The sequence below is a fragment of the Podarcis raffonei genome, chromosome 4 (assembly GCF_027172205.1).
Source record: "Podarcis raffonei isolate rPodRaf1 chromosome 4, rPodRaf1.pri, whole genome shotgun sequence".
In the NCBI taxonomy this organism is placed as follows: Eukaryota; Metazoa; Chordata; class Lepidosauria; order Squamata; family Lacertidae; genus Podarcis; species Podarcis raffonei.
This window is the reverse complement of record NC_070605.1, coordinates 28,595,453-28,656,400: the sequence shown is the minus strand read 5'-3', so window position 1 is coordinate 28,656,400 and position 60,948 is coordinate 28,595,453. Positions and strand designations below refer to the sequence as shown.

The 60,948-nt window shown below is 43.4% G+C and overlaps 3 protein-coding genes and 2 non-coding genes across 14 annotated transcripts; 3 read left to right on the top strand and 2 right to left on the bottom strand.

The window, feature by feature from the left end:
- Positions 1 to 8,301: 8,301 nt before the first annotated feature.
- On the bottom strand, positions 8,302 to 15,771 carry ALOX5AP (arachidonate 5-lipoxygenase activating protein). The gene is made up of 5 exons (XM_053386004.1): positions 14,838 to 15,771; positions 12,145 to 12,244; positions 11,224 to 11,294; positions 9,925 to 10,006; positions 8,302 to 9,011 (listed from the first exon to the last, which is right to left on the bottom strand). Exons 1-5 carry the CDS (start codon positions 14,905 to 14,907, stop codon positions 8,849 to 8,851), a joined length of 486 nt encoding a protein of 161 aa, XP_053241979.1. The 5' UTR covers positions 14,908 to 15,771; the 3' UTR covers positions 8,302 to 8,848.
- A 6,403-nt stretch (positions 15,772 to 22,174) lies between these two features.
- TRNAN-GUU (transfer RNA asparagine (anticodon GUU)) lies at positions 22,175 to 22,248 on the top strand. The gene has a single exon. It is a non-coding gene; the product is annotated as a tRNA-Asn (tRNA).
- A 664-nt stretch (positions 22,249 to 22,912) lies between these two features.
- TRNAV-AAC (transfer RNA valine (anticodon AAC)) lies at positions 22,913 to 22,985 on the top strand. The gene has a single exon. It is a non-coding gene; the product is annotated as a tRNA-Val (tRNA).
- Positions 22,986 to 27,248: 4,263 nt separating this feature from the next.
- Positions 27,249 to 44,127, bottom strand: USPL1 (ubiquitin specific peptidase like 1). 2 transcript variants are annotated; one of them, XM_053385975.1, is made up of 9 exons: positions 44,030 to 44,127; positions 37,801 to 37,960; positions 37,202 to 37,330; positions 35,828 to 36,455; positions 33,586 to 33,699; positions 32,286 to 32,415; positions 31,270 to 31,395; positions 30,707 to 30,867; positions 27,249 to 29,289 (listed from the first exon to the last, which is right to left on the bottom strand). In XM_053385975.1, the coding sequence occupies exons 2-9, from the start codon at positions 37,885 to 37,887 to the stop codon at positions 27,428 to 27,430; spliced, it is 3,237 nt and encodes a 1,078-aa protein (XP_053241950.1). In that variant the 5' UTR covers positions 37,888 to 37,960; positions 44,030 to 44,127; the 3' UTR covers positions 27,249 to 27,427. The 2 variants fall into 2 exon arrangements, with proteins under 2 accessions (XP_053241950.1, XP_053241949.1); XM_053385974.1 differs by lacking the exon at positions 44,030 to 44,127 and having other exon boundaries at positions 37,202 to 41,342.
- On the top strand, positions 43,792 to 55,060 carry LOC128412715 (ras-related protein Rab-9B-like). 9 transcript variants are annotated; one of them, XM_053385995.1, is made up of 5 exons: positions 43,798 to 43,897; positions 45,656 to 45,769; positions 51,410 to 51,540; positions 52,682 to 52,754; positions 54,397 to 55,060. In XM_053385995.1, exon 5 carries the CDS (start codon positions 54,414 to 54,416, stop codon positions 55,017 to 55,019), a length of 606 nt encoding a protein of 201 aa, XP_053241970.1. In that variant the 5' UTR covers positions 43,798 to 43,897; positions 45,656 to 45,769; positions 51,410 to 51,540; positions 52,682 to 52,754; positions 54,397 to 54,413; the 3' UTR covers positions 55,020 to 55,060. The 9 variants fall into 9 exon arrangements, with proteins under 9 accessions (XP_053241974.1, XP_053241970.1, XP_053241971.1 ...); XM_053385996.1 differs by lacking the exon at positions 51,410 to 51,540; XM_053385998.1 differs by lacking the exon at positions 52,682 to 52,754.
- Positions 55,061 to 60,948: the final 5,888 nt, after the last annotated feature.

The following is a 60,948-nucleotide window of genomic DNA, read 5'->3' as shown; positions in this document are numbered from 1 at the left end:
ATCCTATAAGGCAAATATAACTGATATAACGACCCAGAGGCCACCTTCTGAGCTTGGAAAAAACTTTCAAAGTCAACAGGTTACTTCCAAATGTACTCAAACAGAGAGAGACGGCTATCTTCAGGACCAGTTCCACTTGATATGCACAGACCTCTCCAGCATGAAAAAATTTCTAACGATAACAAATGGGCTACTTCTGACTCTAGTGGAAAATTTTACACCTCAAGAAAGAGGCACAGAGCCAAATGACACTGACCAAATGAACAACCTACCCGAGCCAGCAGATATGAATCGCCCAGTAACTAGCAAGAAATCACAAAGACGTGGGGGTGGGTGCTCCTAAATTTCTCTATAATTTCGTCAATCGCAGTCGTGGGTTTAAAAAACACTGACAAGGGGGAGCAGGCTCATTTCTCACAAAGCAGCTGATGTGAACGGTGCCTGCACCTCTTGTTTCATAACTCTTAAGTCCTGCAAGGCAGACTAAATACTTTAAAAGCAAAATAAACAAAAGCCTGAGCTCCTCGCTGGCCCTGATACAGCAGTACTCTCTGTACCCACTTCTCGATGAGCCTGCTTGTTACTGTGATCCCTGCCTCCAATCAGTCTTGCTGCAGGTTAGACTCATTGGAATCAAAACATAAAGAGTTGCTTGAGGGCTCTGACCTCCTTCAGCACACAAGCTATGCCTGCACTAACCGCAGCTTGGCTGCAAAGGATTATGCCAAAAGTACCCTGTAGATGGCACTATTACTTCTGGTAAAAGAAAATTTCAGGGTTTGCGTTAGTCAGGTTCCTTATTGCAAGGCTGTCTGTTGAAAGGCTGTCTGTCCTATACAACATGCAGCGGGGAAATGAGGGGGCAGCTTCACTGAGCTACAATTTTCTGAGTCAAGTAACTTGGGGAATTGTAGCTCTGAGAGCGGAACAGGGGTTTCCTAACAACTCTCAACACCCTTAACTGTTCCCAGGATTCATTGGGGGAACCCATGGCTGTTTAAAGTGGCATGATACTGCTTTCAGCGCATAGTGCAGATGGGGCCTAAGAATACTGTGAAAAGCTTACATTGAGGTGCAAAATACGTTTATGAAGCAACCGAGTCCTTGAAAGCTCCACAAACAGTATGTGCACAGGGTTGGTTTCTGCTGCCTCTTATCTTTTTCCTTTTCTTTGATAGGGTATGTGGGATATGTTAGGTAGAAACTATGTGCTTTATAGTACTGAGTATCATGCTACAGGTCTGAATCGATTAGGAAAGGTTCGGAAAACGTCAACAATACCCTAAATTAGAACCTGCTTTTTTAAGATGTCAGTCCTCAGGAGGGCCAGCCCTACCTTTTGGAAGAGTGAGGTGGCCACCTGAGGCAGGTGGCTCCGGGGGTGTCATGAAAGGGCACCGAATATTTTGTTACTGCAGTTTAATAATTAGTAACATTAGCAATATTAGCATTGTGTTTTTTTACTGCTGGGGTGGGGGAGAGGTGCTTGAGGGATTCTCTGCCTCAGGTGCCAAAATAACTTGGCTGGCTGTGAATATATATATATATTTTTAAACAGAACTCTTGGGCCTAGACAGTACAGTGGTACCTCGGGTTACATACGCTTCAGGTTACATACGCTTCAGGTTACAGACTCCGCTAACCCAGAAATAGTGCTTCAGGTTAAGAACTTTGCTTCAGGATGAGAACAGAAATCGTGCTCTGGCGGCACAGCGGCAGCAGGAGGCCCCATTAGCTAAAGTGGTGCTTCAGGTTAAGAACAGTTTCAGGTTAAGTACGGACCTCCCGAACGAATTAAGTACTTAACCCGAGGTACCACCGTACTGGGCAAGCTGCTGTCAATCTCATTTCCCCGTAGTCAGGATAGAAGATGATGAATGTGATAAGAATTTCTAAGTAATGCAGAAGGATAAAGTTTCCAAGTAGTATTAATGCTTTCAAGTGCAAGCATTTCACAATCACATTTTGCAAAATACTTTGGCCACCTCATGAGAAGAGAAGACTCCCTGGAAAAGACCCTGATGTTGGGAAAGATGGAGGGCACAAGGAGAAGGGGAGGACAGAGGACAAGATGGTTGGACAGTGTTTTCGAAGCTACCAGCATGAGTTTGACCAAACTGCGGGAGGCAGTGGAAGACAGGAGTGCCTGGCGTGCTCTGGTCCATGGGGTCACGAAGAGTCGGACGCGACTAAACAACTAAACAGCAAAAACGGTTTGTGGAATAATCAGCATAGTTTTGACATTACAAAAGAATCATCTACGCTTTCTTTCTTGAAAACAATTGTGAGGGTTTTTTCCATCTCAGTTGAAAGCATACGATCCCCATTTGTTAAAAAGGTAAAAAAGGAAAAGTATTGAGTTAGCCTGGTCAGTCCTACAAGAGCTTGGCCAGTCCCCATCAGCTCACACACATTTTGTGAAATGTATTTATTCTGAAGAAGAGGGAGGATATGTGTGACAACTTGAAGCTGCCAAAGTGGGGCGGGATAGAGGAAAGACGTTTGGAAAACCACCAATCTGAATAGATCTGTATAATGAAGATATTGGAAGACAACCCCCCCCCCCCGAGCTGGATAGAGGACCAAAATAAGACTTACAAAATGACTATGTCCTATATATAGGAATGTTTTAGAAGTGTGCTTCTCAGTTTAAGACAGGGTGAGGATTTTGTGGAGTCAAAATTCAGTGCTCAGGAACATATTAGAAAAATCCGCATAGGAATTAATAGAAATCATGGACTCGTTATACAAACACTCGCCTAACAAACTATTTCCAGAGAGGGCATTGTGTTTGGATAGTGAGGCTTGCATGTACATTCCCCACAGGGATCACACTGGTGAAACAGCAGCCAGCAGGACTAAACTTCACCAGTGGCATCAGACGATTGACAGCTGGGCAAAATTGGCCTGGCAGGAGGTTCCCCATCGCTGGTTTAAGAGAAGGCAGCTCAAACACAAATGAAATGTTTGTCCTAGTTACAACCTAGGCAACAACAATATTTGATGGCTGTGCATTTCCCTCAGTGAATTTGTGTTATTGTTCAAAACAAGCTCTGTAGTAGTAGTAGTAGTAGTAGTAGTAGTAGTAGTAATAATACCCCACCCATCTGGCTGGGTTTCTCCAGCCACTCTGGGTGGCTTCCAACAAAATATTAAAAATACAATAAAACATCAAACATAAAAAACTTCTCTAAACAGGGCAACCTTCAGATGTCTTCTAAAAGTCAGATAGTTGTTTATTTCCTTGACATCTGATGGGAGGGCGTTTCACAGGGCGGGCGCCACTACCAAGAAGGCCCTCTGCCTGGTTCCCTATAGCTTCACTTCTCGCAGTGAGGGAACCATCAGAAGGCCCTCAGAGCTGAATCTCAGTGTCTGGGCAGAACGATGGGGGTGGAGACGCTCCTTCAGGTATACTGGGCTGAGGCCATTGGGCTTTAAAGGTCAGCACCAACACTTTGAATTGTGCTTGGAAATGTACTGTTACTTTTGAGCAGCAGTATGATTGCATAAATAGATGTGCTCTGGGGTGCAGTTGACTCTGGATTAATACAGACTAGAGGTGGCACAGAATGAATTTAAATAACTGGGAGTCAGAAGACTGAGACTTGTGTAATGAGTTCTCTGTTGTATTATGGATCTGCATTATCTTCCTAGAAGTATAGATCTCCAGACCTTCAAATGATCTTTAAAGGTCATCTGCCATGAGGCAGAATTTATGATATTACATCTAATCCAGCTTTGGTTTGGTTGCTTGAACACCCACTGTGGAGAACTCTGTAACTTGCTTTGCTCATTTGCTCCACTGTCTGATAAATCCTAAGATTGGATCTTTTCCCCTCTGTCTTAAAAGTTATTTCTTCTTCTCCTGCTCTTAGGGAGTAAATGGATCCTATTCCATTGATAACTTTACCTTGACTACAGCAAACTGCATTGCCTTTCTTTCAAAGAAATAAACATGGCAAGTTAGTGATCCCTAGTGATCATATGCTCCCATGAGACAGCAACTGGGGGCAGTGTGATGCCACCACACAGAGGGTGGCGCTGTGGTCTAAACCACCGAGCTTCTTGGGCTGCCTGAAGGTCGGCGGTTCGAATCCCAGTGACGGAGTGAGCTCCTGTTGCTCTGTCCCAGCTCCTGCCAACCTAGCAGTTCGAAATAACGCATTCCAAATAAGTGCAAGTAGATAAATAGGTACTGCTGCGGCAGGAAGGTAAAGAGCGTTTCTGTGCGCTCTGGCTTCAGTCATGGTGTCCCGTTGTGCCAGAAGCGGTTTAGTCATGCTGGCCAAATGACTCTGAAAGCTCTCTGTGGACGAACCCTGGCTCCCTTGGCCTGAAAGCGAGATGAGCGGTGCAACCCCGTAGTCGCCTTTAACTGGACTTAACCGTCCAGGGGTCCTTTGCCTTTTTACCTATCAAGCAAAGCACAACTCCAATAGGCTCCAGTAAATGGAATGGCTCATGCATGCACAAACCTTTGAGATTAGCCCATAACAAGTGAAGCCTTCATTAAAATGTTGCAGTATATCCTCCCTCCAGGAAAGGAGGGCTTCCAGCCATTCTTCAAGCCGAGTATTTCCTCTAGGTAGAACATTCCTCTCTTTGCCCCCCTTGCCAGTCCCATCTGCAATACCCCAGACATCTCCATACATTATCCCTCTGACATTTAAATGGAAGCAAGCAGCTAGCAAGAGATGGGAAGGACACCCTCCTGAGAAGCTGGAGAACTGCTTTGGGAGGGAAATAAAAGCCAGGGGAGGGAAATAGAATGGAGTATCCTGGGAGAGGGTGCAACTAGCTGGGACCCTGAACAGGAGGGCTCCACACTACAACTTTGGTGCAGATTCTCCTTGTGTTATATTTGTGGAGAAATGAATTCTTGGTAGAAATGTAACATGCCTGTAGCAACACTTTTAGGATCCCTTCTGAGACTGCCTTTGTTCTATAAACTCGACATCTCTGACCAGGCAAATATATGCAAAGTCGCGTACAGGAGTAAATGAAAATTACAGAAGCATTTGCACAGCAGAACACTTTCTGAGCAACTTTAGGTTTAATCAAGGCTCCGTGGAAGAGTGTCGCAGCACATCATACGGCTGTGTTGTTCTTTTTTAAGTTGCTGATTTCAGAAGTAGCAGTCTGAGAAATATGAGAGGAATAGTTAACAAGAATAACTTCACTCACCTTTGTTCTCAAGCTGCTGAGAAAATCCCTATCCATCACTGGCGAAACTACAGCATATTGGGATTCTGGATGATTCAAATGTACAGCTTGATATGCAAAACCCTTTCTTGCCACACAATTCCATGCAAAAAAATAAAATAAACCACCCTCGAATAACACTACAACTTGTGGGCTTCAAATGAAGCTGAATGTTGGAGGATTCAAGAGAGGCAGAAGAAAGTACTTCTTCAGTCAGTGCAGAGTTAAAACTATGGAATTTATTCCTGCAGGAGGCAGTCATGGCCACCAATTTGGATGGCTCTGAAAGAGGATTAGACAAACCCGCTGAAGACAAGGCTGCCAATAATTACTAGCCAAAACGGCTATGTTCTGCCTCCATGCTGGAGGCAGTATGCTTCTGAATGGCTGAAATTTGCAGGAGAGGAGAGTGCTATGCAGATATGCAGATGACACAACCTTGATGGCAGAAAGTGAGGAGGAATTAAAGAACCTTTTATTGAGGGTGAAAGAGGAGAGCGCAAAATATGGTCTGAAGCTCAGTATCAAAAAAACGAAGATCATGGCCACTGGGCCCATCACCTCCTGGCAAATAGAAGGGGAAGAAATAGAGGCAGTGAGAGATTTCACTTTCTTGGGCCCCATGAGCACTGCAGATGGTGACAGCAGCCACGAAATTAAAAGACGCCTGCTTCTTGGGAGAAGGGCAATGACAAACCTAGACAGCATCTTAAAAAGCAGAGACATCACCTTGCCAACAAAGGTCCGTATAGTTAAAGCCATGGTTTTCCCAGTAGTGACGTATGGAAGTGAGAGCTGGACCATAAAGAAGGCTGGTCACCGAAGAATTGATGCTTTTGAATTATGGTGCTGGAGGAGACTCTTGAGAGTCCCATGGACTGCAAGAAGATCAAACGTATCCATTCTTAAGGAAATCAGCCCTGAGTGCTCACTGGAAGGACAGATCCTGAAGCTGAGGCTCCAATACTTTGGCCACCTCATGAGAAGAGAAGACTCCCTGGAAAAGACCCTGATGTTGGGAAAGATGGAGGGCACAAGGAGAAGGGGACGACAGAGGACGAGATGGTTGGACAGTGTTCTCGAAGCTACCAGCATGAGTTTGACCAAACTGCGGGAGGCAGTGGAAGACAGGAGTGCCTGGCGTGCTCTGGTCCATGGGGTCACGAAGAGTCGCACATGACTAGATGACTAAACAACAACAACAACAGAGCGCTATTCCTTTCAGGTCCTTCTTGTGGACTTCTCAGAGCCATCTGTTCAGCCACTGTGAGAACAGGATGCTGGACTTGATGGGCCATTGGATACTATAGATACATCTTTCTATGCAGCTTTTTGAGCATGCTCAACCCCTCCCACCCCCAAAAAACCACAGCAGTCCACAAACATAATGAAATAAAATCGGATATCATCTGTGGAAAAGGACAGCAATATAAAATAATAAGATCGGATGAATAAATTCCATTTTAAAAACTAACATGCAACCGACAATATTTGGTGCTTATTATTTCCTACAGAAAAGTGCTTTCCAATTTTCATGTAGTAATGATCAGCTCAGCGCATGAAGTGAGATATGTTCAGTCCCACTCACTGGGTAGCTAGGCAAGGTTCAAATCAGGTTTTGATTAAAAAGCGTGTAGAATGCTTTCAAGAGGGCAGGTTCCAGGCACATCTCAGCCTTGAGGTCATTATAAAAGCTTTCTTTTGTGGCAGCGACGCCAGGAAGGTTCTGTGAAGCCACATGAGAATGAGAGAAATCTTATTTTTAATGAATCGCAAATGGCACCTTCTTGCAAACTTGCTATTTTTTGCCTGGAAGTCTGTTCTCTGCCTCTGAAGCATGGGTCAGGTTTGACCCTATAGGGCTGCTGTTTCCTGCAGTGATGCTGACTGCAGCGGAGATTATTCCATTCCAAGGAGCAGGTGAACAGCAGGTGCATCACCTGTATAAAGACAAGCAGGTGTTTGGAATGGCTAAAAATATTTGGGTGGCAGTGGCACATTCATTTATTGCTTAAGATTGCCGCACGTTCCCTATAGCAAAGGACATTACTTAAAGGACCCTTCTTTATTCCTTTTATAGCATTACAGACTGGTTTTTTGGTTTGTTTGTTTTTTAATTTCAAAACATTTCGGACCCATAATACTTCACAGAACAGACATTGTGGCTCCACAGGTCCAATCTGATCAGTCAAGCTTGCTCTGTGAGTGGAAAAGGCAGTCTGAGATCAATTACACAAGATGATCAATGTTTATATACCCTGTTTATGCTAGGCAGGCAGAAAGTTGTAAAGATATGATTTATACCATCCAGCGCATCAGTGGTCCTGCTGTAATGAGTTAGGAATTTTTGGTTTTGTTTGTTTATTTTGGTAAATATCCTGCACTAGACGGGAGACAAAAATGTCACCAGTGCCGTGCCACCCCAGAATGGTAGCTGTTGACATATTATGTGCACTGACTGACAATAAAGGCCATCAGAAAATGCTTTATAAGAAATATGAACTTTGATCTAAGGAAATGCAAAGAACACTTGTTTTCTTTTATGAGCAAAACAGCTCCCCCCTGAATGTGCTGTATTGCACATTGCTTTTCAATTTCCCCAGAATTAAAACAGAACTAGCAAAAGAAACATGGGGGGGCAGAATAAGCAATGCTCTTCAGAAAATGAAAAAGTGGGGGAAACCTGCTATGTGTTCACTACAAGTCTCTGCAAAAAAACATAAATAAAAACAGGGTGGACAGAAGACTGGCTAGTTTTATCTTGTTCTTGTTAATTAGCATCAATATCAATATCAATGTTAATTAGCATATTATACATAAAAAGGAAATAATGTTGTATATCATTTGAGTACTGAGTGACTTTAAATCTGTTCCCTGTGTGCACAACCAGTTTTCACCAATATTACCAAAGCTAGTCATATAACACTTTCATGCCTTTTTATTTTTATTGTTTATGCTTTAAACTCTTACACCTGGTGAAGATTTTGTGTTACCTCTCAAGATCACACCCAGCACACATGATTTGGTCCAATAACTTCTTGTGGACTTCAGGGATGACAGGGATCAAAGAATAAAAGTAATCATTTTGTCACTGTAAATAACTTTATTAAAATAACAGCATGTTCCAAAATGTATATCATACTTTATTCTGATGTATATTAAGCTAACATGATAATGATAAAAATAGGGCTTTGAGCCAGATGGCTGGTTCTATTTCTACCAAAATGGAAGCCTCAGTGCCATTAACTATCATAGGAATTACAAATTCAAGAAGACTAAAAAAATCAAGCATTATGTCTTAGAATCTTGTAAAAAAAAATTTTTTTAATGATGGCAGCATAAAATTTTCCTTGCACTTAAGAATTCAGTGACCAAACCCATTTAAAGGAGGGAGCCTGATAAATTACAGGAACATATTACTCTTCTCCCACAGACATGCCAACTGTGCACAATAAATCATTTTCTTGTAGGGGGGAAAAATCTGTGTTAAATGAAAACTACAAAGTCCCAAGGAGCATTGGATTTATGGCAATCTAAAAGCAGCTTTGTAGGTTCATTTCTAACATCTGCTTCTGGATATTGATTGGCTAAGCACACTGACCTCCATTCTCTTTCACCTCCTTCCCTCTCTTTCTACAGAGATTTAAGGAATAAGCAGCAGCGGGGAGATGGTACCAGTTATGGTTTTTATATACATTTGAAAATCGCTTCCAAAAAAGTAACCCAGGTAATAGTTGAGGACTCCAGCGGCAGACATAAGGAACAGGAAAGCTATGATGCGTTTTCCGAAAATGTAACCAGGAGTGCTAAGAGAGAGAGAGAAAAAGCAGTAGGTAAGAATATATTGATTTGCAAGAAACGAGCTAAACCTCTCTATCTGTCATGAAGGTCAAGCTCAACTTAAATAGAGCTCAGATGTTCAGATTAATGGGGTCAAACTCTGCACTGATGTATGTCTTGGCAAGCACAATTAATTTTGAGTGAGCCGCGCAGGTGTAAATCAGCAGATGAATTCAGTGCACAGGGCAAAATTTATGCATCTCAGTAACCAAGACGGTTCCATTTAAGAGACGTATATATCTTATCCTAGCTATTAAAAATGATAGTCACTGATTATACTTGAAACAAAATTCAATAGCCTTGCATATTAATTCAGGAACGTGATGGGGTGTGTGGAAGCCAAGCAGTATAAGACAACCAGAGACCCTCTGTGTAAGGTCCATTGACTTCAGTGGGGTTTTGCGGATTTAGGGTTGCGGGCTCATTTTCCCTTCAGGGATTTTGCATTGCCACACCAATGAGGACACTTTCTCATATTTTCATTACTGAAAAATCTACATTCCAAAGAAGCATTTTCCCACATGTATTTCTCTTCAGGCATTATTCTAGGTGAAAAGGAAAACACAATGTCAAAATAAGCCCGAGAAACTGATTAGGAGAATCTAGAATAGTGGCAGGAAATCGACGGGCCTCCAGACATGGTTGGACTCCAACTCCCATCAGCCCCAGCCAACATGGCTAATGGGCTGGAATTTTTAAATTTATTTCCATTATTTATTTCCATTTCTACCCTGCCCTTTCTACTAAAGGGCGGCAATAGAATCTGTAGTCCAATAACATACGGAGAGCCAGAACATCTCTTGTTATGGGGGGGGGGCAAGGAATGGACAAGTGAGCCACCATCTTAGAACTTTTGAGAAGATGTAAGTGGGGAATTACCTCTGTGTCCTTTCCCCCATATAGCCGACAAAGTACTTCTGTCTCACAAACAAGTACATCAGTCCCGCAAAGGCAGCAGGAGCTAAAGAGAAGTAGGAAAGGCAGGCCGTGTTAGACATTGTCACTTCACTTGGATTAAAATGCAACCTTGAGCATGATTCAACTAAGTTTGGGATGAGCTTTCGTGTGCATGCACACTTCTTCAGATACCATGCACACGAAAGCTCATCCCAATAACAAACTTAGTTGGTCTCTAAGGTGCTACTGGAAGGAATTTTTTTATTTTGTTTCGACGATTCAAAGTGGCTTAACTATTATGGTTTTCAGAGGATGAGCCCTGTGGAAATATAAATATGGTAGTTTAAACTCGGTTGCAGCATTTGAGGAACTTCAGTAATAGTAGCAAGGCAGATATAAGAATTAAGATATATTAAGAAAAAGTTTAATTATGATAAAAGTGTGTATTGGCAATAAGTTATATGAAATTGAAATATGGAATAGACGGGGGGTTAGGTCTTTAGTGTTAAGACCAATTTATGTCTTACTGTTTGTTAAGAAAATTTTGTGTCTATTGTTATTCCTGTGTGTACTTTGGTATTTGTGTTTTCTCTTTTTTCTTTTCTTGCTGTATCAATAAAAAAAGAGAGGAAACTGCAGTATTTGCTATTTTGCCTTGATAAATGCAAAACCTAGGCTACGTACACATGCGGGATCTGAAACGCACAGGGCTCTCTCTTTTTTTGCAGAGCGCTTTTGTCGACGGTGATTTGCGGTTGTGCATCCCTTGGCACAATAACATTGCCTAAAGCAGGAAATACCGCTTCTGTTGTCTGTACATACAGGTGGGAGTGTATATGAAGTAGTACACATGGAGGTGCTCTGCTCCCCTCCCCTCATTAGGTTAGTCACCCACCTCCCAAGCTCTGGTGGAAATGATGTAACTTCCTTCCTCCCTCCCTCGCCCCATGCATTACAATATTCTGCGGAAGTCTTGTAGGAGAGAGGAAGTGGCCCAGTCTTGCACCATGATGAGGTCTTCCCCAGTAGGAGGTGACCTAAGAAAACACTCTCTGTGTATATTTGAATGCAGCAAGCGCTTGAGACGTGCGCTCTTTGCACAAAACGGAATAAAACTGTTGCTGCAGAATGCACTTTAGCTTAACCAGGGATGGCATAGGGACAACATCATGTGCGCAGCCCCCTCCCAAGCATGCCTGCATCCAGCACTGAATGCACATTATCAGGCAATGTGTACACACCCCTAGGGGGATGGTGTGAAGAGGGCTCTGAATACATTACCTTGACTACACAGCAAGCCAGCACACCAAAGCACAGCAAGAAAGGTAGGGTAGGCGTCTCTGCAGTTTTGGCTAGGAAATTATTTTTAGAAAGGGATATCGTCATACTGAGAGCAAGAAAATGTCTCCATGCAATTCGAAGCAAAGCACAAGGTGCATATCAATCACAGGGAAGCTTAATGTAAAATCAGAAAGATAGCAATCTCAAAGGGATGTTCATGTCACAACTGTTATCTACAATTTTTTTTGACGTAGGTACAATGCACAAATTGAAACACAGACAATTGGGGAAGGAAGCTTTTAATCGGAACCATGGTTTGTTAGCTAGGTAAACCTTGATTTCAGGTTGGCTCATTTCAGCAAACCATGGTTAAGACTAACCACATATTGTCCAGGTATGAACATCATAACAAACTGTGGTTAATCTAAAATGTGAGCAAAACCTTCCAGATCCATCCTGGTGGCTGTGCCAGAGGAGGTGAAGGGTGAGCATAAGAACAAGCCTTACTTCATCTCATTCTCCTAACTAGCAAAGCCATTGTGTTTCAAAAACCGGAGTCAACAACAACATGAAGGAGAGAGCCACACCGTACATTTAAAGGACACCCAATGCACATTTAAAGCACACGACTTCCCCAATTAATCCTGGGAACATCTAACAGAGCCAGAGTCCCCAGGATTCTCTGGGGGAAGTCATGTGCTTTAAATATGCATTGAATATGTTTTAAATGTATGATGTGGATCTGCTCAAAGTCTTAGAAGGCCAGCTTTCTGGGATGGGGGTGGTGGGTAGGAATAGTATCAAAGCAAATTTGGGCCCCAGAATCTCTCTTTAGATACAAGCCTTGTGTCTGCAACAATTACAGCAGTATTGTTGGCCATTTCACTCCTCTTTCCCATGACACGCAAAATAAATACTCACTTGGCTGTAAAGACTCGCTCAAAGGGAGATGTACCGCCACGGTGAACAATTTTGCCCGTACTGTTCTTGCTTTCCTGCTCTACTTTGCTTGCAAAAAAGGCTGTTTTAGGAAGGAAGGAAGGAAGGAAGGAAGGAAGGGAAGGGAAGGGAAGGGAAGGGAAGGGAAGGGAAGAGAAGAGAAGAGAAGAGAAGAGAAGAGAAGAGAAGAGAAGAAAAGAAAAGAAAAGAAAAGAAAAGAAAAGAAAAGAAAAGAAAAGAAAAGAAAAGAAAAGGCTTATTTTCATTTCATTTCAATATTAACGTCCCACTTTTCCTACCTGTGGGAAGCCCAAAGTGGCTAAGAAACAATGTCAAAGACAGAAAAAACAAACAGTTCCATAAACCAATGCAATGCAAATTAATTTTTCCAAAAAGGTGATGTAATAAACAGTTAAATTATAAATCAGAATATTTCTGTAACATAGTAACATCAAACAACGACTTAACAAAATATCAACTTAATGTTTCACAAATATCACTTTCAATTTTTGGATGGCTTGAAGGAATGGAATTTGGGATAGTAAAGCAAGGAAAGACAATATATATGGAAAATCAATGCCTGGAATATGTTATCCCTATCCAAACAAGCATTGCTGTTGGTAGTCTTGCAGGTGTCTTTGTAAGGTGTGAAGGTCCAGAGACACCTTTCATGAGCCCAGAGTCCAGCAGCAACTGACACCAATCTAAGCCTGATGCTGGCTGAGAGCCACTGAAATTTTGGGGAGGAAAGATTAAGAACTCCTTTCATTCCTCTGCTGAAAATCCCCTCTCTCAAACTGCTTTTTTAATTTTCAAAAATGGTGCTGGGACTCCAAAACATAAGGTTGGTTTTTAAGGGGGTTGCAAATACCCAAGTTCTGTTGCCTTAGCCATTACTAAAACTGCTGTGCTTTTCTTTGAAAAATGCACACAATGTCTCTCTAGCCTTGGAAAGCACTGCAGCAATTTCAGTAAGGCCTTCAGCCAGAAAGAACTGTTGGTTCCTACCTGAATTGGTAGTTCTTGGGTTACCAATTCAGTGTGTTTGGGAATCGGATACTCCTTGCTGCCTTGCTGCAGTATCCTGAGAATTTAACATAAGAAGAATGGCCTCCAGGCACAGAGCCTGACTCGTTTACACAATTGCACTGATCTCATGCTGCTTATTCAAGAAGAGAGCAGGACAGAGAACGGTGCTCCTAGCTGTGTTGCTAAATCAATGTCCTGCATCTACCACCGTGGCCACAGCACCCTCTGAGTCATGTTGGGGCATCTGAAGAATGCCGAGAAACCCAAACATTTTGCTGCAAGTTGTTAGTCACTATAACAAAGATACGGTTTCAGTGATCAACGGCATCCCTCCAGGATCCAGAACAAACTTGTCTAAAAGGGCAGCTTGGTGCTCTAAATAGAATCTCCTCCTCTCTCTACTGCTTCTCAAACTTTTTGTTCTCCTTCTGGACTTTATGCTCTCTGTTGCATATACAGTGGTACCTTGGGTTAAGTACTTAATTTGTTCCAGAGGTCTGTTCTTAACCTGAAACTGTTCTTAACCTGAAGCACCACTTTAGGTAATGGGGCCTCCTGCTGCCGCCATGCCACTGGAGCATGATTTCTGTTCTCATCCTGAAGCAAAGTTCTTAACCTGAAGCACTGTTTCTGAGTTTGCAGAATCTGTAACCTGAAGCATATGTAACCTGAAGCGTATGTAACCTGAGGTACCACTGTATAATGTCACTGTGTGTGAGGACCTGTGAGTTGGAGAGAATGTAAGTTGAAGTTTTTCTAAAAACAACAACTCAGAAATCCCATTCTCCATTAATCCCCTTCTCTCCTCACTACTCCTCACTGAACCCCAAAAGTTCAGTGCAGCAGGGAAGAGGAAATGTAGAAGGGCAGCAGCTTTGAAAGAAGGAGGTTCCCAGGTCCAGTCCACAGGCAGCTTCTCCCAGTGGCGATAGGAAAGACCCCAGTCTGAAATCCCAGAGTCACTGCTTCTTCTTCTTCTTTGGCGATCACTCGTAGTCAAGTAAGATTGTCTTCCATAAACACGGTTTTAACAATGAGTCCGTAAGTGACTGTGGAGGCCAATTCTGGATCCACACGTCCTTCCACAGTGGAGACATTGGTTCCCGGGCGGGAGTTGATCACTGCTGGTCAGTACCAACAAGATGGTACTGAATCGGTGTAGAGCAGCTAAGGTGATGCTGGCATTGATGCTAGGTGAGGTGTCAGCCCTGCTCAGTGTTTCCCTGCAGGTAAGAGTCTGGTCCCCCCCCCCGCCCAAGGGAGCCCACCTCCCACTCCCAGTCAACCTAGGCAGCAGCCCGGTCACCTCCTGCTATCACCAGAAGGAACATTTCCATCCCCACCAGCCTGCAACTTGCCACATGTGAGATTCTTCCCCCTGCCATTCTCTCAGTGTTAATTTAACATGGAACTTAGTGCCAATATTGCTAGGCTAAGTAATCTGGAACACACATTGCAAGTATTTAATTTAAAACCCAGACAAATCAACAAAAAGAGGGGCGGGATTCCGAGAGGAGCTCTGAAACAACATGTACAAATACGGATTATTATTATTTAAATGCATTCATTCAAATCTTTCTCACCCCATGCCTAATGCTCAGGTCTGCCTCTTTTTCTGACCTCCCCCCTCCCTTGTTCTTTCTTACCATTTTGGACGACGCTTAAAAGCGTAACGATGACCAGGAGGACAATGTACCCCACCACTTCTTGGTCCATGCTGACGGCAGGCTTGCCAGGATATTCTGCTCAGCCTTTTTTTAGCAACTCAGCCAGACAAACCACAGAGGGAGGAAGTGATCCTCTCCCTTATCTTGCATCATGTAACTTTTCTGATGGCTCCACAGCTAAAAGGCAGCATGATAGTAGCATATCATCTTCAAAAGTGCATTGCATTTATCAGCTGTGAAGGCCATGCCTCTCAATCTTTTTGTTTTGGCTTCCATAATCTGCATATCTAGGTGACGTGCCCATGTGAAGAAGCAGAAGTGCCTGTTGCTTTGAACCAATCCATATCGTGCAACCTGCGTGAATCTGAATTAACAGTGCCATCGCATTTGTGACTCAAAGGCTCAATGTGAACCACGGTTTACTCCCACGGGCATGAGACGACAGCCTAAATTTAAGAATCTCTCTGCCACAATCTGTTTGGACCATCTTCAGAACAAGATCCTGCAGAGATACTAATAAGAACTAGAAAACTAGGATAATATTGAAAAACAGGCAATTAAGTGGTTGGGTTAGTTGTTATTATTTTATCCATTTAAATAATCTTACTCTGCTCTTAAGCCAAAAAGGATCCCAAAATGCCTTACATGAGAGCAAGATGGTCCCTGTCCACAGATTTTTAATCTAAAACACAACACAAAAGGAAAAAGGGTTGAGGAGGGAAAAGGAAAAGGTAATGTGCTACAAGTCAGAGTTATGCACTTTCTTTCTTCCCTGATTCTCCCTTGCATTTGCCCCATCATTGCATTTTCCTTGCTAGTAAAACATGGGATTGGGAATCCCATGTTTTCTTATGTCTGTGTAGTTCTGCCCTCCATGTAGACATAGAAGCTGGATCCCCCCCCCCATTTGAACACAGTATTAAAATCTTTCTTCCATGCTTTGCTTACAAATTGCACATGAAAGGCTATCAATGGCTGCTAGGCCTGATGTCAGTGTTCTACCTTCAGTTATCAGTGAGGGCATGACTTTGAATACCAGTTCCTAGGAAACACTATAAACTTAATTCTTTTTAAAACAGTATGAGACCACTGTCAATTAACATTAGCTTTTGCATTTGCAGTGGAAATTGCAGTTTACAATGGAGGAACCTAAGATATGAAACAATCTCAGACAGATGATGGAGTAACAGCCAGCAGATTGGGTAAAAAGAAGGTGGAGGAATGTTCCCTGCGTGAAGCACATGGTGTGTAACTTTGTAACTGGTAGAAATTAGTCATAGCTTTGAGGATTTTTCCAAAAACAAATTTACAACTGTTTTATCTTGCAAACTTCCTTTGCATGCTTCATTTGTGCTACATTTTGTGGCTGCGAAAGGGAAGCTGCTCTCCAGTTTGCATGTGTAATAAGATTCGTGTGACACGTGCTGCAATATCAAGGAACATAGGAAGTGGCCTTATATGTGGTTCATCTAATCTAGTCTTCTGTGCACTGACTGGTAGCCGTGTGGATCTGCAGGAATAAATATAGCAACCCTACCACTGTGAGAACAGGATGCTGGACTAGGTGGGTCATTGGCCTGATCCAGCAGGCTCTCCCTATTTTCTTAGCCAGCATCAGAGAACACCTTTAGTAGATCTGGTGGCTGGTGGCAAAGCTTGGGTAGATCAGGCTTCTTAGAAACCTATACTCCAGCTCTTCCTGCCCATTGCTCCAGCAGCATAAGAAATATGCCAGAATAGCAACACTGGACGACACTTCAGGATGGTCATAGACTACTTTAATCTCCTGCCCCATCCTGCAGGAAAATGTGTTTAGCAATAGCAGGTTACTTTACTGGGTTGGCATAACCCACATTCAGCTATAGCTCTGACCCCAGCAATATGCGTACAATATTGATGGGCTTCATCTGCATTGATACTGGCCATTTAAAAAAAAATGTTTACAAAGAAAAAAACCCCACTTTTTGTGTGTGTGTGTGTGGGGGGTTATAAGAGATAAAATAAGACCTGAGGTTTGGGGTTTAGGTTGACAACCTCCTCCCTAATCAGAGCTATACCCAGAGCTACTTGTTTTCTATGGAGCAGCAGCAGTACCAGGGAAGACTAACATAAAAACTTTAAAATGGCCTCGGTCCAGTATACCTGAAGGAGCGTCTCCACCCCCATCATTCTGCCCGGACACTGAGGTCCAGCTCCGAGGACCTTCTGGCGGTTCCCTCCCAGTGAGAAGCCAAGTTACAGGGAACCAGGCAGAGGGCCTTCTCGGTAATGGCACCCGCCCTGTGGAACACCCTCCCACCAGATGTCAAAGAGAAGAACTACCACCAGACTTTTAGAAGACATCTGAAGGCAGCCCTGTTTAGGGAAGCTTTTAATGTTTAATAGACTATTGTATTTTAATATTCTGTTGGAAGCTGCCCAGAGTGGCTGAGGAAACCCAGCCAGATGGGCGGGGTATTAATAAATTGTTGTTGTTGTTGTTGTTATTAAAAATGACCCCAGAAGTTCCATCTCTAGAATTTCTTTTGCCTTCTCTTTGTCTAATTGGCTAGACCTGCTTTCTTAAATGTCAGCCATTGCTACGACCTCATTCACTGACTAAAAACACAGGCAGGCAGATGCAGGACAGTTGGTCACAAAACAAAGGAGGGAAATAGGGCCTGCCAGTTTTCTTCTCGTATATCTGGTTCTAAAAGTGCTAAAACCACCCTTTAAAAATAAAGTGAAATATTCAAAGCTGAGAATCTGCAGTTTATGGCTCCTGCTGACTACTCCGCACTGCCACGCTGTCTTTCCAAACCTACCTTGCTGGAGACTAAATGAGGGACTGACCCTGGCAGCTATAGCAGGTGCTCTGCCAGTGAGTTACTGCCTCAGATGCAAGAGATATATGTAGTGGTGAGACATGAATACCCAATATTATCCTACCTGTGTGTCAACAAAATTGCCCAGTATATCCAATGACGCTATTATTTGCATGGGCAAATATACAGAGAGGAAGAACATAGGAGTGTTCTTTGTTAAATAGTTCCTGCACTGTGCTTCTCCCAAGATCCAATCTCCACTGCTAATCCATGGCTATTTCAGATTGATCTGAACGGTTGCAATTTATAGGAAGGGATGTATTGCTGGTCTATTACACAGGGGGAACTCTGGTCCTCTAGATGTTACTAGACTCCAACTCCCATCCGCCCCAGCCAGCATGACCAAGGATCAGGGATGATGGGAGGGGTAGTCTGTCATCATCTGAAGAATCACAAGTCTGTCATCCCAGGGCTGCTCTCACAACCGCCCTACTCCGTATTTACTCCTCCCCATGGAAACCCAGCCATGTCTACCTTTTACTGTACGTGAAGAGGGGCTTTCGGAATGCCAAAATTTTGGTGGCACACTAAAATCTGAACCCAATGTGTAGCATCAGGTGTGTGCGACTGTCTCACTGTTCACTTGGAAGAAAACAGGCTTTTCACCCAGTACTGGTTACGAGAATAGACACTGACGTCTGATCTTTCCAGTAAGATTTGAAAGCCACATATTGGCATGGGGTGTCTTGTGACGGCATCAGTCCTTTCAATTCTGCTTCCTCTCTTTGTATCACATTTTCACCATCTGGCACCCTATCCTATTTTTCTTTTCTCTTGTTCTCTCTTACTCTTTTTTTTTCTGGCCCACTTCAGTCTTTACAAATTCCTTCCCCACCTTGTCTAAGAGATGACATAGGAACATAGGAAGATGCCTAAAGGTAAAGGGACCCATGACATTTTAAGTCCAGTCGCAAACAACTCTGGGGTTGTGGCGCTCATCTCGCTTTACTGGCCGAGGGAGCCAACGTTTGTCTGCAGACAGTTTTTCCGGGTCATGTGGCCAGCATGACTAAGCCGCTTCTGGCGAAACCAGAGCAGCGCATGGAAGCGCCGTTTACCTTCCTGCCGGAGCGGTACCTATTTATCTACTTGCACTCTGACATGCTTTCAAACTGCTAGGTGGGCAGGAGCTGGGACCAAGTAATGGGAGCTCACCTCATCGCGGGGATTCAAACCGCCGACCTTCCAATCGGCAAGCCCTAGGCTATGTGGTTTAGACCACAGCGCCACCTGAGTCAAACCATTGGTCCATCTAGTTCAGTATTGCCTACACTGACTGGCAGCAGCTGTCCAGGAATTCAGAAGGCAGGGGCCTCTCTCAGACCTTGCTGGAGATGTCTGGGATTGAAGCTGGGGCCTCCTGCATGCGCAGCAGATTTTCTGCCACTGCTCTGCAGAACCTCCCTGTTCCCAGTTCCTGTTCCCATTAACCTCTAAAGCATCTTGAGCGGTCAAGCTCAGAACATAGGGAGGTGCAATTGTGAAGACCTTTTCAGGATCACACAAATCCAAAACAAGGCAAACCATAGTCATTTTGATATTCTCATTCTGCATCCTGGTTGAGACACACTTTTTCACCGGCTTTCATGGATACTTAGTTATTGTGTGTGTGGTGCTGTTGCTGCTTGGCTTAATTTTGTTTTTTTGAATCTTTACTTACCCACAAAGGATGTGGTTTCCTTGTTCTTTTCCTTTTCAAGAGGCCTGTTAGAAGCAGCACAAAGAAAGAGGAACTAGGCAATAGACTTCCTTATTAAACCATAAGATCCTTAATAAAATTTATGCATTTATTATAAAACACTCCATTTATTGTAAAATCTTTGTTAGCGATGTATCTTTATTGTTGTTGTTGTTGTTTAGTCGTTTAGTCGTGTCCGACTCTTTGTGACCCCCTGGACCAGAGCACGCCAGGCACTCCTGTCTTCCACTGCCTCCCGCAGTTTGGTCAAACTCATGCTGGTAGCTTCGAGAACACTGTCCAACCATCTTGTCCTCTGTCGTCCCCTTGTGCCCTCCATCTTTCCCAATATCAGGGTCTTTTCCAGGGAGTCTTCTCTTCTCATGAGGTGGCCAAAGTACTGGAGTCTCAGCTTCACAATCTGTCCTTCCAGTGAGCACTCAGGGCTGATTTCCTTAAGAATGGATAGGTTTGATCTTCTTGCAGTCCACGGGACTCTCAAGAGTCTCCTCCAGCACCATAATTCAAAAGCATCAATTCTTTGGCGATCAGCCTTCTTTATGGTGCAGCTCTCACTTCCATACATCACTACTGGGAAAACCATAGCTTTAACCTTAAAGTACCTTTATTAGGTCAACCAAAATGCACAAGCTTACTTCAAACTCTTCATCAAGCTAGAATCTAGGTGTTAGATGGGAAACAGAGGATGGTGAAGAAATAAAAAAAAAATTATCTGGTGGTGAAGTCATGGGTCTGCCTTGGGTCAAAGTCTTAAAATGGAATGTAGAAGGAAGTAGCAGACCTTCAAACGAGGCCGTTAGGTGCTGGGCAGGTTTCATGTTGCACCAATAGCTGCTGAGACAAAGGAACATATCAAGGTGGATTCCCCATATTTGGAAATAGAAAACCCAGCTGTTTATATAATGAAATTCTCCTGTTTACTATAAACTTATAAAATACTGTTATAGGCCACCCCAATCTCTGCTGAGTGGTGCAAGATTCCAGTGGTCTTGGCACTTGACCAGAGTTAGTGTTTCCTTTGGAAAAAATGAGGCACAGCGAAGTGTCTTTCTGAAATATGGCTTATTTACTGTGGAGAGAGTTGCCAACATTCACATCACAAGAAAGTGCTTTGTTACCCTCCTAAAAACAGCAAGCTTGGATCTACAAGCAGCTGAATCAGCCATGCTGCCTGATAGTGATAACTTCTTCCCCTTGGCCCCCATATGGCATTTCCATACTTCCTCCTCCATCTTCCTTTTCTTTCCTAGCTTTCTTTTCCTAAAAGCAAAGGAAGGGTGAGTATCATCCTTATAGTTCAAGCATTGGTGTTAGCCTCCTGCATCCCCCCTTTTATTGATAAGATCTAGTGTAATGACTCTCCCGTGGACAAAATTATACTCCAGACATGATTATATACCATTATCATTCCCTCCATTTCTAATATCCAAGCTTCCTATAAAGCCAAAATTGCATATAGCCAAAAGAAAGTTGGGTTCATTGATGGGTGGGATTGCCAAAGTCTTTCTTCCTGGATGCACACCCTCTTCCCACCCGTTTTAATTTTTTGCCAAGTGCATGAAGCTGAAGGTGCACTACTTAAATGCGCATAAGTTACGAGTTACCCGTATGGCTAAAATGGTGTCAATTGGCTTGGGGAAGTTTGCAGTACAGTGGTACCTCGGGTTAAGCACTTAATTCATTCTGGAGGTGTGTTCTTAACCTGAAACTGTTCTTAACCTGGGGTACCTCTTTAGCTAATGGGGCCTCTCGCTGCCACCACGCAACTTCTGTTCTCATCCTGAAGCAAAGTTCTTAACCCGAGGTACTATTTCTGGGTTAGTGGAGTCTGTAACCTGAAGAGTCTCTAACCTGAAGCATCTGTAACCCGAGGTACCACTGTAGTATACAAAATATTTAGGTACAAAAAGAGAGAGAGGTAGTTGCGGTCCCCACTTGTTTTTATTTATTATTTACACACAAGCCAGCCAGATGGGCGGGTATCAATAAAAACACCACCACCATCATCAGTGTTATAACCTTAAATCAGGGTTGAGCAGGAGGTGAAAAGGGTGCTAGGCAGTTGCAACATATGGGAGGAGGAAGTTGCAGGAGGTTAGCCTGGGGGTGGGTTGTGCAAGGCGTGGGGGGGGGCATGCACATGGGTGTGAAGGTGGGTGCAAAGTGGTGCTGCAGAACAGAATAGAGAAGTGGCTTCAGAAAGGGCGTTGGGGAGGTGGAAAGAGAAGTTATTCAGTGTGCGATTAAGGGCCAAGCGGGATCTGTTAAGAGACTGCAATATCCAGAAGCTTATGTTCGATTGATTCCTGGTGCCCTTTCCCAGAAATTGCTGCCTGGCTAGGTCAAAGCAGCAGCCAGCCACGCGCATCAAAATCAAAGGGAGAAGGAACTGGGATAATATCCCCACTTTTAACTTGCCCTTTTCTCCCACTGGAGGAATCTTGTTAGTTTGGGCTGGGCGATCAGGAACCCCAAGAAAGGGCGAAATTTAAGGCAGGCGTTTTGTGCAAGTTCCCCCGTTTGGGGCTCTTCTTATTATCTTATCATTTGCTGCTGCTGCAGCTGCAAGAGCTTTCCTCGTCCAGCCTTCCTGTCATTAGGAAGGAGGTTTGTTTCCGGGGTTTTTGCAACAGCTATTTTGGAGGTGGAAGTGATGATGGAAGAATGAATTAAAGGAAGCGCGTTAGCAGTCGAAATAACAGCAAGGCTTGAAACCATTAGTACTTTCCTGGCAGACACCCGAAACCAGCGGAGTCTCTGTGGCGCAATCGGTTAGCGCGTTCGGCTGTTAACCGAAAGGTTGGTGGTTCGAGCCCACCCAGGGACGGGGAGAGCGGATCTTTTTTACTTACTCTCTTTCCCATTCTTGCTCTGCAAAGTTTGTCGCATCGTTAGAACGGATTTATCTCACTCTGCAATTTAATTCTGCAAAGCAGCTCCGGTTTGGAAGAAGGAAGTACCTTGCATGTAATTCATAGATACCACTCTGAACTTCTGATTTTTATTTATTTATTTTTTAACCGGGAAACTGGTGTAGTCGAAGCAGGTGCAGGGAAACTACCGGGCATGCCGCTTTTTCTCCGTGTCTCCTACAGGGAAGTGCACCAAGTACAGAAACTTGCACATTGTAAATTAGGTCTGTCGAATGTTGCAAAGTAGCTGTTGGACATGGATGGATCCAGACTGCCAAGTTTAGGCGTGACTTTTAGCCACACTTGATGGCACCTTACTTTGCAAAAATAATAAACTAGTATTATAGAACAGAATTTTGTCTCTCTCTCTGTGTGTGTGTGTGTGTGTGTGTGTGTGTATTTACATATCCATGTCTATGTATGTATCTATATCCATGCATTCTAGAGGTTTTCCCTTCCCCATCCCCACCACCAGCACGCGGCTAAACGCTAAAGCTTGCAAAAATTCAGAAAACGGCAAGAAATGCACATGCGAATTCTGCTATAAGGATCATGTGGGGAAACCTAAAGCCGACCTGGGTTTCCGTAGTGTAGTGGTTATCACGTTCGCCTAACACGCGAAAGGTCCCCGGTTCGAAACCGGGCGGAAACACTTTTTAAATTTTTCTCGATAGTGTTTGTGAGACATTTTACGATCAGAACACGTGTAGAGGAGATACCGCCCGGGCTTTGTGTTCTTTTGTACCAATGATAAGTATTAATGTGGTTTGAACGCAAGTTCAGTCACTCAGCAAACTTTACCCAACCGCTCTGCAATTTTTGTTTTGCTTTCATTGCTCGGCTCGCGTCGATTTATTTCCAAATGGGGTGCGTGTCGGTGGGGAGAAATCTGGGTGATTAAATGCCTGTTTTAGGAAGATGGAGAAAACGTTGCATGCTTCTGAAAGTGAGAACAAAGCGACGGCAGAATTCACACTTCCAATTCTCACACTGAAAGCTCTTACATTATTTCAAGTAATTAATTGTGCATTTTTAAAAAAATCTGTACTTTTATTAGCGCGGAGCCATGGTGGGAGGAGAATCGTTTCCTCCGTGTTTGGGAAAGGGAACCCTAAAAAGCAAGGAGCTGAGCAAGGGCCTGTTTGCAGAGCAGTAATGGATCGCATCTCCGCAACAGTGTGCCATTATTTCTAATCCGGATTATTTAAAAAATTCACTTAAAACATGGGTAGGCAAACTAAGGCCCGGGGGCCGGATCCGGCCCAATCACCTTCTAAATCCGGCCCGCGGACGGTCTGGGAATCAGGGTGCTTTTACATGAGTAGAATGTGTCCTTTTATTTAAAATGCATTTCTGGGTTATTTGTGGGGCATAGGAATTTGTTCATTTTTTCCCCTTCCAAAATATAGTCCGCCCCACACCAAGGTCTGAGGGACAGTGGACCGGCCCCCTGCTGGAAAAGTTTGCTGACCCCTGACTTAAAAGTTTGCATTTAGCGCCTTCAGCCACAGATAAGTTTCCTTTGCACAGTTTCGTGAGAATCCTGCTTGCCCCCCCCCCCAAATCCACAAGGAGGGAGCGCCTGGTTGGGCAAACTTTCCTCTGAGTTGCAAAAAAAGCATCAAAAGTGGCGACTGCTACATCCCAGGGAAAACTCTGCAGTACAGTGGTACCTCGGGTTAAGTACTTAATTCGATCTGGAGGGCTGTAGTTAACCTGAAACTGTTCTTAACCTGAAGCACCACTTTAGCTAATGGGGCCTCCTGCTGCCGCTGCGCCACCAGAGCACAATTTCTGTTCTCAACCTGAAGAAAAGTTCTTAACCTGAAGCACTATTTCTGGGTTAGCGGAGTCTGTAACCTGAAGCGTATGTAACCTGAAGCGTATGTAACCCGAGGTACCACTGTATTATACATTGGGGTGAGGTGAAGAGAGGACTAGCAATGCCTATTAGCCACAATGGCTATTGCTCTGGCCTCCACCATTGGAGGCAACCCCCGCCCCCCCCGAATTCTGCGCACTGTAGTTTATCAAGGACTGTTGGAAATTTTAACTCGGGGTGTGGGTGTGTGTTAAATTACAAGATCCAGAACACTTTGTGTCAATATTGGCCCAACAGGTTGTTTCCCCCCACACCACGGCCCATCAGACAATGTCACACTAGTGACATCAACTGATGGACAGGAGGGCAGGTTTTAATCTTGCATGAGCTGCGCCACCATGTTCCTAGCTGGGAACAGGTTTGTGCATGCGAGGCAGCCTGATTTAATCTCTGCGCATCAGCTGCTCTGGCTCCGATCTTAAAGCCTCTGTGCGTAATGGTTAGTGTGTTGGAATCCTCACTCAGCCATGAAGCTCACTGGGTGAGCTTAGCCCAGACATCATCTCTTAGCCTAACCTATCTCACAGGGTTGTTGTGAGGATGAAATGGGGAGAACCATGTAATAATTTTAAACCATGTAAAAATTTTATTATTTATACCTCGTCCATCTGGCTGGGGCTCCCAATAGAATATTAAAAACACAACTAAACATCAAACATAAAAAACTTCCCTAAACAGGGCCACCTTCAGATGTCATATAGTTGTTTATTTCCTTGACATCTGATGGGAGGGCGTTCCACAGGGCGGGTGCCACTACCGAGAAGGCCCTCTGCCTGGTCCCCTGTAACCTCACTTCTCGCAGTGAGGGAACCACCAGAAGGCTCCCTTTGTGTCTTTGTGCCTCAGTGTCTGGGCTGAATGATGGGGGTGGAGATGCTCCTTCATATATACTTGGTCAAGGCCATTTAGGGCTTTAAAGGTCAGCACCAACACTTTGAATTGTGCTCGGAAACGTACTGGGAGCCAATGCAGGTCTTTCAGGACCAGTTTTATATGATCTCAGCAGTCACCAGTCTAGCTGCCGCATTCTGGATTAGTTGTAGTATCTGGGTCACCTTCAAAGGTAGCCCCATGTAGAGCGTATTGCGGTAGTCCAAGCGGGAGATATCTAGAGCATGCACCACTCTGGCGAGACAGTCTGCATACCAGATGGAGCTGGTAGACAGCTGCCCTGGACACAGAACTGACCTGCGCCTCCGTGGTCAGCTGTTAGTCCAAAATTACTCCCAGGCTGCGTACCTGGTCCTTCAGGGGCAGTTATCCTATTCAGTCCAGGGAGTCCTCCACACCTGCCACCTTGAGATCCTTGGAAGATAAAGGTCATATATAAATATAACAAATACCGGTATACGATCAGAGCAAGATCTACTGTAGTTTCTACACAGCCTTTGGCAGCCTCCTAGGTTTAGCTCTAAGTTGGCATTACCTAACAATAAATACATCAGTTATGGAACAGATGCATTTAGGTGGCATGAAGTCATTAAGTAGAGGTGGCGACAGGCCGACAAATAAATGTACTTGCACTCCCAAGATTCCCTCACCAAGTAAGTGATCCATTTTCTGGAATGTGAATAATCAATAGGTAAAAGGTAAAGGGATCCCTGACCATTAGGTCCAGTCGTGGCCGACTCTGGGGTGCGGCGCTCATCTTGCTTTATTGGCAGAGGGAGCCGGCGTACAGCTTCCGGGTCATGTGGCCAGCATGACTAAGCCGCTTCTGGCAAACCAGAGCAGTGCATGGAAACGCCGTTTACCTTCCCACCGGAGCGGTACCTATTTATCTAAATGCACTTTTGACGTACTTTCGAACTGCTAGGTTGGCAGGAGCAGGGACGGAGCAACAGGAGCTCACCCTGCTGTGGGGACTCGAACCGCCGACCTTCTGATCGGCAAGTCCTAGGCTCTGTGGTTTAACCCACAGCGCCACCCGCGTACCTCTTGAATAATCAATACAATGAAGTAAATGTGAAAAATGCAACATGCTTTCTTGCTTCTCAAAGGGTGCTTAAAAACACAATGAGAAATATAAGTCAGTTTTAGACTGCCTCCACTTTTGAAAACAACTTTCTTTTCATTTTGATTGAAACTGGGTGTGTTTTAAAATGCCTTGATTCAAGTTTTAGTAGATTTGCTGATATCCCTTTAGGATGGTCCCAGAAATAGTATTTTTTATTTAACTAAATTTATATACTACTTGACTGTAATAAAACCCAAGTGCTTCCTAAATGAATCTTAAACCTCACAACTCATCTGAACAGGAGGGAGGGGCCCGGTTTCATACATAACTAAAACTAAGGCATGACCTGTTTAGCCAAAATGTGGTGTTTGTGAACATATGAATCCAGACAATCGGACTAACCATGGTCTGTCCAAACCAAACAACTTTGCTTAACCAAGGTTTGTTTAGCCACCCAATCTCTAGAACTTGGGCAAGCTACAGAGGCATAAAGCAAGAACAGCTGAAAACAAACCAACTTTCTAGAAGTAAGCCATGTCTTACTTGCTTATTGGTGAGACAACTCAGGTTCCCCTCACCCCAACAAATCAGGGTTAAAGCAAGCCATGGTTTAGCATTATGCACAAACACAGCAATCACAAAGGACTATTATTTAATCAGAAAGAGCAGGCTGAAAAGATGTATGTTTATGTCACATTCTCTTCATTATTGATTTAGATGAAACTTGCTTCATTAGATATCTTTTGAGAACATAATTTTTTCTTTCAAGTGTACAAAACAAAATAATTTAACACACATAATTGTGGGGAAAAATAGAAACCTAACAGCTCTTTTTTAAAGAGCTGACTATGCCAATGAGAGTTTTGAGACAAGCATCTGTCAGCAACTGTGCTGCCACACTTCTGAACATGATGCCACATATATACTTTTTCTTGATTTCTGTGGCTCAGCAATTATGCATTTTTCTTTGACGGCTCTTACGTGAATGTAATTCTACCTCAGTAACTTTTTACTGTTTGTCAAAACTCTACCTGTTATCACATCTGTTTCAGACACAAAATCCAGAGTCTCGTCTCTTCCAGTTTGTCTTAATTTATTAATAATAATAATACTAATAAACCAACCTCATAGTAAAAAAACTTTCACATTTTAAAAAAATCCAAAGAACCACCATGTGCAAAATTAGCTTGGAACACAAGTTATGCTTTGCTTTAAAGCCATCTAACAGAAACATGTGAAATTGTTAAAACACAATTCACCATGCTAAGAGAGTTTCATCAAAGTGATGCAAGTCTTGAGTGTCAGCCATTATTGAATTCAGCATTGAACTAGGCAACAGTTCTTCTAGACTAAATTGTTTTGTTGGACTTTCAAAGTCGAGTTTCTTGGGGGATGATTTAAGTGACAGGTTTGTATGGTCCTCATATCCATTCTCCTTTACTGGACTATGATAATTATGGTCATGGTTTATTTCCTGTGCACCATAACCACATTCTTCTTCTTGTGGAAGTTCCAAGGAAGCAACAGATGTAGTGGGAGATAGCAGCTCAGATAAAATGTCATCAAAACTTGAACTGCTACACTGGGACATACTGGTGCTTAGAGAATTCACAGATTTACTATCTTCAACATCAATTTGGTGCTGCAGGGCATTTAACAAGCTCTGCAGGGAGTCACTTTCTTTCTGGGATTGAAGCTGTGACTGATCCTTCATCCTTTTCTTGGGAGAGCGCCTGTTTCGCACCTGAGCCTTCGCCACCTTATCTAGCGAAGCCAGTTTCTCCTTCTTAGCTTTCAGCTGCTGTTGAAGTTGTAGGCGCAGTCGGTGTGCTATTGTAACGCTTGACTCTTCAACATTCTCAGCCGATGTAAAGCTTTTAGTTTTATTGTGGCTCGGTTTAGGCCCAATCTGGTTACCCAAAGCAACCAGTGAGCCAGCGCTCTCCACCACAGTTCTTTTGCTTCCAACAATGTGATGCTTTTCTATAGGGGGTCTTGCAAAGAGAGTGGGTGAGGATGGAGGAGCAGACTTATGAGAAGAATCTAATGCCCTCTCCGTTAACTTCTCCCTTTGGTTTTTTGAATGTTTTGCTTGAAAACCATGAAAGTGGCTTGCCTGTCTACCAAGTGAAGTGAAGCGAGTTTCTTTTTTAACGGGCTTTTTACAGATCTCCGTGTTATTATAGGTTAATAAACTTTTGGGCATGAGAGGATGAGATCTTTCAAGTAAACCCTTTACCCAACTGCCTGTGAATGGCTTCGTTCCGTTTTTAGGGGCCGAGTGAGAATAACTACTTGGGGAAGAAGCAGCACTAGCCTGGGAATTTGCTGTTGCTTCTCTCCAGTGTTCTACAGTACTATGTGCTATCTGTACACTATTCCCTGCTTTTGTTCTGCTGCTTTTGTTCTCTTGATTTGCTGTGTCCAAACTGCTGCTATCTTTGATAGGAACTTCAGGTTCTGCCCCTTGAACTGGTAACATTTCTGGTGAATAATGGCTATTGCTCAGAGAAACGACCGGCGTTATAAGCATGTTACTTGCATTGTTTGGCTGCCCTTGATGCAAGGGAATGCTGCCATTTTCAAGTAATTTGCACTCCTTCCCAGCAACATCTCTTTCAGAAGTAGTTGGAGAAACTTTAACTCCACCTGGATCATGCAGCTGTGATGTGTCCGTTCTGACTGTCATGTTATTTTCCACTGCAGGGCTTTCGTCCAGTGGTTTACCTTCAGAGTCAAGTGGAACTTGTACAAGAGTCAAAGTTACAACATCACCATTGGCCAGGTTTTCCAAGCCGCAAAGCAAATTACTTTTGTTATTCGCAATCAAGTTTTGTGTCTCATTTGTGTGTGCATTCAAGTTATCGTCAGTGTGATAAATTAAAGGTGCGTTGCCGCCAGCCTTGCCATCAGCATATTTAAATGGAGAATTTGACTGTGCTTTTAGCAAAGGAACATTCGTAGCCACTTCACTTTCTAGCTGCGAATCCAGACCATTTGTCAATTGTGGCGGTTTTCTTTCCCAGATGACGATGTGAATCTCTGAAGGGGGAACGCCAAAGATCTTGTGTCTTCTAGAGTACGAACCCTTTAAGTCATCACACTCAAGCCATGTTTCTGAAAATGAGAAATGAACAGTTCAGAATTTTAGGATGCATAATCCCTCATCACAGTTCTCTGGAAATCACTGTTCTATTCATTTCAAAGTCTTTCAGCACTTTACTGGATAAACCAGCTTTGAAATATAGCCACAAAAATAAACAGCAACTAGCCTGCCCGCCCACACATACCTATGTAAGTCACAAACGGTCTCCAATTCTCTACCACTTTACAATGGCTTCCCTGCCTGGAAGCAATTTTTACTCACCACCGGAGATCAAGAAAACAGTTATTTAAAAGTCTGATGTGAGCATTTATTTCACCTCGCCAGAAAGTGTTCCTAATAATGGATATGAGTACTACAGTGGTATCTCGGGTTACATACGCTTCAGGTTACAGACTCTGCTAACCCAGAAATAATACCTCGGGTTAAGAACTTTGCTTCAGGATGAGAACAGAAATCATGCAGCAGCAGCGCGGGAGGCCCCATTAGCTAAAGTGGTGCTTCAGGTTAAGAAGAGTTTCAGGTTAAGAACGGACCTCCGGAACGAATTAAGTACTTAACCCGAGGTACCACTGTACTTATTTTCATAGAATCATAGAGTTGGAAGGGACCCTGAGTCATCTAGTCCAACCTCCTGCAATGCAGGAATATGCAGTTGTCCCTTACGAGGAATCGAACCTGCAGCCTCTAACCAACTGAGCTATCCGGATGACTGGCTATAGGACTGATATAGGAACGGTTTTCGAGCTTTCTCTTATCTTAACCTTGGATCGCCACACAGTAGAAGACATAATTGTTGGTCCTCTCTGAGAAGGGTTTTGAGGGAAAACCCTCCCCATTACTGTGGGAGGCTCCCAGGTGCCTTTTGGGACAGGATTGGCAAGGGGATAATGGACGTGAGTGTGCTGGAACTACTTATTATGAAACAGTGATAGCTTATGTATACTGGGTTAGAAAAACTTACAACAGAACAGCACACATACTGCTAACTGGTCTACTACTTATGGCAGCCATGGGCAAACTCATCCCTCCAGCTGTTTTGGGACTACAATTCCCATCATCCCTGACCACTGGCCCTATTAGCTAGGGATGATGGGAGTTGTAGTCCCAAAACATCTGGAGGGATGAGTTTGCCTATGCCTGAGTTATGGGTTCCTAATCTCTTGCTTTTCTTCCCAGAATCATCTGAGGCTACCAACCAGGACTTGCAGCAAAAAGAGAAAGTCCCAGGCGAATTGCAGGGGAGCTAAAAGGAGAAAGGAGAAAGCATAACAAAACAAGATTGAGTTTCTGCCTTTGAAGGACCTGAGAGGGCTGGAACACTCTGCGCAGTAAGCTTTTTCTTTTACATGTGTTTCCTGCTTTCTTTCCACCAGCCTGTGCAGACAGACACCTATTGAAGGACAGGTGATGGGAGTGCACTGTACTTACCATCTGAGTCCGAGATCCATGTTATGAAGTGTCTTGCCTCCTCCTGATACTGAACAACAGCTGTGACTTGGTAGGAATCTCCTTGAAACTGAAATGAGTAGGTCTCCAGATCACTACGTGGCAAGCCTTCCACAAAGTGCATCATAAGTACTGAGGAAACACTACCAAAGAAACAACAATTTGTAGCTTTAGAACTATGTAACTTATAGCATTATTAATATTGGACACATCATCCACACACAGCAGAAATAGCAACTTAGCTGCTTAGGAAACTCCATTTATGAAAGTTTCATAAGTGTCTCAAAAGCTTTTTATGAAACCACCCAAATAAGACTATTTGAGAGCTCATAGAATGAGATTCCGTAAGCCATGGTTTTCAAATAGCAGAACCTTGGAGGTAGGCACAAATGTCTAGCTGGCAAATTCATAGTTACATGATGGGACCCAGCAAGGCTACTAATATTATGCCAGAACTGCATTTTCATACAACACTAGCAGCAGCTCATTGTCCACCTGTGATGTAGTTTTACTCACATCAGCAGCTTAATATGGTTCACACTTACTTTTCTAAAACCATTTCTCTTCTTTGAGATTTGCGATGACAGTTATTACAGGGACCAGTATGAACAGCTTTCAGCGGGTGCCATTCTGGGATGATATTTGTAAATGTTGTCAATGTCTTCTGACACCTGAAATAAGAAATGATCCAGTGCTGTGAGAAAATTATTGCCAAGCTAAACCTGGGACATCCAGAAGAGTCATTCATATGAATGATCCACATTCAAAATTGCTCTGAACCTGCTGCAACCCAACCAAAAGCTTAAATGTAATTTTAAGTTCCAAGTTAAGGAAGTAAATACTGGCAAATTTCAGGGATTGCCCTAGGGTGGGAACGTTTACCCCATGCAACAGTTTTTGAAAGCTACAGGAACATATACCTGCTGCTTGCAGGTGACTGAAATACAATGAACAATGAATTTTCCAGTTTAAAGTAAGCTTGACTGTAAGCAGTGGTATGTCTGCAACAGAAACAGAAAAGCTATCTGTGGATGTGTACATGATTCTCCCCTGCATGTGAACATAGCCTTGGAGTACTGTACTGCCAGCAAAATGTGCTGGTTGTTTAGGCTAGCAAATAGCCATTGGAGGGAATGTCTGTCAATATGGGGTGAGATATTATGCTCCTGGACTTGGTGTCTTTATCAGGGAATAGAATCAAGTAGAATGGGATGTATCTGGGAATCTCATTTATGTTGAGGCTAAACATGATGTTTGGGCTACTGTCATATATTGCAGTGTTCAGCTCTTGAATGCATACTTTAACTGGCATGATCAGTTCTGACCAACAGCAAGAAAAACTCAGGAATTATCAAGTACTGCAGAGCTGGCTTGTCTTTTCTGACAGCAAACACAACATTTTATGCTACGCTGTGAAAGAAGACGTATGGCATGATCATAACACCCCATCAATCCTGCACATGTTGTTTGCAGAGAAAAATATAAAGACATCCACGCTGATTTGAAGATTAACATGTGCTTGTATTAAGGAAGACGAGAAAGAACTTCAGCAGAAACTAACCTGTCATTGACTTGGTAGCCACACTGTGAGCATTCGAATTTCCATGAATAAGAGTGGAGAAACAGTTTTTCTGTTTGAGGATCCTTCTTTAAAAGTAGAGGGAATGCAAACACTGGGCTTTCCTTGTTACCTTTGAAGAAAAGAAAGGGGTTGAGATACATGAAAGCGCCCTACAGGCATAATCTGTAACTGAAGCCTTGCAAAGAGTTTGGGAATTGGTGTTAGCTTGTGAAGCTCTGGAAAACTGCAGTCCAGACACACATCACAGACGTCTGATGTTCACAACATGGGGAAGGGTCATAGCTCAGTCTTACAGCACTTGCTTCTCATTCAGCGGATCTCAGGTTCAATCCCTGGCAGAACTGAGAATGTCCTCTATTTTAAATCCTGGAGAGTCGTTAACAGTCAGGGTAGACAACTAGATAGACCAATGGTTTGACTCAGTATAAGGCAACTTCCTATGTTCCTCTAAAGAGCCAGTGTGGTGTAGTGGTTAAGAGCGGTGGACTCGTAATCTGGTGAACCGGGTTCGATTCCCCGCTCCTCCACATGCAGCTGCTGGGTGACCTTGGGCCAGTCACACATCTCTGAAGTCTCTCAGCCCCACTCACCTCACAGAGTTTTTGTTGTGGGGGAGGAAGGGAAAGGAGAATGTTAGCCGCTTTGAGACTCCTTAAAGGGAGTGAAAGGTGGGATATCAAATCCAAACTCTTGAAATCCCGGAGAGCTGCTACCAGTCAGTGAAAACAACACTGAGGTGAACCAATGGTTTGATTCTGTATAAGGCAGCTTTCCATGTCTTAAATGGAATCTGCATGTTCAGAGGCAGTATACCCTTAAATATTAGTTGAAAAAGGCATGGCCTTCACACTCAGTTTCAGAACTTGCCCAAGGCATCTGTTTGACCACTGTGGGAAGCCAAATGCTGGAGTAGATGGACCTTTGATCTCATTCAATAGTATTCTCCTTATGCCTAACTGAGGAATCAATGGCCCAGAAAACAGCTAGAACACACAAAGGCATTTGAAACCGGAATCCTATCTGAAGCTAATGACAACGAAAAGTAGTTTGCGGCTGATGGACAGAAAGGAAGTACTAGCATTGTAATATATTAGCACCGAACTCTTGAGGAATGACTCTCTCTGGACCCACAAAGAAACTAAAGATAAAGGAATTTTACAATACAGGGGGGAAAAAGAAAGTAGGTTTGGCACTAGTATACTGTCACGTTTGGAAACTTAGCACTGTTATATGTAAAATAATACCGAAAATAATGAAAAACCCTTTAGCAATTACTTACCTAATTTACATTTAAGCTGTGGTTGAAGCTGGACAAAAATTGTATTTCTGATTTCATTCAAGTGTGATTCAGCTCTCGAAAGAACATCCAAAGGAACTTCCGAAACACATTCACCTGCACAAAACAGAATGATCCATCAACATTTTGTCTCCAGGAACTGCCATTTTTGTATTCTGTACCAACAATAACTGAGTATTTATTCCACTTATTAATGTATGTATATATACCACTTTAACATTGTCCTTGAGCTGGTAACACTGTTAAATAGATGTAATTATCCTATTTGTTTCGTAGCTGTTATGGCTATACAAGTAACCAGACTTCAGATGCTCACAAATATCTCCAGTGCTGCGAAATCAGATTAATGCAACCATCTCTATAAACAACTATCCAAAGCTAGTGGCAAGTGGTGTCAACCACTTAAATCAACTAGGACATCTGCCAAAACCAAACCTCTGCCTTGCCTCTCATGAAGTGGCTTTCAAATTGCTTCCTGGAGAGCAATGGTTTCTTCAGAAGCTTATCAGGCACCCATCAAAGAGAAATGTCAGACAAGAGTCAATGGAAGACAGCTTGCCATCACTACTGATCTTTCCCTGGAACACAAAGCTAGAGGAGATGAGTGTGTTATAGGGTATACTGTCGCTCCCAGCAGAGCTACAGTGAGGCTCTGAGAGTCTACCTGGTACTTTATCTGAACCAAGCATGTGAGCTGGAACATGCTCTGGAATTATTTGTAGTGCACTGAAGGTTCTGAAGGAAACAATTCAGATGTTCCTTAACAGAAAAGCTGATGTGGAAAGCATAACCAAAAAGCAACATTCGAAAATGCATTGCACAAACTCCAAACTCCATGCAAGTATCTGATGTCAATAAACAGCATGATGCCTTCACAAAGCAAGCATTGCATCATCTGATGTGCCGTATTTTTCACCCTATAGTGCGCACCTTTTCCCCTCCAAAAATGAAGGGGAAATATGTGTGCGTCCTATGGGGCGAATGCAGGCTTTCGCTGAAGCCTGGAGAGCGAGAGGGGTCAGTGCGCACCGACCCCTCTCGCTCTCCAGGCTTCAGGAAGCTATCCGCAAGCCTTGGGAGCTCCGCGGGAGTTCCCGTCGGGCTCCCAAGGCTTGCGGATAGCAGCCTGCATCCTGAAGCCTGGGGCGCGCTACACAGCGCGCCCCGGGCTTCATGCAGATATCGGGCAGCCCCACAAGCTCGGGGGACAGCGGGGAGGTGGAGCGCCGTCATCCTGCTATTCCCCGACCTGGTTTGTGGAGTTGCCTGCATCCCGAAGAGAGATGCCTGCATCCTGAAGCCTTCGGGCAGATATCCGCAAGCCTGGGGAGACCGGCGCGACTTCCCGCGGGCTCCCTAGGCTTACGGATAGCAGCCTGTTCTGGGAGCTGGGGTCGGGGGAAGCTCGGGTTTCCCCCGCCCCAGCCCCACGCCTGGTGGGTAAATAAAATTTTTTTTCTTTATTTCCCCCCCCCCAAAAAAACTAGGTGCGCCCTATGGGGCGAAAAATACGGTATCTAATCACACTGGGCAGATTCTGATGCCATTCACGGTAGAGGGAAAAGAAGGAGGAGCAACAGCCCATGCTGCTGTTCTATTGGTGGAACAGGTTTTGATCTAATAAGAGGTGTTCACTCATGTAAAAGAGGAGGCAATTGTTGTGGATCCCTCCTTCCTGTTGCAGTCCCTTGCCTCCCCTCCCCAAATCTGTTACAGAGGGCTGGGGGACCCTCCAAAAGAGCATGGAAGGAGTTGTGGAAGGCTAAAGTGGGAAGGGAAAATTGTTTTTTGATTTTTTAAAAAAATCACACCCCCATCTCTTATGTTACTGGGAAGTTATTATGTGAAAGGCAATAGTGGCTATCACTCTTTTGACTTATCTGAGCAAATGTGGGGGGGGGGGTTTGCGGAAGATTAGTTTATGAAAGTAGAAATATAAAGCAAAAAACTACACCACCGCATCTAAAAGACTGATTTCTTTACTTAAAGCTGGTTCATTTTCCAAAGCTGAAGACTGGTGCACATACTAGAGACACAAACTTATTTGAGAAAGTAAGGAAAAAAGGAGGCTGTAAGGCCTGTATGGATTTTAAACCGTTATGCCGACTATAAAAGAAACAGCTGCATTGTCCAAGGCTCAGAGTTCTATACACCCCACTGATTTCTCTTCTTTAAAAAAATATTTTGACAGCAAAAGGGAAAAAGACACTTGTGTTTGGCTTACCTCGTTGGCAAGTATTCACAAGTGCAGTTGCTTCGTTATATTTTGCAAATAGGCTCTGGATTACAGATACGTTTTCCAAGACTGATCCACTCAGAATCATTTTTAGTGTTTCTAAATGCACTAGGGCTGACAGAATGCAATCTAACCAGCAGAGAGCGTACACATTCCTCCACTGAAGCCACAATGGCTCTGGCCGAGATGGTTTGTCTTGATGCAGAATTTGAGACAATGATGAACCAATTTCAGGATCTGACAAAAGCTGTGCCTGAACACTAAAAATTTCCGGTGAACTTCCTTGAGCTGCCATTTTCATGTCCATTTGCTGCTCCACGGATTCTGTTGCACTATTAAAGTTCGGCTGACTGGCTTCTGGAAAGTCAGGCTGCCCTGACCGAGTCCCAAACAGATTATCTCCATTGCACTTGGGAGCAAGATCAGGTTTGAATGCCTTCTCATTTTCTATCAAGTTATCAGTCCTCGTCAGTTTTAAGTGTTGGGGAACAGCAGAGGTTACCAGGCTTGTGTCAGATGACTTTCTTTTCCTACAAGTGCCCTGAGATGGAGAATCCTTTTTATCAGTAGGAATTATAATGCTGCTTAGTGGTTCAAATCCCAGAGGGTAGATGCACTGAAAAAGAGGAGGGAAACACAAAGATATCTGAGTAAATTAATAACATGCAACGTGGGTCTTAGGGATGCAATAGAGGGCTGTATACAGAAACAACAGTTATGCAACGCCTAATTAAAAATGAATAAAATCCAAATGTGTTTTAAATAGCACTTCTCTGAGATAGTAAGTTCTCTTTAGAATTCCAGAACCCTTCACAGTCAACAATACTATAAATTGGTTCATCGAAATCAGAAACATTTTTAGAAACATAAAAATTGGCTTGAAAGAGGGTATCTGCAGAGTAATATTTGGTTTTTCTCTCACTATTTTTTGAAAGGATATTTCTGAAATGTTTTTCTGGACATTTGATGTGCCTATTGCTGCTGCTCTCTTTTTTTTCGACTTTTACAAAAAGGAATGAAATTTCTAGTTTTGATGAATTAGGCTTGGATTAATCAGCGCTTAGGCTATGTACCCTTAGATCACCGCCCTCCCAGATTCTCCTACTGATTTAGCCTTTCCTCCTCCCACAACCACCACTTTTCTCTCACTGTTCATCCCTAAGCACAAGCCATAATCTGTCTATCTATTCAAACATAATGTACTTGTGGTTTAATGAAACCATTATTTTATATGCCAAAGGGATACCCAGTTATAAAACGTTACGGCAACTATTTATGAAATTAGCATAAGTGCTCAGATTAAGAATCTTGGATTATAGGAAAATTGGACCAATCCCAACTCAACAAGAAAGAGTGATGCACCTGTGGATTTTCACACAAGAAAATAGATTCTTCAAAACTGATGTGATATATTCGTAGACCTCGTATGAGACCCTTCTTTTTGCAAGCTGGGCAACTTCCATCGGGAGTTACTTCTGCAGAACTGCAGTCCTGAAGTGATGTAAAACAAAGAACAAATGTGTTATTCTTGAGAGGCCAAATATCAAAACATGGTAAAATGACTTTCATAGCATTTATGTGTTTCAGAGTTAAATCTGACAGCAGTGAAACATAACAAATCAAATACAGATGAGAGCAAACGATACTATACATAAATTGACTTTTATATTGACTGTTCGGGCTATATGCACTGAACAAAATAGCCTTTACCATCAGTCTGACCGTGAAAATATAACCAGCAATAGATCAAATGTGTTCATAAACTTTTGGGGAATAGGTAACAACATTTGAAAGTAAATCTTTCGCCATTTCAGTAAGATTTCCGTGGAAAAATAAATTTTACAATTTTTTTTTGTAATGTCATATAAATTAGGCCAATAGAAATGAAAAACTCTCTCAAACTTGAGGAGGAGGAATGAAAAAAGAGAACTTTGCACAATGTGAAAGAGAACTGAACTGACTTTTCCCAAATACCCCACCATGTGGAGTGCAGATGCCCCTATACCAGTCACTTGCAAACCATTTCCAATCTTCTGGCAATCCATCATTCTGAGGCACTGGCCAAATTATCATGTCACTTGCAATTTTTCAACAGTCCTAAGGATTTTTTTCCCATATACTCTGAAAAATAAGAAGTGAACAAGAAAAGTTAAATAAGCTTTTTTCCCCCCAAGAGCAGTTTTTAGAAAGCACATTAAAGAAGAAAGATTTTTGTGTGTGGCATACAAGTAGATGCATTTCCTTAAATCAAGAAAACCATATAAAGAAATGTATGTGTGTGAGAGAGAACCCACACCAAAAACCTACAAGCATGTAAAGCAACTAACTCAACTCAAAGTTCATATTTGTAATATTAACAGATGAATTAATAGCCCCAACAGCTCTTGAAAATATTGTTGCTGTTCCACCTGCAAGGCAATTAAGCGACTTGTGGCACAATCTAGGGAAGATGACAAAAACTGCATCATGTCATCCTAGGTGCTCTACACTGGGTGCGCTACGAAAACTGCTGTTCACATTTCAGCCCAAGCAAATAGACAACACTGCCTGATAAAGTGCCACCAAAGTTAGGCAGAAAGTCTTGCCTATGGTGTATGTGCCACGGATGATGCAGGTACAATGATGCCCAATCAAATAACTATAGACAGACTGGGAGCTCCTGCAGACATTATCATGTGTGCATCCCCTCCTTCCCTTCTCCCATTCTCTAGTTAGTGATCAGCCAGCATTAGGTGCAAGCCAGACCTCAGCTGTGCCCAATTTATGTCTAACCTGGGCCATTTTGGAGTGGGCAGAAAACTCATTTGATTATGCGTTTCATTTCACTCATGTTAAAATAAACATGCACCAGATCATGTGTATGTGCCAATAGCATTCCGACAGTCAACAGCATGGGCATATGTATGCCACTACCATGTTAGCTCACATTAAACATATATGGGTTGCTGTGATGTGGATTTAAATATGACCGTGAAGTACTTGAAATGCTTACACAGGTAAGGAACTTTCCTGTTATCTGGGTCATATATAAACTGGGTCTTTAAGAAGCTAGTGTAAACAGAAACTCACTAGGTACAATTCAGTTCAATAGTCTTTTTTGTTTCTCTTGTACTTTGCCATTCAATATTTTCATGGGAGGGCAGATACGCTATCATAGCATCAACAGCAGAGAAGAGAAATAATAATAAAAACACAGTAATTCTGAAAGCATCTGCATACAAGCAATGCACAAAAGCTAGTTAGTTCAGAGCTAGCTTGTGCTAAACTAAAACCCATTTCATTCTGAAATAGTACGTAAACATATTCTTCAGCTTTTAAAACCAATGTCAAAAACAGTCACAAATTGTGAGCAAAATCCCTACCATGAAATTTGTCTTTCCTGTGACAGGTATGTTCTAAGTCGATGTTTTCAGAGAACCTTCACGACAATGCCAAAGTTTCTTTCCTCGCCAGTTCAGATTCCATCAGTGAAGTTCAAAATTTTTGCCCAAGTATCAATTTATGTTTTACTTACAGTGAACCCAACTTGCCATTCTGTTGCCCACTTACTCAGTTTGGAGCCTTCTGGAGTGGTTCACAGTCCACGGGTTTTACCACCACCCTGAATAATCTGGTGCCATCTACAAACTTGACCAGCTCATTGCTCTCCTCCTAACAATTTAGGAACGTGTTAAATAGCATTGATCCCAATGAAGATTCTTGGGATACCTCACTTCTTACTTCCCTCTATTATCAGAACTACTTTCTTGTTCTTTAACCAGTTTCTAATCCGTAAAAGGACCAATCCACATATCCCTTGACTGCTAAGTTCTAAATAAATGCTTTTGGCTATAGACTTTGTTAAAAGCTTTTTAGAAGCCAAGACTTATAATATCTATCAGCCTGGGGTGTCAGTAAGCATGTAGATGAAGGCAAAGAACAGCAAAATATTGGTGAAGTAGGACTTCACGAGGATTGCTTATATCTTTAAAAATGGTTTCCATCAATTCATCTGGACAAAAGCTAGGCTAGCTGGTCTGCAATTTTCTGACTTCCCCTAGATCTCCTTTCAAATGCTTAGAAGACCCAATAGCAGCCCAAGACTGTAATTTGGGTGCCTAGAGGAGATAACCCCCCTATTACCCTTTACCCCTCCTGCAAAGAGTACAAGCCTGCTAGCCATTGTTAGAACAGCCTTGCTTGGATTCCTCTCCAGTCAGCTTGTCCACGTAAGACCACTGACAGAAACAGAGTAAGCACTGAAACAGCAACACTTTCTCCTATCTTTATGTATACTCAAGCTACCGGTACTTTTAAATATCTCATTATTAAAATCACGTGTTCTAAAACAGGCATAGAACATAGTCTATAACTATAACCTCACACTAGCTTTCAAACCCATTGTGAATCACTATCCTAAAAATTGTGCAGCCAATGGTAATACTTTCACTGAACTATTGGTGTGAAATAGCTGAAGTAATAGACAACAGCACAAACTATTTTGTAACAGTCTAATAACAAATACATGCTTTTACTTCAGCACTACCTATGGAAATGACTGCTCAGACACTGTTTCAATTAACCAGTGCCCTACAACCTTGATTTCTGGCTGATCTCCAGATTTAGCAGCCATACTGAATACTTTGGCCTTTAACTATCTGTGGCCTTTTAGAAGTGAGTGGGATTTGAAAAATGTATTCCTCTTTCCCCTTGGTTTTAATGTACCTATGGGCGGTTTATTGTATGTTTGGTTGTAAGTTGCTTTGGGTTGCCCTGGGCAATATAAAGTGACTAACACATTTAATGCATAATAATAATAAATATAGTTTATCTCTATAGCAAGAGTCCATGTTTATGTTCAGGATCAGTAACATTAAATGGCAATTAAGAAACATTATTGCTTTTAATATTGTAATTCATTTATTTAACTGATAATGAATTCTTTCCTCCAAGACACTTAAAGAAGCACAAACTAAACTAGGTGAGACACAAACAAATAAGGCACACCCATGTCAATACCCGACAGAAATGTTGATATGCAAAAAAGAACACTTGCAGCACCTTAAAGACTAACAAACACACTACATAATAAACTTTAGTGGGCAAAGAGAGCCCATTTCTTTTGTGAAGATGCAGTTAATACCTTTGATCAGACAAGATTACCATATTAGTAATTCAAGTAGTTATGGACTCAACTTTTGATTGATTCATCCACATGGTTTCAATCACCATTTGCATGAGTGATTGTGAAATGATGTGTCATGTACTAGCAGCAATACATGTATCCTGCCCATTGGAAAATGTATTCATTTGCATAATACACAAATATTAACACAGTTTTTGTTCTTTCACCTCACCTCTTCTAGCTTTATGAAGCCAGGTTTTAAGAAATCGCCTGCAATTTTCTTTTTAGTTTATATAAAACCAGGAGGTTGCTGGAAATCTCATGGCCAAATGATACTAATCTTGCAACCAGACCCCCACTCCAGAAACTCAGTAAGAATAGATCAACAACTTTGGGGTAAATCCTAAAAAAAAAAAAAAAAAGCTATCACGCATGTTCACTTCACCAAATCCGGCCCACTTTGGAAAAAAGTTTGGGCACCCCTGTTATAAGCAATGCTGCCCTGCCTATTTTGCAGCAGAATACTGAAATGAGGTGAACTGCTCCTTATGCTTCCTTAACATTATGGAGAATTGGGAATCTGAGGTTTATAGAGGTTTCTTAAAATGTAGGAATGTGAACACAGACAGATATTCACAGATTTTGGAGAAAGCCATTGAAATAGTTACAGGTACAAATGAACTACCATCAATAGCACAAAGATAGGTGCTCTTACTTCATGTGTGTGGTCAACTGACTTAAGATACAAAACATGTTAGGCAAAAGACTGCAGACAAATTGTGTAAGAAAGTGCACTGTAGATTGCTTCAAATTAGTAAGAAAGTAATGAAAAAGTAGTAATGAGTATTGCAAACTGAACAAGTAAACCAAACCTTTCAGCATTTCCACACATCTATATTTGTCATAAGCAAAGCAAATCATGCCACTATTGCTGCTGGGCTTGGTCTGCTAAAGACACTTGAACTGTTCTGGCCACAAGGATTTTACATGCATTCAGTAAAAAAGATGCCAAACAATGCAATGAACTATGGTTGAACAAACAAATATATATTAAGACCGAAGTGGTCAATGCCAAATTGGAATTAAAAAACCATGACCTTGCAATTATGTTTCAGTAGAAGACCAGTATTGCTTTGGCCTATGTTGATTAATATCAACTGAAATAAGCAGTAGAAATACCAATTAGTATAGTATTAATAATATTGATACAAGCACTCTGCTGTGGCATGTTCATTGGCTTAAGAACTGAGCTACAATGTATGTACATTAATACTATAATGATGTTGTTTTTAAACAGTCTGCATAGAATTCTAACCCACTAGGTACCATGGGTGGACTTGGTCCAGAAAGGCAGCTTTTAAACATTTAAAAAGGAAAAAGGCAACTTTGCATATATCCAAAACTGAAACTGGTTAAAGTTACAGGAATGCAGAATAAGAGATATGCTTTTCCATACATAAAAGAATTGTTCTAAAGTTTCAAATTGGAGGATATATTTTAATTAAGGTTAGTAAGACCGAGAAGGCTAGGTTTTTAACTATATATAATGTTGTTGTACAAAAGTACAAATGCTTTGTATATACAACTGTTAACGTCGGAAACAACAACAGAATATAAAATATAGCAATAATTTAAAAAGGCACCAACAGCTATGAAATGCACTAAATGCTATAATATTTCTTTTAGAAGGTCTTTACAGTTCCAAATGAATGCTGGTAACTAACACTTGAAAAGTGCATGCTGTCCAGAAATACAGAGCAACAGTCATAATATCTGTCAGTACAACAAATAATAGCCCAATCGCTATGAACTGGAACCTGATGGGAGTCAAACTCAGCACGTTAAAAATAAAGGCTACTTACTAACCCTATGCACCATTCCAACTGCTGACACATGCTGGCTGTGGGATGGGACTCTATGTGTGTACAAGCATGCATTAGACTGAGCGGGAATCCTGAGCTAATCAGGAACACGTTTCACCTGGCCAAATGTGGGACTGATGCACATGTAGTCAGCAGAAGGCAGGACTAGCTCGTGATTCCCTTGCGCATGTTTTCAGTATAGAAGACAGTTTGTGTGAGTGCTCCCAGTACCACATGCCTGGATTCCTTGGTAAATTGCCTTGCTTTCACCACCTGGTTCAGTATTCCCAGGCAACAACTGAACAGAATGCCAGTATCACCTTTGTATGACGACTTGCACAGATAATATGGCAAAAGGCACCTGATTTTCATTCTTTAACAACTCTGGCTGCAAGCACAATTGGATGGTGAAGCACATTAATAAGATAGCTAATTTTTGTTAAATGATACCATTATAACAGAGAATGTTTAGGCTGCTTTTCCACTGTAGTGCTTAAGAGTTTGAAAAGAAAACCTAAAAGAACTAATGGAAGTTGTTACGTCTAGCTCCTGAGGTGGCACACGCACCCTTAAAGAGTTGCATGAAAAGAATTTCACCACTTGTAGGGGGTGATCTGTGTGTTTATGTTTAAACAACCTTACTAGCGTGCCAGGAGGAAAAGCAGGTCCTGGTAAAATTCCGCCTTCTGTGCATGTCTGAGGTTTCTGGAACCCAACAGGGCTAAATCCCAGCACATGGTTCCAAGATCCCTCTCAAGATCTGAAGCTGCCATCATCAACCTTAGACCCGGGGTCACTCGTCGTTCCGTGGGAACATACCCTCAAGGACCGGGATTTACTTCCACGTCCAAGTGCGTCTAAGCACCCAACATGGAGGGCGCTGCGCATACGGGAAAAAGCGAGCCGCCGTCACGTGCGAAGCCACTCCCCACACAAAACAAGGCAGCTGGAGAAGGTTCCCCACGTGCGGGCAAGCAAGCAAGCCAGACCCTCTCAGGCCCGCGCTCCCTGCCGTGCGGATGGCTCAGGGGGGACGAGCCGAGCGCACCGTCGTCACGTGAGAAGCCGCCTAGACACCCGTGTAAGCAAAAGGTAACGCAAGCGAACAGCAACGCCGGGATGCTCGCAACGCGGGTTGCCACGAGGAGTAGAGGGTGGAGGAGCAGGGGCCCGCGGCTCCCCTTCCCTGCCTGAGCAGGGGAGCCCCGTGAAGCCGTTACTCACCGCAGGGCCCCCAGCGGGAAAGGAAGACGGAACAGGCGCCAGGGGGAGAGCAGCGGCGGCCGGCTCCTCAGGCGACGCCGACGCCGCTCGTGCGTTCTTCAGGCCGGCTGAGGCCTTGTAGTGCAGCTTCCGGCGCCGTCCTCTCGAAGCGGCTTCGCGTCGCTCCTCCTTTTCCCTCGCCGCACAACCGCACTGAGGCGGGGCCTGCCGGGCCCGTGTGGGGAAAATGGCAGCCGAGGGGGCGGTGTCGGGAGCCTCCTTCTCTTCCCTCTCGGCTCGCGCGTGGAAGAGGGCCTCTTTTGCTTAGAGAAGGAGCCTGTCAGGAGCCTCGTTGTGTCTCTGGTTGGGGGGAAGCGCTGAGGAGATGAAAGGAGGAAAGTCGACCTTTCCTTACTTCGCCTCATGGCGGGAACGGTTCCCGCCCTTGCCATGGCAGCAGCTTGCCAGGGAGACATGCGGGGAAGAAGCGGGACAAAGTTCCGCTTAACTGAGGCAGCCGCGCCCAGGATTTAGCCGTTTAAGCGGAAAGGCGAGCGAGGAGGCAGCACGGTGGGGAAAGGGTACGAAGGCGTGGAGAAAGGGGAGAGAGAAACGTTTGCTTCCCTCGTGGCACCGCGGGCAGCCGGTGAAGCTGAGCGTTGGGAGATTCAGGACGGATAAAAGGAAGTACTTCTTCGTGCAAAAGCTCAGGGTTAAACTATGGAACTCTCTCCCACAGGAGACAGCGATGGCCAACAACCGAGATGGCAAGATGAGACAGATTTATGGAGGAGAGAGAGCTATGGATGCCTATTAGCTCTGCCTTCATGGCAGTGCTTCTGAATAACAGTTGCTGGAAATCGCAGGAGGGGAAAGGGCTCCTGTGCTTGAATCCTGCTTGCTGGTTTCCCACAAGCGTCTGTTTCTGCCACAGTGAGAACAGTAAGCTGGACTAGATGGACCATCCGCCTGAACCAGCAGACTGTTCTTATGTTCTTAGAGGTCTCAATAGGGCTAGTATAGAGTGGAGGTGATTCAGCCCCCAAACCATGTTTGCTGGTTATTATCTCTAACTTGTACTTTATAGAAGGATAGTCAATCTGGTCTGTAGCAGCAAGCACAACAAGAACTCCCGTGGCACCTTGAAGATGGGGATTAAGTTAGTCCACAAAAACTTCCCCTGTAATAATAAATTTTGGCTGCATTCACATAGCAGTTTGTTCCATTTTCACTAGTTTTCTGTAGCTGTTAATTTCCACATTATATCTGAGCTTTCACACCATGTGAAAGATGGTTCCAGGACTGTAGTGGAAAATTGTGCAGGTTTAGCACTTATTTCCATATTATTTGCAAATGGAATTTTTTTCTGGAAGCAAATAATGTGGAAATGAGCACGAATCTTGTCCTATATTCCACTATAGTTCCAGAAGTGACTTTTATGTCATGTGAAAGCTCACATGTAATGTGGAACTTAAAAGGGAAAAGGCATGAAAATAGGATAAACTGCTATGTGAATGCAGCCTCAGTCTTTAAGGTGTTACAAGACTTCTTGTTTTATATCATTTTTATGTGCACATTTACGTAATTCCATATAAATGCTAGCTAACTTGAGACACATGGTTTAACTGTGAATTCCTTTGTTTCCAGATTAACCACAGACCTAAGCAGATGCAAACCACTTAAAGTCTCACCCAGGAAATAATTCTCATTAGAAGGTTGGAGGTTAAGTCATTTATAAGAGTTCTTCCACAAAGAGAGATTGTAAGTTTTGTGGTGTAAAATGTGTCAAAGATTCTGGCATCCTGTTTTAAAAATACTAGACAAATCTCTTTCCTAGTGATATGGGGCAGAACATTTTTCCATTTCATAAGCTCATTAGTAGTAATGAATGGGTGCAAATTAGCCAGGGGTTTTATTTTAAGGATGTACATAGCTGTAACATTTCAGGGATAAATGTTTGTCTTAATAGATATACCAATGGAGTTACACTTTGTTGTGACTTTGTTTCTATGTCATGGTCTGCAAATGTTATTGCCTTTCCTGATTCTCCACAAGACTGTCTTCATGTGGTCCATACCTAAAACCAGTCAAGCTGTTGATGAAGAATCTGTATATGTGCATGAATGCATTTACTGTATACGAAGATCTGACCCTTACTTTTACATGACCTCAACACTGTACCTTAGGATGGCTCCTTTTTCTTGAGTGCATTCTAGTTTGAATACAACCAGCTTCCCCTGGTGTGGAGATGAAGTGAGGGGAAAGCAGTTCCTGTTGTGCAGTTGTGGGCACTTAGTGCCTATCAGAGAAAAGGGGACCATTCTAGCATGATGTTTGCCAACTCAGGTGCATGCATGATAATGTGTAAATGGATTCCTGTTATATGTTACTACTTGGCAGTAGTTGATTTTTAGATTCCAGGTCCCCACTTTTCCATATCAACACTTCCAACTACTCTGAAATATCTGTATAGGCAGATTGAAGAAGGGATATGATGCATTTGAGGGACTCTTTTGAGGATACCTGCCAGAGATGATGGGTGTATGCACATCTTTGTAACAGAGAGTCAGTATGGTTGAGTGGTTAGAGTGGTGGAGTAGGAGACCAGGGTTCAAATCCCCACTTGGCCATGAAGCTCACCAGGTGACGTTTGGCCACTCAGTGACCCAGTCTTAGCCTAGCGTACCTCACAGATTTGTTGTGGGGGTTACATGGGGAGCAGGAGAACCATGTCCACTACCTTAGGCTCCTTAGAGAAAAAGGTGGGAAATAAATAAAGGCCAAGGAGGTGGAGGGCATACCAGTGAAAAAAAATATACATTGCCCATTGCCTGGATTCTATACCACCATCTCTGCTGATCTGTCAGCAGGAAATCTAAACGAATCTAAACCAAGCAGAACCACACCTCCTCTGCACAAGAGGGTGTTATAAGCAGACATGGGGTAACCCTGCAGTTTGCATAAGTACAGAAAATATGTGGGGAGGAAAATCCTATGGTGGGGAGAATATTCCAATAACAGCTCAGTGAAGGCTGAGCAGGGCTAGTACCCATGGAATGCTGACTGATTGTTGGGGGGGGGGACCTGACACTTGGGGGGGGGGAATGGAATGAAGTGCCTGGAAAAGAAGGATGAAGGAACCTAATAGGCCTGCTGGGTGAGGCCAGTGGCCTGCCTAGTCCAGCATCTTTTTCTCAGAGTGGCCAACCAGAAGCCTGTGAACAGCACCAGAACACAACAGTGCAAGGAAGAAATGCACAATATGGAAGGAGTAGAAGGAACCCACACCATGTCTAGATAGGTCATTTCATGTTTCACACTGAGAAGCTATTTATAAATATTGCCAGGGATGGAAGCGAGAGCTGCCCAAAACAATCCACTGAGAACTGTGTGTGCTCAGTGGGCACAGACTGCTGACTGAACTTTTGGGGCTGAGGGAATGGAAAACCAGAGGGAGGGAAATGGAATGGAGTGGCTGAAATCCTGAACAGAAGTATTACACTTCAACGCTATATTGCATGCTTGTATATACTAATAGTTGTCAAAACCTAGACCCCAAATCCCAGGAATCAGCTCTTATTGGTACAAATGGTGTCTAAAGCCAACCCTGCCAGGTAGTACACTGCCACCACTCCTTAAGCCCAACCAACCTGGGCCAGGAGACTCCCATAGCTTACCAGACACCTCTAAGATTCCAGAGAAGCAAAAGTTAAAAACCAGATTCTGCTTCCTAAGCCTTAGGTTACCAGCTTATTCAGTATCATATAACCAAGAGGTTAGGGCCAGATACAGTACCAAGACTTTACCTAAACAGGCAGACACCAGTTTTAAATGAGGTGGGTTTATTTAAAAAGGATAGGGTAAAAATGAAGTAAAAATAGCAGTAGTACAAAGCATAACAGCTACAATGGTTCCCCAGGACCAGTCAAAAGGCTTGGTAGCTAGAAACTTCTGGCTCTGGTCTGTGTGCATTCTCACAGACTTCTCACAGCTGAAATCACTTCCCGGTTAGCCTTTTACGGCTTTGGCCTTGAAGCACAGTAGCACAAGCTAGCATAGGTGCTCCAACTTGATGAAACAATTCCAGTTAATGGGGGGAAACTCTTGCAGAGACCAGCTTTTACACAGGCCAAAGTAGGAAAGCCATTTTCTTGGCAATAGTCATCTTGGTTCTGAGTGCTGGTCCTTAGATAGCCAAAACAATAAAATTCAAGTACAATGAAGAGTTACTAGCATGTTTGTGGGGAAACCCTGAGGGTTGCAGAAGCAGAAAGCAAAAAACATTAAGGAGGGGGCGTAAATGGGTGCCCCCCTCTATAAAGAGTTCAATAAGAACTGAACGTGCTCAGTGGCAGCAGAACGCTATCTGATGGGGGATGGAGGACACACAGAAAACAAAACAGAGTGATGGAATGGACTGAAATATTGAACTAAGCACTCAATAGTGCAACATTCTGTTTCAGACCCAATGTAGTTCACTAACACGTTTTGTTGAACTGGAAGTATTCCAACCAGAAGATTTATTACCTTCTGCCTCAGTAGTCCTAGTATACAAACTGCCTAGATGGCTGTCTTGTGTGGTTAAAAAATAACAGCTAAAAAGTGAAGTACATACATGTTTTATTAATAAACATAATTAATTGGAGACTCTTGTTTCCTTGTAAGCATTTCTAGCATAGGAGTAGCAACAATCTTTTGATAGACAGTGATGGCTCTGTGGTAAGTATTGACAGGATGCTTTTTCCATCTTGATCACACAAAGGCCATATCAAAGAAAAAGCAGAGGAGGACAGGTAATAAAGAATGCCTCTATTTAAGAAAGTAATATTGTATTCTGAAGGTGATTGTTTCATGTGTATGATCTCCAAGATCGCAAGTGCGCAAACTATATCTAGAACTAGAACTAGTATATAACTATACTGGTATATATCTATAACTATAACTAGTAAACAGTGTGATTCAAGAAACTACACATTGGAATAATAAAATTGAATCAAATTACCACACAGGCTTTTTTTGTAAGTGAAACTATTATTGACTAAATACAGTTTATCTGTTTTAAACATTTTTTCTTCTCTCAAAAACAAAGACCAGACAGCAAAGTTAACAACAACAACAACATATGCCACTTCCGCACCAAAAAGCGGATGTAATTTAAAAATCCCTATAAATTTATTTACATTAAAAATAATACTCCTTCAGCTAAAATCTGTAATCCAGAGATTAAAATTGGTACTGATTCTCCAGCCATCACTCGTTGCTATAAAACAGAATTTCACAACAGACTTGATCTTTATTGGCAAGAAGGTATTTAACATAAGTTTCCTCTGTTTCCTTATTCTGTTTCAGAACTTGAAATATAGGTTTGAATGTGCATAGCAAGTTTCATTTAAAAAAGCAACTACATTACATTTCTATCTTTCTCAACCTGGCACACATGGTTCTCTCCCCATTCTCTCCTCAAAACAACCATGTAATGTAGGTTAGGCAGAGTGAAGATGAATAGCAAAAGTTGAGCTTCGTAGCTGAGTGATTTGAACCCAGGTCTCCCAGGCCCAAGTCTAACCACAACACTAAAGAAAGATGTTGCATTACAAACAAATATTGCTGAACAATTAAATCAAGGCTTGACATTTCTTACCCAACATACTATAAACATAGTATAATCAGCTTTAATATTGATTTGCACAGCAAATTTTTAGTTTCTTCTTATCTATATATGTGAGGAACAATTTTGCCAATAGTTGTTCATTATGCCATTTGGAGTTGTGCATGTCATATTGAAGAGATGCAAAATTAAAGGCATTTGTACATAACAGTTTTTACCAGGAAATAGACAGCAAAACAACCTTTGGTGAAGTTCAGTTACATATTATTTCTAGTGTCAAACTTTCATTATTCTGGGGGCTATAAATTTGGCAGTGAGCAAATTAAGCATTTGCTCCCTCCTAAATGGTCCAACCAGGCTGTATGCTCATTGGCTTTCAGATTTCATGGAATTTTTAAAGTGTCAGTTGGGGATGTGGAAATGGTAAGAGAAAACTGGTTTGCTTGAGTTCCTAACATGTCCCTAAGCAGCTGAATGACAGGCTTGCTGAATGGAGGCTTTGACAATTCTTAGATTAATCCCTACTGCCAAGCCAGTCTTTTGTGGTTTGGGGTATTTTTCAAAGAGACAGACAGATGCCAACAACAACTAGTGAACCTGAACGGCACTTGACTTCTTAGTATGTGCCAATACAGTTTCCAGACTGGTTTATGATATTGTTACATGGCTGTGCATTTTATCAATGACCAATAATTGAATTTATAACAAGGTATTGGTGAAAGTGCAGAACCTGACAAATGTTCCAGGTGTGTGTTTTCAGTGGCTTGCTATTTTCTGGTAGGTAACTCGTGGAAGTAATGATGAGAAACTGTTGTCATCTCTTGAGAACCTTCCCAGTATGTTCTACTGCATTCAGCGGTTCACCTCTCTTTTTCTTAGTTGTCTGTAACAGGAACAGAATCTCAAAAACCTTGTGTCAATCCAGACAATACTGGAATAGAAGTTTGTGGTAATACCCATTTATTGAGTTCACCAATAACATAGGATTCAGGCTCCTTAGTTATGTAGGTTTGCAGTTTGGGGTACTTCTGCATCCATTATTGTACACAGACTTTCCGGAAGTGGTGTAGGTTACGAGCTGATAAGACTGAATCTATAGTAAGGATCAAAGGCAGAACAATAATTATTCAAGCCTCTTTAACCTCTCTAGACTTCATGATTGATTACTTACCCCTGAAGGCTGTACAAAGGTTGCAGTCACACATCCCCCCCCCCCGCCCCAGTAATTGCTTGAGAATAGTTCTACAGACAAAGTATCTTTCTCTAGTCCACTTTAAAGTCCCTGCAGAGTAACTTCCAGAAGGAAAGAATCCAAAAGCTGCAGGTAGTGTGGTCATACCTTGACCAGCCATACCTTGGTTAGGGCAAGTCAAAATGTCACAAAGCCATATTTCAAGTTCTTCATAACTTTTCATCAGGTTAGCTGTTGAGCAAACTGGATAGGGGAGGGGTGTTTGAAGACGCTGGACATGTATAACAAGCTTAAGACACAAACTTTTCCTGCACTTCAACTTTGTGATATTTTGTGTTGTTCTAATAAAGCATTACAGTGCTGTGACTTTTGGGTGGTTTTGTACAGTTTTTGTTTGCTTCACGGGATTTTGAAACTATGAAAATGATCTGACAAAGGGAATTAACATTTTTGAGGAGTGAGGGGTGAGGAGGGGATGATAGACCATTGAACCTTCTGTGGGGTCTATACAGTGGAGTGCACCTCCAGGGGTAAAGTCAAACCGCTGTGTCAGCAGCATGGACCGTGTGTGTTACATTTATATCCCACCTTTTTCTCCAAGGAGTCCACGGTTCACCCCACTCCTCAGCTAATCCCTACAACAACCCTGTGAGGTAGGTGAAGAGGTTTGACTCAAAGGTCACCCAGTGAGCTTCAAGACTTGAGTGAGGATTTGAACCCAGACCTCCCCAGGTCCCAGTCCAAGGAGTCCACGGTTCTCCGTGGTTCAGTTAATCTCTACAAAACCCCCGTGAGGTAAATGAAGAGGCTGTGACTGACTCCAAGGTCACCTGGTGAGCCTCAAGACTGGTGATTTGAACTCAGACCCCCCAGGTCCTAGTCCGACACTCTAACCACTGCACCACACTGGCTTCCTAGAGTACTTCTGCTCTGGGGCAGCTTTATAAATTAAGTCAGTAAACAAATATAGGGAAAGCAGAATGTCCCTTAGAGAAGGATCTGAAATATTTTCCTGGGAACTTGACTTTGTTTTATTCTGGATGGCTAGATTGGATGTTTTAATGCATTGTCGACCACTTTGAGATGTTTTCTTTAAAATGTAAAGTGGTACAGAAATGAAATGAATAAGAATAAGAATAATAAATTGTATGGTAAAAAAAATGACACCTAGACATTCTGTTAGGCAACTGTAACCCAACGGTCTAGTCCAGGGGTCAGCAAGGTTTATCTTGCCTGGGCCAGATCGGTCCCGCAGAGATCCCTCCATGGGCCGGATTGCATGTGCGCCTGTGATTTTTGGCGTCTGCACATGCACCGACACGATTTTCAGCGCCGCAGAAGCGAGCCCCCGTGCTGCACTGCACATGTTTAGCGCAGCACGCAAGCGGGCAGCTCGGATCGGGGGTGACTCTTGGGCTGGTCAAACGACCTCCGTGGGCTGCTCCCGGCCCATGGGCCTTAGGTTCCTAACCCCTGGTCTAGTCCAACCCCCAGCAATGATTCCTGCCTTCCAGGGGTTTGGACTAGACGACACTTCAACTCTATGATTCTATGAACCTTGGTTTAAGGTGCCATTTGGCAGTTAGCTTATATAGCTGAGATTCTAACACTGCCTGGAATCGGAGAAAAAGGCGGGATATAAATAAATATAATAATAATTACGCTGGAAGTTGTCATCCCCCAAGGCAACTATTGTCTGCACTGACGGGCAGCCGTCTAGGGTTTCAGGCAGGGAATCTTTTCTAGCCATATCTGGAGATGAGGTGACCGAGCCAGAGGCAATGTGGAGACAATGCAGGGAGCGATAGGAACACTGTGTGTGTGTGTGTGTGTGTGATGTGCAACAAGCTGAGTGATCTGCCTTGTCTTTCAGGGATGCTGGTGATTCGTGTGTGTGGCATCAGCCAGGCCCCCCCAGAGGCAGGACTCCTCTCTCCACAGAACAGGTGGGCAGTTAACCAGCTCTCTGCCCTTGCTGCTGTGTTCCCGGTAGAGCATGAGACTCTAAATCTTAGGGCTGTGGGTTCGAACCCCTCGTTGGGTTCCTGGAGTGCAAGGGGTTGGGCTAGGTGACCCTTGTGGCCCCTTTCAGCTCTACCGTTCTATGATTCTGTGACATGGGGGCAACTGGCTTACTTGGACACTACCAATGTCCACCTAGCATAGCTGCCCTTTCCCTGTTTCCAAAACTGAAACAGCAAACCACAAGCCTACACTGAAGGAGTGTGGTTCAGAGAAACACACGCTGTTTGCCATGCTTTAGCTACCCTGAGCATAGGAGCCAATTCCTAGGGGCCCAGGTCATAGAAACATAAGAGTTGGAAGGGACACTAAGGGTCCTCTTGTCTAACCCCCTGCAATGCAGGAATCTCAGCTAAAGCATCCACAACAGATAGCCATCCAGCCAGATGTAAAACAGATCAACAACTGTTTGACTTTTAGAAGACATCTGAAGGCAGGTATAGGGAAGTTTTTAATACAGTGGTGCCCCGCAAGACGAATGCCTCGCAAAACGAAAAACGCGCAAGACGAAAGGGTTTTTCAGTTTTTGTGTTGCTTCGCTAGACAATTTTCCCTATGGGCTTGCTTTGCAAGATGAAAACGTCTTGCGAGTTTGTTCGCTTTTTTCTTAAAGCCGCTTGAAGAGGCGCAGTTGCGACGGACCGTGCTTCGCAAGACGAAAAGACTCGCGGAACGAATTAATTTCGTCTTGCGAGGCACCACTGTATTTGATGTCATATGGCTGCCAGGAGCATATAACCCCGGTCCTAAAGGATATTCACTGGCTCCCAGTTCATTTCTGAGCACAGTTCAAAGCACTGGTGATTACCTTTCAAGCCCTAAACAGCCTTGGCCCACTATACTTGAAAGAGCATTTCCACTCCCATTGTTCAGCCCAGACACCGAGGTCCTCCTCTGAGGGTTTTCTGGCAGTTCCCTCACTGCGAGAAGCGAAGTTACAGGGAACAAGGCAGAAGGCCTTCTGGATAGTGGTGCTCTCCCTGTCAAGGAGATAAAGAACTATGTAACTTTCAGGGACGCAGGTGGTGCTGTGGGTTAAAGCCTGAGCGCCTGGGACTTGCCGATCGAAAGGTCGGCGGTTCGAATCCCCGCGGCGGGATGCGCTCCCGTTGCTCGGTCCCAGCGCCTGCCAACCTAGCAGTTCGAAAGCACCCCCGGGTGCAAGTAGATAAATAGGGACCGCTTACTAGCGGGAAGGTAAACGGCGTTCCGTGTGCTGCGCTGGCTCGCCAGATGCAGCTTGTCACGCTGGCCACGTGACCCGGAAGTGTCTGCGGACAGCGCTGGCCCCCCGGCCTATAGAGTGAGATGGGCGCACAACCCTAGAGTCTGGCAAGACTGGCCCGTACGGGCAGGGGTACCTTTACCTTTACCTTTTTAACTTTCAGAAGACACCTGAAGGCAGTCCTATATAGGGAAGTTTTTAATGTTTGATATTTTACTATGTTTTATATATGCTGTAAGCCAACCAGAGTGGCTGGGGCAACCCAGCCGGATGGGCGGGGTACAAATAATAAAATTATTACTATCCCAGCACCACTAACGGAGTCTGCCTTTTTCCTCTAGACGTTGCTGCTGCCGTCATGAGTGGGAAGTCGCTGCTGCTGAAGGTCATCCTCCTGGGCGATGGGGGTGTTGGGAAGAGCTCTCTCATGAACCGCTACGTCACCAACAAGTTTGACTCGCAGGCTTTCCACACCATCGGCGTGGAGTTCCTCAACCGGGACCTGGAGGTGGACGGGCACTTGGTGACCCTCCAGATTTGGGACACAGCCGGGCAGGAGCGCTTCAAGAGCCTGCGGACCCCCTTCTACCGGGGGGCCGACTGCTGCCTGCTGACCTTCAGCGTGGACGACCAGCGGAGCTTTGACAACCTGGGCCACTGGCAGAAGGAGTTCCTCTGCTACGCCAACGTGAAGGACCCCGAGCGCTTCCCCTTTGTGGTGCTGGGCAACAAGGTGGACAAGCTGGAGAGGCAGGTGATGCCCGAAGACGCCCGGGCCTGGTGCACGGAGCACGGCAACTACCCCTACCTGGAGACAAGCGCCAAGGACGACACCAATGTGGCCGTGGCCTTTGAGGAAGGTGTGCGGCGGGTGTTGGCCGTGGAGGAACAGCTGGAGCGCTGTGTGCTGGGCAGTTCCATCAACTTGCATGCCAGCAGCAAGGCAGGCTCTTCCTGTTGCTGAACAGCCAAGGGGGTGGGTGGGAAGGGCACGTCCTGGAACGGTAAAGGCCTGTGGGGGATTGGGTGGGGGGCCCTCAGGCTGTAGTCAGAGTAGGGGCAGGGGGCTTAGGTAAGTGTTCAAAATCCCCATGCACCAGGCATATTTTGCGACTGGTGCCGATCCAGTTCCGACCTTCTGGAGATCTCTGGATGCCAGGTTGGCAATGAACATCTCCATCTGGGTGGTCCCTTCAGCTTGCTTAAGCGGGTTAGCAGAAGAGTTTATTTATTGCATTTATATCCCATCTTTTTCTCCAAGGAGTCCACGGTTCTCCATGGTTCAGTTAATCCCTACAAAACCCCCATGAGGTAAATGAAGAGGCTGTGACTGACTCCAAGGTCACCTGGTGAGCTTCAAGACTGGTGATTTGAACCCAGACCCCCCCCCCCAGGTCCTAGTCCAACACTCTAAACCACTGCACCACACTGGCTTCCTAGAGTACTTCTGCTCTGGAGCAGCTTTATAAATTAAGTCAGTAAATAAATATAGGGAAAGCAGAATGTCCCTTAGAGAAGGATCTGAAATATTTTCCTGGGAGCTTGAATTTGTTTTATTCTGGATAGTTTTATTGGATGTTTTAATGCATTGTTGAACACCTTGAGATGTTTTCTTTAAAATGTAAAGTGGTACAGAAATAATAATAGTAATAATAATTTCATTTTTTAAAAGAAATGGTGCCTAGACATTCTGTTAGGCAACCGTAACCTAGATTTAAGGTGCCGTTTAGCTTATCTATCTGAGTTTCTAACACTGTTTGAGACCCATTGGCTGCCTTTACCTGGTTTAGCTGGCCAGTTGAAGCTGTTCCTGGGATGTGGCTGCTGTCACATGCTGACAGCTTCTAGGAGCCACAGGTGAGAGCTGAGTGCAGAGTGAGGACCCAAGGTAAACCTATACATAGTGCCCCACCTATAATTACCCTGTCTGTCATTTAGGAAGGCAGTGGAGGCAAGGACAACAAGAAGGGCTACTCTGCTCAGACTGTCTCCTCTGCCACCCTCCCCCCATGCGGGCAGACACTACATGCTGTATGTGAGGGAGAGGGAGGGAGGGAGATAGGTAGGGACAATTGGATTGCCCCCTCTCTTCCCTGCTCCAGTTGGATCACCCCCTCTCCTCCACAGGGCCAATAGACACCATATTCCCTGTGGGAGTGACAGGGAGAGTGGGGGAAGCAGGGATAAAATTGGGGCCTGCTCCAGTTGAACTGCCCCCTCTCTCCCATAGGGTGAAGGGACACCTGTGAGAGAGTGGTGAGGCAGGCAAAACAGCATTGGGGCCTGCTCCATTTGGACTGTCCCCACCACCTCCCACCAGTACTAAGAGATGCAATTGCAGTCAGCCTGTGGCATTTCTGTTCAGGACCCAAATTTATAAAAGATAAAAACAGTAGTCCATTCCAATAGCCATCGTTGGTGATAATGCCAGCTTTCTAGCTACATAATCCTAATTTGATATACTAATTTAATGCCCATAGTAGCATGCTGCTTAATTCAGACTTAATCAGAACTGTGGGTTTTATTCATCCACCGTTCTGATTAAGTCCTAATTTAATAGATGGGAATAAAATTTGCTAATTAATTCTAGTTCGCCCAATTGAGACTCCTACTGCCTTTTTATGGCTGAAGTAAGGTGACTTAGAGTCAGAAACTGTGTCCTGGAAAGCTGAACATTCTCCCACTGGCTTCTGAATGCTGCTCTTGTTGGTTCTTATCAATGCAAGCTTATGACACAATGCACACATAGGTTAGTTTTTAAGGTGCTATAACATACCAACGTCGCTGCCTTTCTAGAATATGTCGTTTCTGAGGATTGTGATAGACAGAAATATTTTATTTTATTTATTTTTTAATATATTTTTAATAGATAGATGTGTATTTGTCCTTTGTGCACCTAACTCAACACAAGACTTTGCTGGGCAAGAAAGCATGGGGTCTCACATGTGGGAGGAATTAGGAGAGTCAAGTGTTTCTCTAATGTGCACAGTGCTCAAAATGGGGTGTGTCATTCGTCCTGCAGTGAATATGTCAGAAAGGCAGGTTGCCTAGGTGAAACTGGGCAAAGCAGAACTCAGACGATCGAAATGAGACCAACTCTGCGCTGCAAAGATGTCTGCAAACATGACATGAAGGCTGGCAGCATCAATCCCGCCATGTGGGAATCTCTTACAGACCACAGTGCCTGGAGACAAGCAAACAGGTTGTGCATCCGCAGCAGTGACCAGAGGAGGAGGGACAGCTGGGGCGAGCACAAAGAGAAGAAACACCATGATGCATTTGCAGCAGCACAACCTGATGCCTTCACCTTCCTCAGCTGCAACAAAACATCTCTCCCATATCAGCCTCTACAGCCACAGCAGGTGCTGTAACTCTCCAGTGGTTTGACTTCATCCCCAAAGGTGTACTCCGTTGTCTCCCGAGACAGAAGGTTGTCAGCCTCCATTGCCTCATGAGGTAGACGGAGGTTTAGGTCACCAATAGCAAGTCAGGATGGGTGAGAAGTTCAGGGTAAATCAACTCTGCTGCACCCCAGAGCCATTCCATTTGTCCTGCAGTGTCCCCTCCACACACAGCCTCCTGCTGCAATTAGCCTTGGTGAAAAAGGCATTCTATTTTAGATATTTCCTGAACGGGGTGCTGTTTCAAGGGGGACCTTTTTTTGAGGACATGTCTAGAGAATGAAGGCTTAACTCCACTGGCCGTTTGGAGCTGGGGCTGATGGTAGTTGGTGTGCAACAACATCTGGAGGGAACCACATTGGCTCTGTGTAATGGATTATCTGAAGGGCTGCCTTTACATGATGTTTTTCAAACTTTACTTGGTTCAAAACACAGCAGCCCAGCTGCTACCTGGGATTTGAGTTGATGACGGCTCGCTCCCCCCCCCCCACTCTGTAAGGCTAAAATAAATGAAAAGCAGTTTCTCACACACACACACACAGAGAGAGAGAGAGAGAGAGAGAGAGAGAGAGAGAGAGAGAGAGAGAGATCCGGTCATGCAAGGGATTGGGGGCACCAATACTGGTGCCTGCCAACTGCCCAAGGGAGCCTAGGTATACTTCTGGCTATAGGATCGGCTGGTGGCAACCAGAAAGAAGGCCTTGTCTTTCATTGGGAGTTGTAGAACTCCCACCCAAGGAGTGTTATTAATTTATGTAATTGGATTTATATCCCACCTTTTTCTCTTGACAAGCTCAAGGTAGCATACATGGTTCTCTCCCTTATTTAATCCCCACAACAACCCCGTGAGGCAGGTTCGGCTGAGAGGCAACGAGTGGCTCAAGGTCACGCAGTGAGTTTCATGGCTGAGAGGGGAGTCGAACCCTTCCCAGGTCCCCATCCAGTACTGTAACCACTAAACCACATTACCCAGTGTCACCATTATTCTCCTTTGGACTCTGGGCTAAAGTCAGTTTGGTTTGCCCAAGCTATCAACACTTCTTACTATTTATTTGCTGAAGGGTATTTTATTGGTGTGAACTACTGCTTGCTTGTATTCCCTTCTCTGTTTTAAATGTTCTGGATATAGTGGAAATGAGGATATAAATCTTACTAAATTAAAACCTCTAAATAAAATGCTAGCTGTAACACTGTCCCACACTGTTCCTGCATCTATGTGGACATGCCAGTTTGCAGGCTATAGTTTAGTTTAAATGGTGCAGATTGTATAATCCAATTTGGTTTACAAAGTAACATTCTCTCAGAGTAAAAGCAGTACCAGCACTCTGTTCTGCTACTGACTCATTTCCCGGCACCTGGATTTCCATAAAGTCTAGCATCGACTACAGACTTAAAATGTATAGGAGGTATTTCCTTATCTAGAATTCCATTTAATGAGAGAGCAGAAGCTTAGAATGAGAGCACTCTCCACAACAAACGGAAATAGTATGTGATCTTGGACATTTTGAAAAAGATTTCTGATAAATTATAGAGATTCCTCAGTCTTGCCATAAAATAGAGCCAGAGCTAAGAGCACATGTTGGGGCTTTCCGAGCATGAGCTAGTGTTATACTACTAGACTGAGTCCTGATGCTTTCTGAGTTGAACCATTTTGACTGCTTTTTCTGTACATGGAAGGAAACCACATTTAATTTGAGGCTACTGCAGCAGGTTACTGAAAAACCATTCTGGAAGGCCCAGCATATCCAGCTCTGACTTATTATTGAAAAGAGCTCACCTCACAACGCAACAGGTACATGTAAGTTATGAAAGTGTTGTAGCAAACCTAAGCATTACATAAGAACATAGGAAGAGCCTCATGGATCAGACCAATGGCCCATCTAGTCTGGCTTCCTATTCTCACAGTGGCCAACCAGATGCCTGTGAGAAACTGGCAAGCAGGATTTGAGCACAGGACCACAGATACTAAGAAGCACAAAGCTTTACTTTCAGTGAAGATGGTGATGCTGCACCTGGTGGATTTCTGCCTGTCCTGTTTTTAAAGGTATGGAACCGCTGTTCATAAAAGAGCAACCTCAGATTCAGCTTTGGCATTCAAAAGCATGTTTATCGCATGGAAAACTTTATGTTACAGGGTAGTTTAATAAATATAATAATAAATAATAGTGACTAATAATGTAAACTCTACTTGCTTTAATTGCAATGTTTTTATAACCTGCCCTGGGACCCTTGGTAAAGGATAAGCTAGAAGTATAAATTAAATTAAATTTAAAAATAAGTGTTATCTCTGTCACTAACTTAGGTGAAGGACAAGTTCTCAATATTGGATTTGCTAAACCCATTCCATACAGGGATTGTAATGTTTTATATTGCCCCAATTGCATAGAAAGTCCCTAATATCACTACTAGTTCCTAAGAATGTGGGGTGCTAGCATAAAAATTCTGCATACAGTTAGGATGTTATACATAGTGATTAGCTTTGAAATGTTATGTTTTATTTTTCACACAGGAGCCAGGGTGAACCAATGTAGTATAGTTAAAAGTAAAATGTTAAACTGTTGACTAGTATTTAGAGCTTTGGATAATTGGAAGTACAGTGGTACCTCAGGTTAAGTACTTAATTCGTTCCGGAGGTCCGTACTTAACCTGAAACTGTTCTTAACCTGAAGCACCACTTTAGCTAATGGGGCCTCCTGCTGCTGCTGTTCCGCCGGAGCACGATTTCTGTTCTCATCCTGAAGCAAAGTTCTTAACCTGAAGCACTCTTTCTGGGTTAGCGGAGTCTGTAACCTGAAGCGTATGTAACCTGAGGTACCACTGTAACGTACTGAGTATAGCTCCATAGACAGTAACTTTAGGTGGGCTGTCCTTCAAGGTGTATTGAAACCCTATCATAACATAGTGGAGAATGGCAAAACCAAAATATGGCTTGTATTTTATTATAGCAAAATGTAATAACATGATTTTAATGCCTGCTATTTTACTTCTTACTGAAGAATTGGATAGAATGCTGCCTACTCACGTTCTCTTATGTCTGTGAAAGGCACAGACTTGTGTATATCTTTTTTGAAAGATAGTGGAAAGACTAGCAAGTGAATGTGGAATAAGCTGTAGCTGCAGCTCTGCTGTTGGGCAGTAGTGTTAATCTTGATTAAAAATACTGGCTTACAATATATTACCATGGAAATTCTGTAGTTTAACTATGAACATTATCACAAATTGCTGATTTGTGATATCGGACAAGCAGGATCCGATTATGAATGTCCTATAAAATTTAGACAATGTTTTCTGTGTGTTCACATCATACATCGAGTTCACTTCATTGTAAAAGCTTGCTGTGGGGCATTCTTGTAAAATGAATGTGTAAAAAGAATGAAGAAAATGTATTTAGAGGAATAATGTGTATTAAATTTCTGTAAGTCTCTTTCTGATGAGTGCATTAATCTCCTTGGACCTCAGTTTATTCATATAGAAAATGGGACTATTTCTTAT

Excerpts from the sequence above, each read along its gene's own strand:
- ALOX5AP (XM_053386004.1), bottom strand. The coding sequence starts at position 14,907 with ATGGACCAAGAAGTGGTGGGGTACATTGTCCTCCTGGTCATCGTTACG. Across the intron at positions 11,295-12,144 it reads GAGCGAGTCTTTACAGCCAA|CCAAAACTGCAGAGACGCCT; the intron begins GTGAGTATTTAT and ends ATAATTTCCTAG. Across the intron at positions 9,012-9,924 it reads ATGGGGGAAAGGACACAGAG|CACTCCTGGTTACATTTTCG; the intron begins GTAATTCCCCAC and ends TCTCTCTCTTAG.
- USPL1 (XM_053385974.1), bottom strand. The coding sequence starts at position 37,552 with ATGGTAAAGGCTATTTTGTTCAGTGCATATAGCCCGAACAGTCAATAT. Across the intron at positions 33,700-35,827 it reads TGTGAATACTTGCCAACGAG|GTGAATGTGTTTCGGAAGTT; the intron begins GTAAGCCAAACA and ends TGTTTTGTGCAG. Across the intron at positions 29,290-30,706 it reads ATGGATCTCGGACTCAGATG|AAACATGGCTTGAGTGTGAT; the intron begins GTAAGTACAGTG and ends TCTCATTTTCAG.
- LOC128412715 (XM_053386003.1), top strand. The coding sequence starts at position 54,414 with ATGAGTGGGAAGTCGCTGCTGCTGAAGGTCATCCTCCTGGGCGATGGG.